Source organism: Chanos chanos, chromosome 7, assembly GCF_902362185.1.
Source record: "Chanos chanos chromosome 7, fChaCha1.1, whole genome shotgun sequence".
NCBI classification, from domain to species: Eukaryota; Metazoa; Chordata; class Actinopteri; order Gonorynchiformes; family Chanidae; genus Chanos; species Chanos chanos.
The window spans coordinates 4,718,695-4,779,642 of NC_044501.1; the positions used below are offsets into that span (position 1 = coordinate 4,718,695).

The window sequence follows — 60,948 nt, forward strand, 5'->3', positions numbered from 1 at the left end:
TCAGTAGTTTACCTGTGTCTGGCTAATGCTGCATCATTATGGGACTTAGTTTGTTTAAGTATGTATTTTAATGGTGACTGTGTATGTAACCACAGTAACTACAGTGTGTTCCATGATGATATGAGTTTACCAGCCCAAAGAAAAGGTAGTTATGTTCCATACGGCAGAACAGTTGTCCTAAAAAGCAGTTATTAGAGGGTACTCAGTTTAGTTAAAAGTGTAACAGAGATTTGTGGTTCTAACATTTGGTCATGCTATTAATTTATTGTCTTGGAAGCTAGTTAAGTCATTGTGACATTGTCGTAATTTGGTTTTACAGGTCAGTATAATCATAGTTATTTAAAGAAGCATTGTTTGTCTTCAAAGGGCTTCAAATATCTATTTCACAACGACCTATTCTGAACCGTGTAACTGTGAAACACTGGCTTCTCTTGGGTCTTTGTTCTGTTCACCTGGAGCAGCGTGTCTCAGTAAAATGTTGGTGTTGAGTCTGCCTGCGTTCGCCAAAGCGTAGGAGGCCATGGCTACAGCATAAGGATTATTAACGCTGTTTAGACGATTCTCCACGAAATCTGTGGCCCTCCTCATGCTATTTTCTAAACCCTGAGAGAGAGAGAGAGAGAGTCAGAGAGAGAGTTGAGAGTTAGAGAATGAGAGAGAGAGAAAGAGAGCTTTTTGGATTGATTAAAGACAAAAATTGCCATGAATTTCTTGTTGCTTTTCTGTGCCATTTAAACGAGTAGAAACGAATATTTATTACATTATCATTACATCAGTGCAATTCAGTACTCACAACAATGCTTCCAGCACAAATGGAACGTCCTTCCTGCATGGCTATCAGAACAAAGGCTGTCATGGAAACATCAGTATCCCTCCCACGTACATTACCCTGTGAGGAGAGAACCAATGTGTATGTTCTAAGCCAGAACAGAAATCAATAACTGCTTTGAGTCTCACCGGACTATGGCCCTATCTAAACAATGATATGCGTAAAAAAAACATATTTATAACAAGAGTGATACAAAAAAGAAATAAAGTTGATAAACCTCGAAAAGCATTCTCAGATATTCTGCATATATAAGATGCTTTTGCACATAAGCAGCTTTATCCGCTATCATCTTGTGTTGAAAATGCAGCTGCTTCTTTGTGGAACAGACAAAAAACATGGAAAACTGAAATGATAAATAGCAATGGCGAAAGTCTAAAACAATGCTGGAGCACGAGAAAGGGCTGAAATCTGTTCAAAACTTTATTATAACACACAAAATAAGGATGTGTGATTAAAGAGGGTTTTTGACTAAGTCAGTGTTCCCTGGTCATTCTCCCAAAACCCACAGCCCTCTCCCTGCTCAGGCACAACTCACTCAGCGAATCACTGGGCTTGATCATGACCTAATGAGTAGAGTCAGGTTGTCAGGTTCAGAATGTCATTATTATTATCATCATCATCATCGTCGTCGTTGTTGTTATTGTTGTTGTTGTTGTTGTTATTGCTGTTGTTGTTGTTCTGGGGGGAGTGTTGGACTACCAGGATGTAATTCACAGACTCGCAGAATACAACAATTTTATGTTGGAGATTTTTCACACGTTTTTCAGCTAACCTAGCCTAGGCTTTTTCAGGCTACCCTGACAGCACACATATGTCCTTGAGATGTCTGTTTGATGCTTGTAAATCCATCAGCAGGGCGTCTATAGCCCCTCTTACACTAAATATTTCTGGATAGCCTACCCCCTTTCACACTTGCACCCCATTTCCAGAAAATAGCTGGGACAAGTGCCTTCACACATGACATGAAAATCCCAGAATGGCAGAATGTGCAGTCTGACTTATGCAGGGAAAGACACTTTGTTTTGAGCAATATGGTGAATTTGTTTGGAATATCAGTCATTTACAATGCATTTGTAAACAACTGATGTTGTTACATACAATGTTAGGTTTGGTGATTCGCAAGCTTTTGTTTTACTGATTTAAATTTCCCTGTGTCATGCAAAATATGGAACTGCATGAAACACATGACCTCTCTATCCAGCAAATACGTCAAACTCAATGACAAGCACTGACTTAAACAGTATTGATGGTTAGAGCAATAGAATCTGGAACTGCCTTTTAAAAATACCAAGTGCTTTGTAAAGAGTTTTTAAAAAAACATTGTTTACATATGTATTCAAAAATGAAATACCAAAGGTGTGGTGTATCCAACTGATTTATCGTATAATCGGCTAGGATGGCTGGCTTACATTGATGGGCTATGTCTCGTCCATAGACCCTGGCTGAACGACAGAGATGATACAAGATGTATGTAAAGTGTCATTATGAACAAGGCTATTTTCTTGTCTTGTTCAGGCCTCAAAGATGTTCGTTTTCTTGTGTAGTAACAAGAAACCCACAATGCACTTTGGTATATATTAACTGTCTAAGTGCCGATTCAGTTTGATATATTTCTTATACTTGTTCCATGTTTCACACAACACTGGCTCTGTTTGTCATTCTTTCTTTGGGGGGAATGTTGTTTTGTTGTCATGGAACAGCCAAGCCAGTGCTGCCCACAGCTTAAACTGTTCATCTGATATCCTGACAACTGTTAGACTACAATCACAAATAAAATGCAATATTTGAAGGGCATTCTGCTGTATTGCCAACCCCTCACAGCAACTTGCCCGTACTGTTTGGGTATTCAATATTTCAAAAGTGATGAAAGTACAAATTTGCAATAAAATGTGTAGATTGTAGTGTAGTTATTATTAATCTAAGTAAGAGTATTTTTGAAACTCACAGTCATTGAACTGGTAATTACAGGAGCTCTCTCTGTAAATGAGCCGTCAGCAGCCTGCACATTCTGGACCAGCCAAGAGAGGGCGCTGCAGATCACATTTCTCTGAATCCCAACAATTTCATTAGCCATGGCAAACACCTTGGCCACATATGCAGTCAGCCTGAGAGAAGAGAAGAGAAGAGAAGAGAAGAGAAGAGAAGAGCTGAAACATGTATGCATTATGTATGCTGACTGTAGATGGTGAGTTTTAACAGAGATGAGGGGAAACCAGAGCCTCACCAAGTACTGGATGGTCTACTGATATATGCAGCATATGAGCCATCTGCTTTACGGTAGCTGAGCTGCTGGGCATAGCCTGTTTAAAGGACAAACAATCTGATTTGAATTCCATCTCTGCTTTATTGGGCAAGGCTCATTACTGGGATTTCCAGTTGCTTTAGCATCCGTGTTATCTCCAGTGACGTCTGTGCTAACCCTCCCAGGATACATTTAACACCTCCAAGATAGTTACATCCAACTTCTGTGACAAACAAACAAACAAACAAAAAACCCCTTCAAATTCACTTCTTTTTTATGGGACAAGCTGCTAGAGCCCAGCCGATATAGGGTTTTTCAGACCAATACCGATATTGGCCGATTCATTTATTTATTTATTTTTAGAAACACATAGCATGAGCAAAGATTTTCCCTTACATTTGTTATGTGTAGTTATGTAAGAGTTCTCACCAAGATAACATGACATAATGCAGTTTAAACGTAAACTTGTTTTATTGTCATAAATAGTACTCTGAACAAAAGTACAACAAATAAAATTTTGATAAGTAATGCAGTAAACTGATACAGTGACCTAGAGTACACGCTGCTGCTGAATGCATCTAATACTACATGACTGTCTGCAATGAGGATTTTGGGATTTCACACTACACGTTTGAAAGAGAAGACAGATAACTTTGTTTGGCTACTAAACCATGTTAGATGCTTGTTGGGCTCACATCTGTTTACGTGTCCCCTCTGGTTTAATCATTCCCACTGCATCGACTGTAATTATAGACATGCGAGGCGCAGATATATTTACCATTGCTTTAGTTAGGCACAGTAAGTTAAACTCTATAGTTTAATCGCTCATTAACTTTAGCGGTCTTCCACTGATAAACATGGCATTAGCTAGCTTTGTGGGTAACCTTGTTTAGCAATGGACAGCGTTATAAGCTGCTGTAAGCGATGTTGCCAGAAAATTTTTAGAAGTGATGAGAGAGTAATGATAGGACCACTGTTTATTTACTTGCTAGAACTGCCACACTGTTTCATAAATAAACCTACAATCAAGTTTGTCAACAGCTTAGCCTACACCACTCAACTACCATAAAAGGTCATTTTGATGTTTGACTGACTGTACCGGCTTTCATGTTACTGCAGCAAAACGAGGCATGGCTTACATGAATGTCATAACATAGTTGAAGGATCCATCTCCCGTCTCTCCGTTTCTGTTTTAATCATCATTTCTCCGCCATTATAAACGCTGATACCGATTTATCTGCAAGTAGCTTACATCGGCCGATAATATCGGTGCACCGATTTATCGGTCGGGGATCTACAAGCCGTGAACTGACATGACACAAACCTGAAGTCCTTAATTTGTTTTTTTTATCAGGAGTGTGGGGATGAACTAAACTTCACCTCAGGGAGTTATGTGGTAGGCAATGTCAACTAAGGTTGGAAAACAAATGGACTGCCATGCTGTGATGCTCAGTCAGTTCAGTGGTCAGTCCATAGTCAATTCAGTAGTCACAACAGTGGCTCAGTAGTCTTGCCAGACTTACAGCATAAAATATCTTGAAGCATAAAACTTCTAGAGCACAAATAGGGTTTAATAGGTTTTAATTTGGAAATGCCCTTTTAAACACAGTTTAGATTTGGAATGACCAGATAACCTACAGTTAGCACACTGCATACTGTAAATACCTCAGAAAGACGTCTATACATTGTAAAATCATCTGGTTGATCGGTGAAAAACACAAAAGCTCCAAATAAATGAGATAAAAATGAATAAAACCACTAAACACATTTAACCCTGGCTCCCGTCATGCTGTGAATGAAATAATGATGATATATGTATCAGAAATCTATTTAATCAAGTAGGGGTGTAAGGATACGCCAAAGTCACGGTTTGGTACGTACCTCGGTTTTGAAGTCACGGTTCGGTACGGTTTCAGTACAATGAAAAAAGACATGCAAAACATGAAATCTCCTTTCATTTAATATGAATTTAATTGTAAACTTAATTAAAATAATAAAGCGTGGAGACCAAGCGTATACGAACTCGTCTTTACTGTGTCACCATTCCACAGTCAGAAAGTACAGAACAGTGCCATTTAGGGGCTTCCGCTTAATGCAGGAATAGACACCACATTCTTAATGCGGGAATAAACAACAAACTTGTAAGCTTGCACAAACTTGTAAACAATGGCAAACTAGCCATAATGTCCAGTTTGCTTTCCACTCTGTTTTTCCTTGAAGCGGTAATATTCACATTTAGATGTTGCCGTCTGAAATGAGTAATCATATTCGATATTCACATTTGGATGATGCCGTCTCAAATAAGATCAAATAAGACCGGAATACGGACACAAGACCGTGGACGTTTGTATCGCGGTTTCAGTCTCGGTTTCAGAACTGTTACTCCCTTATAATCAAAGCTAGAGTAGCTTTCAAAGGTTGCCTAGTCTGTAAGTGCATCAACATTTCATTTACAGCTAATTTTCCTTTACAGCTAAATTTTAAGAATGCTTCTGAAATCAGTGCTATACTTCACTACAAACTGAACTAAGAACAACTGCTAGAAATAATTCTTATCATTACAAGACTTTAATTTGTTCTCACCCATCCTCTCACTCAGAGTTAAGACAGACAATTGCATTGTCTAGTGAGGGAAGAAGGCTACAGTGCTCCATGCATATGCTCCTAATGCTTTCGGAGGGAGGTGTTAGCACTGGCTGGAGTGTATGTGTGCTGTGGTTGAACAGTGACTCACCTCTATTAATGTAGTTGACTGCCTGGTTTCGGAGATTGGCCCCGACTTGGTTCCACTGCCTGGTTCTGTCCAGGTAGTGTGTGGCGATGACGGGAAGGGTCAGGCCAACCATGTTTTGCTCTCCACAACCTCCTGGCTGCCTGATGAGGGAACCCATAGACTCTCCACTGATGGCTTTCTCCACAGTCACACTTATCACTTCAGCTGGAGACACAGAGAGAGAAAGTAAACAATAGCTACAGGATGTCATGTGATCATTAAACCGTAACCATGAACGGCTCACTATGTGCCCGTGCTTTCATATATAGATGTGTGTGTGTGTGTGTGTGTGTGTGCATGTGTGTGTGTGTGTGTGTGTGTGTGTGTGCAGGGCTTAATTTGTGCCGGACCCTGCCAGAACAGGACCTCCCAGATTGGGACCGGCACCTATTTGATTGGATCTGACACCTCCTTTGTCCCTATCAAAAACTGTGAATAAATTGGTGAATAAATTTTGTGTGATATGTAAGGGATAATGTGCAAAAAGCCAGTCATTACTACGAAATAAACCCCAACAGGAGGGTGATGCAGGTTTATTTCACAATATTGACCGGTTCGCTGTATATTACCCCGCTTAATACACGGTAACATACTAAAGAAATCAATAATTTGACACAAAATATTGATTTAAAATGATTTTATTGGTTTATTATGATTTTATTGCTTAGCAGTAGACCATAGCAACAGTCTGTTATTCATAGCAGTGATTTGCTGTTCAGAAATAACAGACCGTAGAGCAGCCCTATTTGACCAGGCAGAATTGAGAATTCAACAAAGCCGTGTAATAATTAATGTTATCTATTCTGTCATTATTTTATTTACCATTGAAGTTTCCTATAAATGGCTTGTTTGCCTATTTTTGATGCATTTTAAATCCTATTTAAAAAAGAGAGAGAGAGAGATGTCAATCACACAGGTCACACAGTGACTCCTGAGGGAGTTTTGTGCACGTCACGTGACTTTTTTTCACCCCTGACCCACCAGAATAGCACCCTCTCTGAGTTCCGGGACCTCCTGATTTATAAATTAAGCACTGTGTGTGTGTGTGTGTGTGTGTGTGTGTGTGTGTGCGCGCGTGTGCGTGAAAGAGAAAAAGAAAGAAAGAAAGAACGAAAGAGAGTGAGTGCACATTACCCGATGCAGAAATGTGGGTGCTGGAGGTTGTCCCTGGAACTTGATTCTTTAAAGATGGAGCTCTAATCCTTTTCACCTCTTCACGATCTGCTTACCAGAGAAAGACAGAAATATGCAGAGAAAGAAAAAGAAAAATGAAGGGGGGGCGTAACAGACATGATTACAGACATATTAAAATATGCAGATGTTCTGCTGTGATTGCAACAGAGCTATAGTGGTATCTTCACACTCACTGTTCTTTGGGCTTAGCTGTATATTCTTCAACTCTTTTGTAGTTAAAACTCCTTCAGACTGCAAGAGAAAGGGGGGGGGGGGTGTGTGAAGGGATTTGATAGAGAGATACAGGCAATGAGTGAGAGCGAGAGAGGGCGCGAGAGAGAGATTAACCCTTAACCCATAACCTCTTGACATATAAACCATTCCGGGCAAACACACAGCTCTTAGATATGACATATTAAGAGAACTGAACGGAACTCACAACGACAAGCAGCTTCTTCTTCACGCCGTCGTGTTTCCCGATCCCGACTACAACAGCCTTCACCTCAATGGGGTGCAAACCCAGATCCGTTGGGATGATGATGAAGGGCACGGCACGGGATGACAAAGCCCGCACTCTGACCGTGACCTGAAATTTCTTCTTTTGGGTGGCGGCGCTGCACACGTTCCTAGTCTCCAGTAGAAACACGCGGACCTAAGGTGGAGCGAAGGAGAAGATCCCGTCAGAAAACGGAGACGTCGCATCTTAGGTCGTTTTGACCGTTCAGAATCCCGGCAAGTTTCTTAATATGTTATGACATTAGGACAAAAGAGTCAGAGAGAGTCCTTTCAACCCCAGTACCGGGAACTCATGAAACACAGTGGAACACAAGCCACCCTGATCACAGCAGGCTCAGACAGAGCCGTCTCTGTGGGTGTCGTCCCCTTCATTCGGGTACATAAAGCATTTAGCAACTAACAAGTACATTTGCTTCAGTTAAAATCAGTTAAGACTGAGCAATAAATTATTTTCTCAGACACAGGTCAGGTGCAAATTTGTGTTCCTGCGAAAGAACCCAGAAGAAGACACCATTGACTGGAAAGGCTACCTGTATGTCATCATCTATGTAGTTGTGAAGAATGGCTTTGATCTCCAGTTGTTCGTTGCGGACAGCTGAGTAAGGCAGCTTCAGATCGATGAAGAAGTCCTTCACAACAACCATCTCTAAAGTGTCTGCGACACAAATACCTGGAAACAGTACACGGAAGGTGAGAAGTTCACGCAGGTACACAATCTTTTTTTTTTTTTTTTCTTTATTCTTTTTTTTTACATAAAGAGTGGGGAATAAACAATATTTTGTAGTTTAACCATCTGTCATAGTTTTTTTGGGTCGTTATAATCATATTTGCATATGTTCTGAATTTTGGCCAAGTGCATAGGTGTAAAGGGTTATTTTGTCCTTACCTCGAGTCTTTGACACACTGATAGCCGTGATTTCCCATGTGGTAATGGAATCTTTGAGGACGCTGTTCTTCATCAAAGATGTGGTGGCACTGAACAGAATAAGACATTTACCGTGAGTTACAAACACTCAGCGTTCGCCCATCAGCGCGTTCACGGTTCACCCCTCTCCTAAACCGTCTTCACGGCCTTTTGGAACTACAGCAAGTATCTCAAATCCTTGACCTCTTGACTCCCTGAGTCTTGCCCAGGACGGCCGAAAGGGCTGCCGCTGCTTTGTTCTTCTCAGCTCATAATCAGAGGTTGATTTTTAATTGGGAAAAATGGACCTGTTTAGTCCTCCTCAACCGAGCAGCAATGACGGCGATTGGCTGAAATGAAAACCGTGGCGACTTTAGCCCCCACCCCCAGGAATGGATTGGAGGAGAACGTCGCCTTGGTCAACAGCAATAAATCCCAGTCAAACCACAGCCAGGCTACCTAGGGACGCTTCAGATCAGCGGTCTTTTCAGGACAGGAGGGATAAGACACGAGACCAGTAGGAGGTATGAAGACTGTAACTGCATAGAGGGAGCACAAGGTTCTTTCAGCGGCCTTATTGCCCAGTATAATGTAATTTTTAGTGTATAGGTTATACAGCCAAAAGACACTATGGCATGGACACTGGGCTCCTGTCTGTTTGGTATTACCAGGCACCTCTGAAGTAAAACTGATCATAGGCCATAGACAGTCTAGTTTCTGACCACCAGCTGTTGGTATCGATGAGTGGTAATTAATGTGTTTCTAAAAGTAACACAAGAGGTAATTCTTGTTTTTTGTTGTTTTTTTTTTTAATTAGCACGCCAGGTATTGTTAAGTGTTTTTTGTCTGACATTGTGTTCATGTTTACACATCTCTGGTCCTGCCCACTCTGGCCCGAACCCACTCGAACCGCCCACATAATAGTCATCATTTGTGTTTGTTTGTCAACAAGCAAAGCAGAGCTGCGCTGGGCTGAGGGAAAGTTGCTTTTGAATGATACCGAGAATACAGCAGTGATAACCGTATAGTCTTATAGGAGGCACCGCTGGACAAAACTAAACCAGCACCAGACTCTACCACACCTGATCACTTACCAGTTGGAATCTCTGCCAGGACAATCAGGCAGCATAGCCTCCTCCCACAGCCAGCTCTCAGGGAACTCACTACGGGAGACGATGTCGTCGGAGTTGGTGAAAGCAGCATCCTCGGATTCACCTGCAGAGTGACAAGACAAGTGTGATATAAGTGAACAGGACAGGACAAGTGTTATATACTGTAAGTGAACAGGACAAGAAAAAGGTGATATAAGTGAACAAGACAAGACAAGTGTGATATAAGTGAACAGGACAGGACAAGGGTCATATAAGTGAACAGGACAAGACAAGTGTAGTATTAGTGATCAGGACAAGACAAATGTGATAAGAGAACAGGACAAGACAAGTGTGATGTAAGTGAATAGGACAAGACCAGTGTAATATAAGTGAACAGGAAGGTACACAGTGATGAGCGGGTGTTAGCGACTCAGACACTGGAATGGAGAAGAGTGAAATATTAGAAGGAGCCTTCTGCACTCAGGCCTCTGTGGCAACCTGAATCTACAGACAGGCTTCTCATGTTTCTCTTTTTCTTTTGACTTTCTTCTCTTCTCTTTTCTTTTTTCTTTGTTTCTCTCTCTCTCTCTCTCTTTCTCTTTTTTTCCCAACCCAAGCACCTTTCAGACTGTTATACACAAAGCTTGGTGACTTCCCACTTGATATACTTCCCAGCATGCATCTGTAACAACTAGTGGCTCTTAGACATGGCAACATGCATCTTACAGGCAGTTCGAATCATTCCAGAAATCACATGAGGTTTAGGAAATAACCCACCACACCTTACACCCATCTGACCACCTCAAAACAGTCTTTCTACCTGTAACACTAAGCACCACCTAAAATGAGTTAGCACCAGAGAGGGTCTTTGTTTTGGGTTCTGGCGTCTTACTGCGACTCAGAAGCTGCTCGGACTCCGCGTTTTCCTTCCTCTGAGACACTGTCTCTCTACAGCAGCGCAGAAATGCCTGGACACACTCGGCGCCGTCGACGATGAACTCTGACCTCCGATCGCATGTGTAATCCAGAATGTTGTCTCTCATCCCGTCGATGCAGCACTCTCTCTGCATACCTGTGTATTTACTTGCTGGGGAAAGACAGAGGGAGAGAGAGAGAAACATTCCAGTTCGCAGATAAAGAAGAGTCACACATGGGTCGTCCAGATGAGTCATAGATCCGCTGTGGCTGAGGATCGAAACAACCCCCAAGCCCCGCCCCCAGCCCCCCCGCCCCCCGGCCCCTCCTCTTACCCAGTGAGTTCTTAAAATCCACGATTGTTATTGCGCGACGTCGTCTCTTTGGAGGAGATGGGCAAGTTGGCTCTACAGAAAAACAAACAACAAATAAATAAATAACCAGGATACTTCACATCCTTGAAGGCTGGTGTCCTGCTGAAGATTTCCTGTTTCCCAGGTGAAAATAAATTAATAAATAAATATTTTTTCGCTGACTGCGGGGTGAGGACAAAGTCAGTGTGACTCTGAACCTCAAACATTGGGATTAGAGGAACTCCAGCAAAGATTTCACGTAGGACGAGGGACTTTCAAATAATTTCTCAGATTAATAAGAGGATGATATGTAATTGGTCGATTAAGTCAATTAACTAGATTAAATTAATGGAATAGAACAGCTCTGTTTGTAAGAATGTCTTACTAATACAAATATCCCTTTAATAACCATTGTGTTAAAAAGTTAGTAAGTTAAAATTTGGATTTTAGACTGTTTGAATTATTTAGTTTAATTGCTCATTCATTCCCCTGACTAATTTCAAGTATACATAATGGTTGAAATGATGTCCTATAAAGGCTTAGTAATTAAAGCATGCAAATCCCTACCAGGTTCTACTGTATCATCTCCAGATCAGTATGAATCTATGGTATGATATATGACTTTATACCTGATCTAGATTCAGTGCCTCCTGCAGTATTGGACTCAAACAGCAGTCCGGCATCATAGAAAACTCCCATACTGTCTTTGCCACTACCAGCCGTACAACCAGTGTCATGTTTCTCAATGATGTTCCAGATCTGTGAGGAGAGAAGAGAGAGAGAGAGAGAGAGAGAGAGAGAGAGAGAAAGAGAGCTTGATGTGTGATTAAAGCCCAGTCACTAGTTTCTCTGACCCAAATAAAATACTGATAAAACATCGATTATGTTTTAGGGGATTGATCACCTTGGTTTGGGTGAGTCTGTTCTTGTTGTTGAGCACATAGACTCCTTTATCCACAGCCACCAGTCCAACCTTGGCCCCAGGGTCTCCAGTGATCTTCAGACTGAAAGGTTTATGAGGTTCATACGTCACCTGACGGCGGGAAACGTCCACTTTGAGCTGAGTGAGAGAGAGAGAGAGTATTGTGATATTCACATACTGCTGTTTCCATCTTACCTTTATCCACTGGGCATGTTTATTATCACTGCATCAAACTTTTCAGTTGACACAATTGGATTGACCTGAATTAAATAAAACTTAGGCAGTCATGACAGCAAACAGAGGAACCAGGGTTGAGTTTTAAGTCATACTGTTCGGCATGACTTTAACCTTCACCTACCGTTCCCATGCAGGTGTCCTTCACGTCAACCCAGACGGAGTCAGATACAACCTCCGAAGAACCCACATGGTAATACGCCACCAGACGGAAGGCGGGAACCATGTCCTTTGTCACCGTTAAATATAAAGAGACCAGAGCCTGGCCTCTCATCCTCCTGATCCTGTTCACACTCACTATCTGTCCTTTACTGAGAACCTGTTTCAAGAGAAATAGAGCCTTACAGTGTGTGTGTGTGTGTGTGTGTGTGTGTGTGTGTGTGTGTGTGTGTGTGTGTGTGTGTTTGTCTGTGTGACTACATGTGGGCAGGCACCCACCATTAAAGTGAAATCTTGCTCCTGGACTCCAGGACTGCCACCCAGGTTGAGGTTGATCTTGAGCTGATCTCCGATGGTGAGTTCAGCTGCACTCACACCAATGTGCAGGTAGTTTCTAGAGCCGTGTTTGGGAGAATAGGCTAAAGCTGTCATCTGACTCCTGGCCTGTCTGGGCTCAGTCAGAAGTGGATCTCCAGTCTTCACCTGTTACCAAAGCATTAACCCCACCCATTTATACCAACTTATTATTCACATGTTTTTTTTATGTACACATGTTTTTTTTGTTCCTGTTATTCCTGTCTATACTCAGAAAAAGTTTAGTTTAAACTTGAAGTTTTTTTTTTTTCGTCAAAACAAAATCCAATAGAGTCAATGGCCTTGGGGGGGAAAAAAAGAAAGAAAAGAAAAGAAAGGGAGTTGAGTACATCACATTTAAATGTACATTTACATTTATTCATTCAGTCATTGAGCAGACGCTTTTATCCAAAGCCACTTCCAAGAACAGGCAGAATACAAACCAAGCATACAGCCATTAAGGAGCTGTCTGTGGCATTAGTGTGCTGAGTTCAGTATCTGCACTAGATCCACGTGCGAGAATGATCAGGGAAGATAATGGACTACTAAACGACGTTCCGCACTGCCTACTCTTAAACTCATTCACGATCACTCTGGTACCGCAGCAGCATCTGAGAAAGCTGGGGGGGGGTTGCTGCTTACACTGATCGCCAGGGTGTTGGCTCCTCCTTCGGTGTTGATCGTGACCTTGGCAATGCCGTTCTCTGCTGTCCTTCCCCGCACCCTTCCAGGGCTCACCTCCACTATCACTCCTTTTGCAGGGGACTCATCTGGGTTTGTCACCAAAACCTTTCAGACATGAAAACGTTCCACGTCAAAATGGAGTCATTGATAGAGGAGAGGGAGATGAGAAACCATTAAACTCAACGTATCACTTTGATAACTGGCAGAATATGCATCTTTTTTTTTTTTTTTTAATTAAATGATTCATTTGCGTTCTTGCATTGCCATTTCATTTCTATTTTTTTTTCTTACCGGTTTGTTTTGATTTTGACGGGGGAAATAAAAACTGTACTGAATTCAGGAATGTTGTCGGCGGTTGCTGAGATAACGGATAAAAGAATAAATGAAGTCAAAAAAGGCGTGTGTACCGAGACGTCAAACGGCATTCCAGGTTTGAAGTATTTGGGAGTCCTTATGAAGTGGATGCTGTATGGTGATGTCACAATGTGAATGCCACTCCTCTGGGCCTCCACCATCTCGCTGCCTAAAAAAATCAAACACGCAGAGGTCAAATGTGACGTCAGGCCTATCGACCCCGGCGAACAACGACCATAACAAAAATGAAAAGAAGAAACGGTATTCAGAATGAGCTGGGTTCTTACCGGTATTCGTCAACACACTGACGGATATATGTATTTGTTTTCCAACAAGTTCCTGAATTTTTGGGAAGCTTTGCAAGATGTGTGCTCTCTTTAATGAAGCCTCCCCTTGACCACTTATGATCTGCATTCAGACCAAGCATAGTAAATTTGTAAATTCACATTTAATAAAATACAGTGCTTTTGTTTTTGAAAAGGTGCATATTCAATTCAGTTCTTGAACTGCATATTCAGTTATGACAACGGAGTGGAATGGAATGGAAATATGTGAATTTCTGAAATATGGAAATAGCTCATTTTAAACATTTTGCTTAAAACTTTCAACGTATGTTTTTGGTAGGTACTGTTTTTTGTTTTGTTTTATTTTGTTTGTTTGTTTTTTGTTGTTGTTTTTGTTTGGTAATCAACGATTTAGTTTGGGTTTTTTTGTCTTACACAAAGACTGTGAAAAAGTGACTTTGGTGTGTGTGTGTATGTGTGTGTGTGTGTGTGCGTGTATGTGTATGTGTATGTGTGTATGTGTATGTGTATGTGTATGTGTATGTGTATGTGTATGTGTGTGTGTGTGTGTGTATGTGTGTGTGTGTGTGTGTATGTGTGTGTGTGTGTGTGTGTGTGTGTGTGTGTGTGTATGTATGTGTGTGTGTGTGTGTGTGTGTGTGTGTGTGTGTGCATGTGTGTATGTGTGTGTGTGTGTGTGTGTGTGTGTGTGTGTGTGCGCGCGCGCACGTTTGAGTGAATTTACCTGTACTCTCTGTAAAGACCCAGGAAAACTCCTCTTACGGTTTTCATCAGTCGTAACACCAAACACCACATAGGCCATTCCAGACACTTCCTTTCCAAACAGATACCTGCATCAGAAACAGCTCATTCATATTTGAAACAATTCTGTGTGCTATTTGTTTGTTCATAATCACATGAACATTATGACTTTTCTCTACCTGGCCTTAATTTTCACCATCAGTTCGTCATCATCGATGTAGAAAAACGCTTTTTCTGGCTTCAGGGTGACTTCAAAGCTTGGCAAAACTGTGAAACAGGGTTTCAGACATTCAGCGGGGTACGAACTCAGGTTCTTTGAAACAGTGTGAATTCTGATTGGCCAGGAGTCAGTCGTTGCTGAATCACCATGGGCCTCATTTGCCAATATCTTCCTACGTTTTTTTTTCTTAAATTTGTTCTTGAGAAAGGTCCTAAGAAAAAGCCTACGTCAGATGGCGTGTTCTTAAACCGCAGAATTGTTCACACTTTTGTTCTTATAATGATGAATCCCATTGTCATCATAAATTGAAAGCGTGTGCCAGTTGTTCCTAATTAGCATAAGTAAACGCCCCATCAATCCCCATAAAAGGGCATGAAACTGCAGGCCCATTTCCGCCACATTAAAAAAAAAAAAAAAAGTTATCTTAATTTTATGTCTTGTAATTCTGCCTTTTTTTTTCTCGCAATTCCGAGGTTTTTTTTTTTTTTTTGCAATTCCGAGTTTTTTCTTGAATTCTTTTCTAACAACCAACAAGTAGCTTGAGCCATCACTTCTGTTCCTTCTTTAATGGTCCAGTGCAACGCGCGTACAGGAGCAGACAGGAGTGAAGGCTACAATGGCTGCGTCTGCTCTGTCCAGGTATTTTAATGTTTATCCACATGCAAAAGTAAAACTGAATGATTCTCAGACACCTACTTTACAACCTGTCTGGTTTCAGATGGGATAACCCATAAGCAATGTATGTAAAACTACTGCTCACTTATCACAGTCTCCATCCACTGTTATATTCTCATATTGCTCTTTTTGTTCATTGTACAAAAGTATGAATAAATATGCACTACATTCTGAAGTGTTACGTGAAGTGTGAGTGTAGTGATTAATTTATTTTAAAAGACCATAATGCTTTATAAAATAGTGAAAGTAATTATTGAAATGTATTATAAATGATATAAATATTACTGTAATTTAATCCTAGAGTATTATACAACTGTAGATTTGAAGAAAATGCAATAACCACTTATTTTGCACAAACATGTCAGCACTCAAATGTGCGTAAGTTTGCTCTTGAGAATGCATAGATTCTGTTCTTACCTAAGAACAAATCCCAAATAAGAAAACATTGGTGAACGTCAGAATCTTCATGAGAACTGCATAAGTGGGTTTAAAGAAGTAATTTCTTCTTAAGAACAGCTGGTGAATGAGGCCCAATGACTTTGAAACACTCACCGTATTCTTTCACCTCAAATTCAACCGTGAAGTTCGTCTTTGGGTCAGTCTTGAATCGGGAAACCAGTTTCCATGTCCCCAAGCTTCACAGGTAATAAAGTGAAAGATGAATTGTCTGAAGTCTTGCATACAGCTAAACTATTTTAACCAAATTGTTTTCTTTGGTGGATTAACATCCTGAGGATTCACAAAGGCATCAGGCCAGCATCTAATATTGTGATTTATATTTGTATAGCTAGATGCTAGCCAGTGCTTTACATGTGCATTGTATGAGTTAATGTCATCATTGCTACAGAATGCACGGTGACCTAATTTCACATCACAGATCTTCTGATTCAGTTCTTTCCCTCACACAGACAGGTGACAGACAACAGGTTACGGGTGACAGTCTTAGCTTTGTTTTGGACACTGGCGAAATCAAACACGTACCTGGATGGGTCAGGAAGTTTAAAAGACTTGGACTTCATGCCGCTGTTTGAGTCCAGGTCTTCTCTGTTGATCGTAATGCCGTCTGGGGTCTTCAAACGAAAAATCAGAGGTCAGTATAAGCCACACACAAGCCAAGCTCACATGGCATCAGTCTTATGTATGCACTGTCTATGTTTACCATGAAATCCACCAACACGCTGCTTTGGCTGGGCTGCAATCCAGCATTCAGTGGAAAAACCCTGTAATAAACTGGAGAGATAGATATAACTTAGAGACTCACACACTGTGTGTGCATGTGTGTGTGTGTTTCCGGTTGTCTGTATGTGTGTATGTGTGTCGGTGTGTGTGTGAGGTGCTCACCAGGATCAGCGTGTATGTGTACGTGTGTGTGTGTGTGTGTGTGTGTGTGCGTGTACGTGTGTGTGTGTGCGTGTGCGTGTGTGTGCGCGTGTGTGTGCGTGTGCGTGTGCGTGTGCGAGATGCTCACCTGTGCCAGAGGGCGTGTAAATGGTCTTATCTGTCTGTGTAAAAATGTAACCGTGTTGGAATGAGAGCAGGACCACTTTTTCCAGTTGCTTGGCTGGGAACTGTGCCTGGAGATAAACATACTGCTTTTCCAGAGATTTCCTCTCAAACACGTTCTCGAGATCAGGAACCTAAGACACACAGCACATTCACCTCCGTCACCACTGAATCATTTGACTTACACTCAAAATGTTATAGTTTTTGAACGTGTGGCGTGTGCTCTTGTCTAGAGAGACTGGAAAGAAGCAAATTCGAAAACAAGTTGGAAAACAATGAAATGTCAAACATTTCCACAAAAAAAGGGCCAATCATAATTAGCACAGCTGCACAGTTCTTAGTTTTTGTTTCTTTATCTTTTTTTTTTTTGGTTAGGATTTGCGGGGTGAAGATGGAGAGACTGAGTCATAGATATTGAGGTATGTTCTACAGAAATGTGCTTTCATTATGTGGTCACATGCAGCATTTTGAGTCTCGGAGAAGTTACTTCCTACCTTGTCTTCCTCTGTCTGTGGTGGTGATTGTAGAGGGGCTTTAAAAAACAACAACAACAACAACAACAACAACAACAAAAAACCCACTTCTTTTTATTTGATTGCATGTAATGCACTCTTTTATGGTTGTGAGCTTCTCACCTTAATCTCCACAAGATCCTGGAAGCTGTTTCCTTCCCTCAGGGTCACCTGTGTGGACGTGAGCTCTCTGTTTTTGCTGGGGTACGTCAGCACTCTGATTTTAACATTGAGACTTCCTCCTGCGTAGTCCTGTGCCTCCACAAACACCCTCTCCACAGTGCCCACTCTCAGGAGGTTTGGAGCAGACATGATGTACCTGAGTCAGAAAGGTCAAAAGGTCATGCTTCCCCAGTGCTGTCCGTTCCAGAGAACTGATCTTTTAAAAACAAAGACGCAACCCCCTGAATTCAGAAATGCAAAAACACCAGCACCAATACCAAGTATTGTCTCTTTCTTTCGTTTTTTTTTTTGTTTGTTTTTTTCCCCCATGAGGAAATTAACCATTAGAATGAAATAAATGCATAAAATTCTTCGACTGTGGCAGGATTTCCAAACTCCTTTTCTGTAGAGCTCCTTAGAGTTGCTTTCTTTGTCTCCGTCAGTCACAGTGGTCTGAGGAAGGAGAGACACACCTTTTCCCCAGGTATCGAATAAGTAACTAGCACAAGGTAAAGACAAAAAGCAATAAGACCATGGCTATTCAGGATCAGATTTAGGAAAAAAACCCTGGTTCACTGTTCATTAGACCTAAAGGCTCATCTCACATTAGAATATCAAAAGTGCACATTTTCTCCATAACTATTTATGCCACTGTACAATTGAACTTGTCTGTGTCAGCGGTCATTTAACGAGGATATTTCATGTGTGGACTTCAAATGACCTTTTCTCAGGCCACTTTCTTATTTTCATCTATTTTGTAGTAGTTGAATGACATATAAATACACTACTGTGTAAAATGTGCTTTTTTTTTTTTTTTTTTTCTCGGGGGTTAGGTCTTCGTGGGTATTTCAAAAGTCCCATTGTTAAAACAAATTGTCATGAAATTTTCATTCATCAATTTACAGATTGAGATCCATGCACAAAGCTGAGCAATTTTGTTTTGCATTCCACATCAAACAGTACACAGTGCAATATAAGGAAATGCGTATTATACCGCTCTCTTCACGTAATGCCAAAGTTCTCACTTCCTCCCTCTAGTGGTCATTTTATTTTATTCTACTCTTTTATTCTGAAGCCTAGTACGTTTTGTGCCCCTGTTTGTGCGCATTGTTTTATTACGAAAAGGGAAATGCAACCTCGCTGGGATGTGCACCAAGTTTTTTTTTTTTTTTTTTGCTTTTTTTTTTTAAAGCAAAACCAGTATTTCACAATGTGGGCATACGTGGAAAAACAGTATCGAAACATTATATGCCACACACACTCACACAAACGCAGCCCTGGCGTGGCGTGAAATAGGTTGACAAATTCAGAAACGTGTTCATTCCCTAGTTTCCTCAGGTCTTTTTCCTGAGACCATTTTCCCTCATGCCGTGGATGGGAAATCGACGTAGTTTTGTTGTGTTTAGGGTGTTGCGGACAACAAGCCTTTATTTATTTTTTTATTAATAAACAAAAGCGAAAAATGGATCGTTTCAAACAATCTGAGGCCCAAAAGATGTAAAGATAAGGAGTCTAATGTCAACTTCCTCTTTAAACATAATGTTCACACATTATAACAGACTGTGTGCAAAGACAGCATGATGACCAGATGTAATATCAAACAGGAATATCAGTACAGTAAGTAAAAGACCAGATGAAATATATATCGCCAGGTTCACATTGCAAATTTCCACGTTTAAAATGTTATACTTCTACTATATATTGTGCAAATTATAATTTGTAACTGAGATCAAGTGCAATTATAGCAAAAAAAAAAAAAAGAGAAGTTGAAGAGAAAGTTTCATGAGCTTTTTCATTTCATGAAAAACTGCACCACAAAGTACTGTCAGTTCATCACGGTTTGATGTTACTTACTGCAGTGGAACATAAAAGCCCTTGATATAGACAGTGATGTCATAATGTACTGTATGCCTTTGCTTCTACTGGCTTGACCAGAAAAAAAAGCTTGTTAACATTTTAAAATAAATAATTATATGCTGTGTGCTTTAACATATGAATTGTTCATCTTTGTGTGTGTGTGTGTGTGTGTGTGTGTGTGTGTGTGTGTGTGTGTGTGTGTGAGTGTGTGTGAGTGTGTGAGTGTGTGTGAGTATCTCTCTCTCTCTCTCTCTCTCCCTCTCTCTGTGTGTGTGTGTGTGTGTGTGTGTGTGTGTACTCACAGCGGAGTGCATTCTGAGACCAGGGGTAAGGAGAGAGACACCACGGCCAGCCACACCAGGTCCATATGCATCCTGTCTGTCTGTTCCTGACTGTGTCCGTCAAAATGTCTGTGAGGCTGGACAAGCACAGCTTTTATAGCCCTCCCCACACAGACTTAGACATCCTGTCCCATACACACACACACACACACACACACACACACACAGCAAGCTCCTATCAAAGGCATTGTGTAACATGAAAACACAAAAGGTCAAATCATGCAACATTTCAGAGATGTGAAAAGTCTTATCTTTTATTATCTGCTCTTTATTATCCCAGTTTATCTCAACATAACTGTCTAGCACATAAAATACAAAAAAATGGAAAAAATTGGTTTAGACAATGCAGCAGAATGGAAGTTGTTAGATGTATTTTCTAGAGCAAATGCTCACTCACTCTTCTCTCTCGTCGCTGCTCTGAGCATCCACATGAAGACAGAACTACTCCATCAGCATCCATATTTGTTTATGTATATGATAGCATATATGTCTTTCTCTGAGGCCCCTTGATATCATTTGTTTATATGACATGGAACTGAAGGTTCAATACCCCCATCAAACACACAAATACTTTTGACTGCCTCAGCTTTAATAAAAGTTACCCAGTTACGAAGGTCAGCAATGTGAAGGGAATGGGAGACAGAGAGAGAGAGAGAGGGGGGGGGGGGGGGGGGTGCGACTGAAGTATACATCCATATATCACAGATGCTATAATCCAGTACATTTTGTATTTCTCCTTTATCATGATGCCATTTCGAAATTTCTGACTGCACCCGATTTTCGCAAACAGTTCCTTATCAGCATATCTGCCAATTCACACTTACACACCCAAAGAACCATCTCTCTTTATCTGTCATCTTTTAACATCCATGATTCAGCAATGTGTGTAAATTTGAACTGAGGGCAGACGCTACAGTTCCAGTTAAAGATGTTAAAAGATCTTTTTGTTAGAATGTGGGTCCAGATTGGTTCAGCTACTGCTTACAGACCAGACATAACATCCTAATGCCACTTAACAGAGACAGAACAGGGAAGGTTTCAGATATGAAGGTCACAAACCCAGTGCAAAACACAGGCGTTAGAGGACACAGGCTTCATGGTGAGTCAGCGGGTTTCACGGTGGCTCAGAGGACAGCACTGCTGCCTGAAAGCAAGAAGGCCCTGGATTCAAATTCTGGCCATCCCACTGCTCCTAGCTCATAGTGTGTGTGTGTGTGTGCTCACTGGTGTTGGATTAAATGCAGAGGCTCCATTTCACTGTTCAGTGTGTGTTTGACAAATGAAATGCTGCTATTATGACATCAGTCAGTTCATTCCCTCATATACATTTATCTATTTGTTTCATACAAAATTTATCTGCACAAGAAGGGAAAGTCATTTACAATGAAATAAGAAAATCACTGTGTGTTTCACCTGCACACGTTTTGTTATATTAACACAGGTGTTGGATGGGATAATTTGAGACGTTTCTCTCTCCTTTTGCAGTATTAATTTGAGTTGCTCTGGATTGCTGGTGCTGTGATCATCAGTATCACAGAGAGAACTGTACTGTGAAATTTTAAGACCACCGTGAGCTGAATTTAGTCTGAATTTGTCAGAGTGCTAATCTCACGTGACAACAGACCCATTCTTTTCTCCCTCTCTCTCTCTCTCTGTCACACACACACTCTCTCTCTCTCTCTCGCTCTCTCTCTCTCTCCCATGCACAGGCACACTCTTTCTTCCTGTTTTATATATATATATATATATATATATATATATATATATATATATATATATATATATATATATATATGTCTCTCTCACAAACAAGCATACACCACAAACACACACACACAGACAAACAGACACACACCCTGTATGCTAGATCCTGGAGTACCTGCGTTGACTCCCATTGTAACAAAAGTAAAGAGTAAGAACCTAACCCTGACCTTAACCCAAACCCTGACCTTAACCCTAACCCTGACCAAAAACCCTTCACACTCTTACTAGAGTTTTTTTTACAGTTGCTAACATGTGATCACCTTTACTTAAGATACTTTTTCTAAACTCTTAACACAGCAACACACCTACATCACACAATCAGCTAAATACTTCATTTTCAGCTCAAAACCACATTTCGTTCATTAAATACCATCTCTACATTTCAAAATGCAAAAAAAAACACCCCTCTCTACATACACTGACTCTATCAAAAACACGGCAAACGCGATTCAGTAGCAATTCATTCTTTCAAAACACTAGCACATGTTTTCTATCCAAGAGGAACATATAGTCAGTCATAGCACAATGACTACTAACAGCTGATGACATTACAAAAACTGCATTACTTTTCATGTTTCAGTTCCACATGTACCTGCATACAATAGACAATATGAAATCCATTGTTCTTTTGTAATTTAGTTTCCTCTACATTTTTTGGTTGAGTGTCAAATGTGTGCATTTTGGCAACTTACCATCTAAAAGTGAATGAGTCATCTTTACTTTGTAGAATGTACAGTAGAAAAAACAGTAAGTGACAGAATTGCTGCAGTTAAAGCTTTATTAACAACATGACATTGCTGCCAGTGATCAACAAAATATCCAACATACATGGCCTTTGGTTCCAAATGTGTAAAAATCAAATACACAAATAGAGTAAAAAAGCCACAGCTACTCCTCTGCCTGGTCCAGCTACTCCTCTCCCTGGTCCTCCTCCTCTCCCTTGTCCAGACGTTATTTTTTCTCTCTTTGCTCCTCTGTGTTGTTCTGTATCCACATTGAACAAAATCAATCCTAAAGTCCCCCATTTACTGTGTATGTACATATAATTGAAAGAACTTTAACACCCGGCTATGTCTCCGCTTTAGATTGGAATCAGCTGTGGTTGGTCTGTTTTGCACAACTTACAGTAAATCAGCTATTTCTCAATGTTTCAATGATCTGTTTATTCAAAAATGCTTATCAGCGTCTTCAATATGGCTTTTAAGCTGTTGTTGTTGCAGAAGTAGAGGCTTTATACTATATTTAAGGTTTTGAACATTAGGTTTTCATTTCTGGCATGCTGTGTGCAAGCATTTGTAAATAAGACAAGAATGACCCATAATTTTGGTATTGGGTAAGCTTGTATGTAAAGAAAACTTAAGCATTTTAGAAATTTGTCAATTGACTGCATATTCTGTGAAAACAGCATGAGCTGTGTTAATTGTATGGTCCTCAACAGATGGATGTTGTGCTAATTGTGTTTAGAGTTTTGAAAATGTGACTACAGATTGGACAAAAGGATGTTAGTGATTGTAAAGAACTGTAATAAAAACGACCTCTTTTACACTCACACACACACACACACACACACACACACAAAAAGTTTACAGATCATTTGTTTGTTGTGAGGCCTATGATATCCGTTACACATCAGAACAAAACATCCTTTGTTCTACAACAATATTCTTGATCCATTATGACAGATTGTCTGTGAGTAGCTGCTTTGGGACTCTTAATGGGAAACAAAACTTGTGATGTAGGTTTCTCCTCCTGAAAACTGCACCGAAAGCTCTAAACTAAAAGACAAGAGTGTCACAGTCTGCCTTCATTGTCGTGGTTTGGATTCCACTTAGAGAGTTTCATACAGACAGTCCTTGATTTAAGTCCACATTTAACAAAAGACAGAAAAATGGAAAATAGGTATGAAAAAGGGAAGAGGGGGGAAATGAAAGAATAGAATGAAAGGATGAATAAATAGATGCATAAAGTTAGATTTGTCTCGTTAGAAGACAAAACAAACAAAACCATAGCATTATGAGAGAAGCCCTGCACATAAAGATTACACATAGCGTAACCTTTACTCTATTCTCTAATGCGATATCTGCCACACATTTGCATTAGGAAAAGTAAATTCTGCCTCCTACTGGATTGTAATGTGCATTACTGGAAGGTGCAAGCCTTTGTTTAAAAGAACATTCGAGACTTTAAGAAAACGTGAAGAAATTCACATTGCTCCTAAGTACTTTACTCAAAAATTATAAAATGTTATTCTGTAGTCATAGTGTTTTTGAGAGCTTAGAAATACATGAATATGAGTACAGATTTCTCCTTTTATTAAAATGAAACATTCATGATTTGTTTTATAAGTTCAGCTTTGTAGCTCATTCATCCGTGTAACAGTTTTGAGGTGATATATTTACTCATTACCATGTTACAGAAGAGGGGATAAGTCCTGAATTAACTCATTCATAAGTGTAACAGATTTGAGGTGATATATTTACTTCTTAGCATAATGTTACAGAAGAGGAGATGAGTCCTGAATTAACTCATTCATCGGTGTAACAGATTTGAGGTGATATATTTACTTCTTAGCATACTGTTACAGAAGAGGAGATGAGTCCTGAATTAACTCATTCATCAGTGTAACAATTTTGAGGTGACATATTTACTCATTAGCATACTGTTACAGAAGAGGAGATGAGTCCTGAATTAACTCATTCATCAGTGTAACAATTTTGAGGTGACATATTTACTCATTAGCATACTGTTACAGAAGAGGAGATGAGTCCTGAATTAACCCATTCATCAGTGTAACAATTTTGAGGTGACATATTTGCTCATTAGCATACTGTTACAGAAGAGGAGATGAGTCCTGAATTAACTCATTCATCAGTGTAACAATTTTGAGGTGACATATTTACTCATTAGCATACTGTTACAGAAGAGGAGATGAGTCCTGAATTAACCCATTCATCAGTGTAACAATTTTGAGGTGACATATTTACTCATTAGCATACTGTTACAGAAGAGGAGATGAGTCCGGAATCAAACAGTGCCTCTCTACAGCCCTTCTACCGCAACACTGACATCAGACAAATTACAAAAATTGTCAATTATACTGAAAGTGACTGATAAAAGTCTGACTAAAAGATGGTTAATTAAAAGCCATGCACAAATAAAACACACGACACATAACAAATTCTTTAACTTTTTTTTTTTTTTTTTTTTGAGCAAATCAGTAGTAATGATTTTAATGCAGACAGTGGTTTCTAAACAGTCATTGTATTACTTTGCTTATGTAGTAAATACATGAGAATAGTTGAAAGACAAGGAAAAATATGAAGAACAAACTCGAGTAGTTATTAGCTCATTTCCCACAGTATCCCAACATATGTGTGATGAACACATTACGTTAGACAGCCAGGACTTTGGAGATAGCTCACAAGGTCCATCATGCCAATATATCTCCGTCTGTGTGCGTCACTCTCTTGACTCTCCCTTTGTGTGGGCCAATGCTCCAGCCATGTCTCCTCCCCAAATTTATACTGGTACCTGATAACACAGATGCAAAGCAGTGAGAGTGAACGCTGGGCCCTTAAACAAACATACAGTCATGCACATGCTTATCGGAGGCTCATTTCAGGATTTGTTTCACTTCAAAGCAACTTGAACGTTTTTGACTCAGATGAGAAATTGTTTTTAATTTCGGCCCGCACCATGCCGGAACTAGACGTCATCGTATGCGCTTGGCAGGGCTTTGTACAATTCTATCTATTTATTCTGATGCATAAATCATCTTTTCACACTTGGCAAAACCGGGAGCTTTAGTCTGTGCTTTAACCAAAACACAATTATTTGTCAGTAAACGCAGTCTGTCATCAGTCACTCTGCACACTTAAGGAACTTGATGTTCATCTCAAACTAATGGCTAAAGTCAAACAGAAATTCAGGCAGCTGCTTGCAGCTGCAGACAGGCTGAGTTGCAGCTGGTTGCAGCTGCAGACAGGCTATTAGAACCATAACATCTGTTTCTTTCTTTCTTTCTTTTTTTGCATTTTCACCCTTTTTTCACAGAGTTTAGTTGTCTCTAATTCCCATCCATCAGCTGCTGCATCAACACTGTCTTCCTATGTTGATTTGATGTTCTCAGTGACAATCACTCTGACCGCACCCGTTTCATATGGATCCAGTCCTTAAACATCAGGAGAAAATCTTCTGTTTAAGTCCTATAACTGTGTTTAAAATCTTATGCTTATGTTCTATTATTGGGATGAGGAAAGGCCCAGGAAGTAGCTTAAGGTCTGCAAATATGTAGCACCAAATGTGAGGTCATGTGGTCAGATATCACTATTTCTGTGCAGCAATGTCTCATTAATGGAAGTGTTGTGAGTGTACTTTTTATTTTCTGAGTCTCAGTGTTTTGAATATGTCTTTGTTGCAGCCAGATCATCTCCCCTTACTTCACATGGACACCAGAGCATGAGGAACGAGACGCTTCCCTGAGGCGGCTCTCACCTTCCGTGCAGCTTCTCCAGGTCAGAGAACTTTCCCATGATCAGGTAAGATTGTCCTTTCACTAGATTCAGGCCGTCTCTACAGGATGGATGGGCTGTGTACACACGCGTCTGTCCCTCCACCACAACGTCCGTCCCTGACAGAGAGGCAATGCGGACAGACAAACCATAACCCATAAAACGTTACAAATGTACAGCGCATTTTGACGAAATAGTTCATACACAGAATTTGTGGGACTGTATTAAATTGAGACTTACTTTGTGATCATATTTTAGGAACATATTTTAATGGATACATGGGTAGATTTTGAATGGAAAAATTTCCAGAAGGTTCTAGTAAATGTTTCCCCTATATTGCCCATGGAGAAACCCCACACCAAGTATTTCTGGTCTCTCTGCTCTAACAAACCCATTCAGTTGAAAAACTCAGTATCAAATCTGTTGATTAGCTGAAGCATGTAAGTTAGAACAGAGAGAGTTCAACCATGTGAAACTGGGGGTCACCAGGGATGGTGGGAAACTGGAAAGACGCCAATTGGAACAATAAAATTAATGGACATGGGCGTCCTCTGCAAATGGTAATCATAAAGGGTTTTTGTTTTTGTTTGTTTTGTTTTTTTAACATGCATACATACCCTCTTTTAGAACGGTGTCTATAGTGAAACTATAGCTGTCACCTAAACGAGACAACTCCTTCTCATCAAAAGTAGCCTTGAAAACTGCAAATAAAAAAGATAAATAAATAAGATAAGATAAGATAAGACTTTACGGATCCTCCGGAGGGGAAATTTGGGTGTTAACAGCAGCAGAAAGACAGGCAAAGAAGTATAGATAAAAATACAATACAATGTAAGTACAATAGTAGTAATCGACAGAAAAACAACAGATGAGCAAACAAGTGTGTAGTACAAAAAGATATGATAATGAACAGTAAACAAATGACTAAACAGGTTCAGGTATTTAAAGTGTTCATGTATCTAAAGTGTTGGATATTACGTGTCCAGAGTAGGTATAGAAATTAAATTGCTGGATATTTAAGTGTCCAGAGAAAGTATAGAAATTAAATTGCTGGATATTTAAGTGTTCAGAGTAGGTATAGAAATTAAATTGTTGGATATTTAAGTGTCCAGAGTAGGTATGGAAATTAAATGGTTAAGTATCTGGGTGAGGTATAAAACTGTGTGGATATAAAAATAGAGTCTACATTAAAAAAAATAAATGAATAAATGGATCAATGAATGAACAAAACATTATGTATTCACACACACACACACACACACACACACACACACGCATTTGCTTTTTCTTTCCTATCTATCTATCTATCTATCTATCTATCTATCTATCTATCTATCTATCTATCTATCTATCTATCTATCTATCGATCGTCTATAGATATGTAATGCACATTGTTTAGTAAAAGGAGACATTGGACTAGTGTTTCATATGTGAAGTTTTGAGTAATGAACTTTCACAATCCGATTTACTCATCATCATCATCATCATCATCATCATCATCATCATTTTCTGCCGCTTATCCGGGACCGGGTCGCGGTGGCAGCAGGTTGAGGAGGATAGCCCAGACATCCCTTTCCCCGGCTACATCCACCAGCCCCTCCTGGGGGATCCCAAGGCGTTCCCAGGCCAGCCGAGATATATAATTCTCCCAACGTGTCCTGGGTCTTCCCCGGGGTCTCCTCCCAGTTGGTCGTGCTCAGAACACCTCCACAGGGAGGCGCCCAGGAGGCATCCTGACTAGGTGCCCGAACCACCTCAACTGGCTCCTTTGAACGCGGAGGAGCAGTGGCTCTATTCCAAGCTCCTCCCAGGTGTCTGAGCTCCTCACCCTATCCCTAAGGGTGCGCCGAGACACCCTGCGGAGGAAGCTCATTTCCGGCGCTTGTATCCGTGATCTCAGTCTTTCAGGCACTACCCAGAGCTCGTGACCATAGGTGAGGGTTGGAACAAAGATCGACTGGTAAATTGAGAGCCTTGCCTTCTGACTCAGCTCCTCCTTCACCACAACGGTCCGGTACAACGACTGCATGACTGCAGCTGCCGCCCCGATCCGCCTGTCGATCTTCCGGTCCATTTTACCCTCACTCGTGAACAAGACCCCGAGATACTTGAACTCCTCCACTTGAGGCAGAAACTCAGTCCCAACTCGGAGAGGGCAAGCCACCTTTTTCTGGCGGAATCCAACACTCACTGGGAATGAGTTTGACTTTGTGCCGAGAATACGGACACAGCTCTCTCTGCGGTTATACAGGGACCGAATGGCTCACAGCAGCAAACCTGGCACCCCATACTCCCACAGTACCTCTCACAGGACACCCCGGGGAACATGATCTTAAGCCTTCTCCAGGTCCACAAAACACATGTAGACTGGATTGGCAAACTCCCATGTTCCTTCCATCGTTCGACCACATCCTCAGTTGAGGTCAGAACCTCCCCATCCCTGCAGCCTGGACTAGCCAAGCCCGGAAGGCCTCCTTCTTCAGCCTGACGGCTTCCCTCACCGGTGGCGTCCACCACCGGGTCCTTGGGTTTCCGCCACGACAGGCACCAATGACCGTCTGACCACAGCTCAAAGCTGCCGCTTCAACAATGGAGGCTCTGAACAGGGTCCATTTGGACTCCATGTCCCCAGCCTCCCTCGGGATCAGGGAGAAGCTCCTCCGGAGGTGTGAGTTGAAGATCTTCCGGACAGGGTCCTAAGCCAGCCGTTCCCAGTTCACCCTCATTATGCGCTTGGGTTTACCAGGTCTGTCCGGCATCCTCCCCCGCCATCGACCGTTGGCCTAAGGAGCTCTGGTACCAGGTACACTTATGAGCCGCCTTATGCTCGAACATGGTGTTCGTTATGGACAATCCATGACTCGCACAGAAGCACCACTCGGGTTCAGATCAGGTAGGCCGTTCCTCCCAGTCACTCCCTTCCAAGTCTCTCCATCATTGCCAACGTGAGCATTGAAGTCTCCCAGTAGAACTACAGAATGCCTAGATGGTGTCTTCACTAGGACACTTTCCAGTGTCTCTAGGAGGGCTGGGTACTCTGAGCTGCCTTTCGGCACGTACGCCGTCACGACAGTCAGAGATTTCACCCCTGCGACCCGAAGGCACAGCGAGGCAACCCTTTCGTTCACCTGGACAAACTCCAACACAGCGGTGATCAGTCGGGGGCTAACAAGTAACCCCACACCTGCCCGTCGCCTCTCACCCCAGGCAACTCCAGTTATGGTTCTTTGAATTCTTACCACTGGGTGTCTCCGGATTTATGTGTTCAACTTCACTTAGTTTATCTATGGCCTCAATGGGAAGTCCCTATAATCTTCTCTATCCAGTCACTACCCCCTCCTCCCCCTCCTGCGACTATTCCTTTCTTACCATAATCAGTCTGATCACAGGCAGAATCACGCCGTTGTTTCTCATCGGGCACTGGGTTTACCTTCGGTTTGGTGCAGTCACCTGTGGAAACACAATTCAGGTTTGGAGTCAGGTCTTTGGATGAAATAAAAAATAAATGAATAAATAAATCAATAAAAACAGGACAAGGTGAACGAGATATTCTCAAAGCAATCATGGAATATGGAAAGGTGACAAAACAAATCTGGTAGAAAGTTATGATTTAAAAAGGAAAGCTATCTCCTGTGATCACATTGTTAAAAGTTGTTGGCGCCCAGCATTGGTTAGTGCTGGTGGACCATGCATAAATGTATGATTTCGTAATTTTGTACAAGTCCTATAATTACTCATACCAATGTAGTACCCTAAATTACTATAGAAGCATAGAAAGCATTTCCTGGTGTATTTTACTGTCCCTGCCACTTGCCACATCTCTCTGTACCTTGAGCACATCTGCAAAGGTCCCCGAAGCAGATCTGTCGCAGGGTTTCCCCATCCTTCTCAGTGCTGTAATACTTCACACAGCGATTCTCTGATGGCAAACAAAAAGAAAAAAAAAAACTGATAGTGTGACTGTGTGTGTGTGTGTGTGTTTTGTGTGCTTGTATGCTTCCTTGCATGTGTATGGGCATGACTGTGTGTGTGTGTGTGCGTGTGTGTGTGTGTGTGTGTGTGTGTGTGCTTGTATGTGTGTGTGTGTGTGTGTGTGTATGCGATGTGCTCTTGTGTTGGGTGTGAGTGCATGGATGTGTGTGTGTGTGTGCGCGTGTGTGCACTTGTGTTGGGTGTGAGTGCGTGGATGTGTGTGTGTGTGTGTGTGTGTGTGTGTGTGTGTGTGTGTGTGTGCGTGTGTGCTCTTGTGTTGGGTGTGAGTGCGTGGATGTGTGTGTGTGTGTGTGTGTGTGTGTGTGTGTATGTGTGTGTGTGTGTGTATGTGTGTGTGTGTGTGTGTAAGTCACCTGGAGTGTAGTACTCATACACAGTGACTCCAGCAGGTTGAGGCATCCCCACATTCATCATACTGTGCATCCTGAATGCAATCTTTTCATAATTTCGATTGGAAATCTTTTAAAGTTAGAGAGACAGAAATAGCAAGAACGAGAGACAGATACACAGACAGACAGATTGATTACAGGATCAGTTGTGGTAGAGTCATTTGGAAGTGAATAAAAGTGAATAATATTTGTATGATGTGATGTGGTTATTGCTACCTTATCCAGGTAGATAATAAGAGAGCCTCGGTCCGACAGCAGTTTGTCCATCTCATATTTCTTAATGTATCTGTCTTTACCTGATATCAACTTGAAACACAGAGGCAAAATAATAATAGTGAGTTTGAATACTAATAATAATGTTAAAAAAAACAAAAAAAAAACAAGAGGGAAATCTTTTTTTAAATATTATCTTTCTCTTCAGCGTTCTTATTATCCACCCTCTGATCAAACGAAACAAAATCACCACAAATACTCCATACACTTCAAAGTTACAGTCATAACAAACTTACGTCACATTAGTATGTTTTCATTACCCTGATGGTAGCATTTGAACTAATTTTAGCATTTTAATCAGTATAATATTGAATATACATATATGCATATACCCTTACTTATAACATGTCTTTCTTCTCTGACAGTTGGTCATGAGACAGAATCATAGTAACACACTTCTCTGACAAAAAAAAACAACAACAAAAACTGCCCTGCTAACAATCAGAAACTAACTGTCTACCAATCTTTACCAGTGTCTACCGGTGTCAGAGACACTGGATTGCTGTAGTGGTCTAAATACTAAAAGAATCATAAGTGAGAGTACTGAATCTGGTAGCATGCTGTAGCAGATAAATGTCAGTCTTAAGTCTGTTAAATTTATTCTTTGCTTTCTACAACCTAATCGATTACACATCCACAAACACTATAATGGATAATGCCTTAAACATTTGAAACGATGAAAGAAAGATGAAAAAAAACACCTGGCAGGGGACCATGTGCGTGTGTGTCTGTGTGTGTGTGTACGTATGTGATTGTGTGTGTGTGTGTGTGTGTGTGTGTGTGTGTGTGTGTGTGTGTGTGTGTGTGTATGTATGTGGTTGTATGTATACACACACAGTTCTCCTCTGGGCAGCCCCTTTTTAAACATCTGGCATTACTAATAATAATTTCATTTTACCTTGTCAAGATCTGTCTGATCCACAACAAATCCTGTTGGGATGGTGATATCCAGAATAGACATTGCAGCTGTTCTGTTTGTAGGCAGGAACCTGGAAGGGGATGAAACAGTGACTGTTAAACAGTCTTTAAGTCTGTATGACGTTAAAACTGGTTCTTTCAGACACAACCACGTACTAACTGCCACAACCACGAGGGCTGCCTAGTCTTGCTCAAAGACATGATAGCAGAGAATTGTTATGCTATGCTCGTTTCTGACATCATCACACCAGTAACAACCCCCATGTTCGTGAGATTTCGGTATAGAAGTATAGATCAGTCAAGTGAGCAACTCGTTTTACATACTTGGTTTCAGTGGTTAGCTTATAACTTCCATGGGCTCCATGGTAGGAAACTGAGAAAAATATAACAATTAGACTAAGTATCAGGCAAAATTACTGCAGTGGTTGATATTTGTAAAACAGTGTTTCATAAAGTTAAATGCATTTTGTTTATGAAAATGAAACAAATTGATGCATGGGGGAAATTCCTGCCTCTACGCTCCTTATCCAACGTCACTTTGAGGTCAAAGTTCTTGCAGTCAGATTTTTTCTTGTCAGGTTTGGCATAATACAAGGTCAAAGTCTGAAGAAAAAAAAAAAAATCAGGTTGAATTTGACAATCAGAGAGATCCTGAAAGCCTGAGGAAAAAAACCCTTAACATTCCTCTCTGGCCACCAATACTTCACAGGAGCCCTGACCAAATGTCAGGTCAATCAAACCAGACTGTACTGAACAAAACTATTCACTGAAAACTACAATAAGCAGTGTTCAATTTTTTTTTTTTTCAGCCACTCTTCCTGATTTATAATGGAGTGTGTGTGAGATTTTAAATACATTCTCATGTTTCAGTTTGTGTGTAACACTAGGTTACGCAGTACAGGCAATTTATATGTAAATGTCAAATGTATTTTTTACACATGATTTTAAACAAACGCCAAAGAAAAAAGTCCAGGTTAAATCATCCTAAAAGTCAGAACGGTTTGAGCCATTACAGGAGATGAAGGAGGTGAGACCTAGACTTTCTGTTCTCTTTAGCACTTTAACTATTTGGAGATTTAACTCATTAAGTCCAGATGCAACACTTGCGTGATCCGGCCTTAATGGGTTAAAAACAAAACAAACAAAGTATTTTGCCTGCACCACGTGTATTTCAGCGAATAACAGCAACAAGCTCTGCTCCACCCAATAAAACTCCATCCGTGGTATGTTTGAATGGCTCCATCCAAAGCCCACAGGTGACAGCTCATTAATAATCAAAGACATGTTGGCCTTGCAGCAGTCCCCAAAGTGCAGTACACATTGATTTTGCCACGATGGTTCGTGACTGGGTCTAAAACAACCAATAAACGCTTCTAAAACATTTACATAGTGTGACGAAACTGCGGAAGTGTGTCTCATAGATAACTGGTTTACCGGATGGTTTGGCAAACTAGCATTACATACTGGATTTTTTTTTTTTTTTAATTTCTCCATGCAAGCTCTAGAGAGTGAAATAATTTCAGAGGTTCATATAGTCCTCATTGTGTGTACAGCCTTTATCATGTGACAAAGTGAGACCAGAGAAGTACTCACTGAAAGTGTCGCTTCACCCGTTCCTGAAGCCTCCACGGTTATGTGATCTCTGGACTGGAACTACGGAAAGCCAAGTCATGAAACCATTAGAATCCGTGTCTTGTTCATGTGCATCTTGTACCTTAATTACTTTGATTGTCTACAAAAAAATTGGGGCGGGGGGCTTGGTGTCTTCCAGAACCGCAATGCAAGACCGTGGACGTGTGTATCGCGGTTCCTGTTTCAGTTTCGGTTTCAGGACCATTAGACCTTTACAAAACATACACACATTTTCCTTTCATCTTTTTGCTCTGCATGTCTGCCGTTTAAACCTTACAGTTTCCTCAAACCTTTTCTGAGCGTTGCAGGGCTCCGGTTCCCGTGGTGAATTTCCAGTTTATCAGACCGCTTCTGGAGGACGCTTTTATTTCAACATTCAGATTCATTTCTTGCATATCGGACACCTTTGTGAAGTAATCGACCAATGCCTGGAAAACCACCACAGTGGCCTAAAGGATGGGAAAAAACTTATTGTCAGGAATGAAGATCTTAGCCCTTTCCCACAATATAACACTTGCATTTTCTATACATATGGACAGAAGTTTAACCATGTTACACTAGACGTAAAACTTATGAATAAGGTCATGAGGGGGAGAGGTTCTGATGAATTCAAAAGGAAATTAAAATCAAATGAAAATGAATGGTGATTAGAGATGTGATTAGAGAAACACCACAACAGTATCACTGCTAAACGCTGTCTGTGTCTTACCTGCGTGGCACCAAATCGTCCGCTGTAGCTCTGCTTTGTTCGTAGCCATGAGACAACAGTTGTGGCTTGCTTGAATTTCTCCGCTCTGACCAAGGCCAACAGGGCATAACCAGTGGCCTCCAGTGTGAGGGAATTATCATTAGCAACTGGCCAGTGACTTCCATCTGAACAACAAACACACAGAGACTAGGCTACTACACAGTAACACTTAAAGCAACTAAAACTAGAAGCAGCAAGAGATTAAATATTTTGTTGTGGTTGTTTATTTCCATATAGTTTCTAATTGGAAAAAAATGACTCCCTTAAAATGTTTTCAAATAAATCTACATTGAATCTACTTTGAATTTCTACATTCCTTGGACGTATTTTTGTTACTGCACGGGTGTTTCTCTCTGTCGCTATCCCTCCCTCTCGCTCCCCACCCCATTTCTCTTTTCAGATTTGCTGGCAGGTAACGATTGGTTGGGAACATCCGAGGGAAGTTTAAAAGACGACGGCTGCGCAGGACACATCTGGCGGAACCTCCTGCTAAACTCCTGCTGCCGCGTCTATAGTTTGATGTGAAATCTTTAGGTGAAATCTTTATCGGATGAAACTTGTAAACTTGTAAATTGGTGTTAATAGTGGGTTGTCGTGTTGGTTTCTTTTGTGTTCTCTTTTCGTAGTCAGCACTCGTAAGGGGGTGGGTGCCGTTTCAGTTTGAATTTATTTTCTCCTGTTTATGTTAGTTAGGGAGGGAAGTTGATTTGTCTTTATTTTGGTATTCTTTTGGATAGGTTATTCCCTTCTCACGTTAGTAAGATGTGTTTTGTTTATTATTTTGGCCTGGCTCAGCCCCGAAGTCTTTTGTGTTTTTGTAAATAAGTATATATAGTAATAAAAAGCTGACCACTTTATATCGGTGTCGGTATTGGTGTTTCGGGTTCACTCGGTTGACAGGAGATGAGGTTTCTCCCACGCATTTATGTTCATCCCGCCCTAGACGGGGGGGTCGTAACAAAGAATAACACATATGCTATTCTAATGATGTAATTTTAAAGTGATAGCCCTAATAAGAAGCTAATCACATGGGGATAAGCAGTTAACTTTATGATGCATGATGACATCTGGCTTGTACGATATTACACATGGGTGTAATGAGAATACAGAAGTGTAGGTAGTGATGTTGAAATTGAGGTGCTATGACTTTTTTAAGGTTTTTTGACAAGCTCAGCTTGTCATCATTGGCTTGCACACCTGGAGAAGCATGTCTGAACAGCACATCTGTCTTGAGTTTGTCCTCATTGGCCAAGGCGTAGGAGGCTATGGCAGCCGCGTAAGGTGTTTTCACAGATTGTATCACACGTTCAAGATAATCTGCAGACTTCCTCATGCCTGCTGACATGCTCTGCATGACAGAGGGAGAGTGAGAGGGGAACAGTGATGGGGACGCTGACAGCATGTAGTGTTAGGCAGATTGTGTTATTTAAGACCACTAGGCAAGTACCAAGGAATTCTGTGTGTGTGTGTGTGTGTGTGTGTGCACGTGTGTGCACGTGTGTGCACGTGTGTGCGTGCGTGCATAATTATGAGTAATTAATTCATTTACATTTGTATTTCAGTGTTTTATGCAAAATACCACTTTTTTTGTAGTTTATTAGGGACAACGGAAAGCATCTTCGTGAAAATCTTTAGAGTAAGCAAGTACACACACATACACACATATGTGTATTGTATATATACATATACATATACATATACATATATTAGGGATGTCCCGATCAACTTTTTTTGCCCCGATCCCGATCTGACTCATTTAACATTGGGTATCTGCCGATACCAAGTCCCGATCTGATACTTGTCTTTTCCGAGGTAATGCAGTTGCACAGTGCACGTTTCAAGTACGTTAAAGTTATTAAAACCAATTCAGTGTATATGCTTGACAACTGAAAAGCAAACACTGCACACACCGTAGACATTTTAGCTGTGTCCTGCCACAAATTATGCTCTCTGTTGACGACTCCTGTGTGCCAGCTGACGAAGGATCGGGCTTAGAGTCGTGCTCAGTAAAGCCGATACCGATCAGTTAAAAAATGCCTTGATCGGCCCCGATACCGAGCTTTGAGATCGGATCGGGACATCCCTAACATACACACACACACACACACACACACATACACACACACACACACCCATATATGCATATATATGTGTGTGTGTTGGTGTGTGTGTGTGTGTAGGTGTGTATGTGTATATATAGTTCCACTGAATACTTGATGCCGAACAGTCGAATCGAAAACTGGTGTTGAGGCCTTTTGTGTAACTTACTAGAAGAGTATTTTCACAAAGTGATTTGCCTTCCTGCATTGCTATCAGAACAAAGGCTGTCATAGACACCTCTATTTCTTCACCCTGTAGAAAGAACAGGAGATAAAACATCATATCAAAGCATATGCATAAATACAGGAGGAACACAACACGCTGAGCATTTTTTTCCTCTGTGGCTGACTGACCTTAAGTGAACTTGCATATGCGCGTGCAAACTCCTTATAGACACCGTCGGGCTGTTTTGCATTCAAAATCAGCCACTTGAAGGACTCACAGATCACATTCTCCTGGATTTGAACCAATTTGCTGGCTATGGTGAACATTTTTGCAGCATATGCCGTCATCCTTTGGAGATGAGAGGGAAGTTAAGTGGTCAGGAGAAGAGGAGAGGGGAAGAGAAGAGAGGGAATAAAAGAGAATGAGGGAGAGGGGAGTAAAAGAGATTGGGTGAAAGAGGGAGAGATTTCAAAGTGAGCCATAAAATTCGAGAAACGAACCAGAAAGAGCAAAAACGGAAAGATGGAGGAAAGGACAACTGGATAACTGGTAACAGAGAACAACCAAAAGCATCTCACCATGTGCTGCCAGTTCCACTGTTACTTCTGAAAGAAACACTGGATCCATGTGCCGTGCGGTAGGTAAGCTGTTTTTGGTACCCTAAGCACACAAGTTTCACATGAAACATTCAATATAATGGTAAACATAAGTGGTAAGACTGCTCCAGTGAATAGTAATTGATCATTAAACATTCATCAGATAAACAACTCACACATTACAAGGTCATTCAGATAAAGGTAATCAGACAACTCACTGCTCCATCAGTTCCATTTGACATGTACACATTAAACAAGATCTTTTGTCTGAATTCCTCATCTAGCACATCCTCTTTATCCTGCTTCTCGTTCCCATCAGACATTTACAAATGCTTTTCCAAGCAGGCTAAGATCGATCTTTCATTTCAATTTACATGTGCATTAGGATTGCTTTTAGGATTTTTTCATGGACATAGTTGTGATCGTAAGATGGGTATTCAGGTCTTGATTAACCGTGTTTTGTGAGAGCATATAGTTTTCCAAGGTTTTTAAAGGGTAGTCATTTGTATAAATTTGACAGTATGTAATTGCACTGAGCTCATTTTTCTGCTCTGTGGACTGAGGGATGGTTTTATGTCCTGACACCATTAGACTACTAATCTATATTTACATAACTCCATCTATATATCCATATCTGTGTGTGTATGTATATGTATATTAATATATATTCATATTAAGCCATTAGGCCTCTCACCCATTGAGATGTAAGAAAGGGCTGTTGGTCGGCGGTCCATGCCCACTTGATGCCACTGGTTGGTGTTGTCCAGGTAGTGTGTAGCGATGAGAGGCAGCACCATGGACATCATATTTTGCTCGGCACAGCCGCCAGGCTGCCGGATGAGATCTCCCATACCCTTTCCGCTTATAGATTTCTCCACCATATACATCAACGGCTTGCCTCCACAGAGACATCGCAGATCAAAGGTCAAATGTGTGCGCTGCTGTCACCGACTTTTTCTTCCATGCCTATTTGTTTGCTGAGACTTTGATGGAAGCTCACAACAGCGTGGTTGTGTGTGTGCTTGGTGAGTGTTACTTACCTTTAATAGCTATGTAGGTGTGTGCAAGTGTGCCTGGTACTTGGTTTGGCAGCTCAATTCTCTCAAACTCTGTTCTCTGAATTCCACCTGTTTACCAGGCAGAGAGAGAAAGGCAGAAATCAAAACACTGAACATGCAAAAATGTACTCAAATTCATTTCTAAGAGCTCCATTAAAAAAATTATGAAACATCAATAGAAACAATTACAATATTATTTCAATTATAATTTTTATTATTAGTATTAGTAGTAGTAGTGGTAGTAGTAGTAGCACTAGTAGTATTAATTTTTTACATCATTTTCTCTCCACATTTATTCTCTCCGTCTTTATGTATGTATTTACCATGCTTAGCTGGTTCCAGAGGCGTGGCCTTCCCCTCTACGCGGGTCAACACACCCTCTGCCTGAGAGAGAAAGAGAGAGAAAGAGAGAGACTTACTGTACCTTTTTGGTAAGTTACACTGCACCACAACTTCAGATCTCATTGCTACTATTGAACGAGTCAGGCTTTGCAAAAGTGCACATATGGTCTTCTGGGTGGATCAGTCAGAAAAGGCACATTCCCAGTCATTGCACTTCAGTGACTCCTAGTCTCAGGGGGTGTCACCTGCAGAGTTTCAGGTAAATCCAGGGAAACAGTGTGGGCTTCCATATGTTTCCATGGACATGCCTGGAAACTGACAGGTGTAAAGAAGTGGTGTTTAATGCTGCATGTATCTGAAGAGACATGCACAAAAGCCTCACCCTTCCCAATTGGTGCAGGGGTCAATTTGGAAAAACAAGTGCAGGGTTCATATCTGATAAAACATAAAGTGAAATTTTAAAAATCGGCTTGTGAATGTATTCAGTAAAAGCATTTCCTTTTATCTGTTAACAGAAAGATAGACAGACAGGCAGACAGACAGACAAAGCAGAATTTTTCAAAAGATAAATGGCAAAAGATAAATACTGCTCTAAAAAATGCAATATCATTTTCTCATAATCTTAATACTCATCTTCATGCTGGTCATGGAACAGGACAGTAAGAACTGAGATTTTGACTCTGAAGACTGAAGATCAGGGCTGTGTATCGACAAGAATCTGGCAATACTATATCCTGACACAGAGGTAATGGTTCAATATATTGTAATATATTGCGATACTGTATGCAAGGTGATATATCGCGATTTTTATAATCTAATTTTAGATCCCCTCATTTAATGTTAACCCTTTGCTGTTCCCTTAGCTGACTGAAAGGTACTGTTTTTGCAAAGATTCTCTGTGGGCTAAGCATAACATTTACTGCTGGACTACACTGTTTATGCACCTTGCTCTAAACCTAGATGTTTATCGGCAAGAATGCATAGTTCTCTTGAGGTTTCAAAACCACCAAATCATTTTTCGTTCGCTAATGTAGCGCTCTCAACCTTTACATGCAACTTTTAACTTCTTTCAACACTTTTAAGGTTTAATTTTTTTTTTAAAGATTTTTGAGATTAATAAATTAAGTCATTTTACTGAGCCCACATACCTCTGAAAATTTACAGTTTACTAGATATTCTAGATATTCTAGTAAACTCTACAGTAAACTCTAGTAAACTGTACAGTGGCCTGTTCTACTGTCAATACTGCTGTCATTTCCAGTGGCCTCTGGAACTGCCATTCAGCAGTACAGAAGGCTGACTTCATCTCTGCTCAGGCTTCCATGCTGTCCCTTCACTTCCTGGCCCTCACTGAGACACGGATCACACCAGAGAAAACAGCCACTCCCACTGCCCTCTCCTCTGCCTTCATCTTCTCCCATACCCCCAAACCCTTGGGGAGGAGTAAAGGAACTGGTTTCCCCCTCGTGGAGCTTCCGTGTCACTGCTCTCCCTCCCGTCTGCCCCACCTCTTTTGAATTTCACGCTGTTTCTGATTCTCCCCCTTGTACACTGCACATGACTGTTCTCTATCATCCACCAGGCCTTCTACAGTCATTTCTAGATGAATTGGACACCCTCCTCAGCTCCTTCCCTGAGGACGACACTCAAATCCTTCTGCTCAGGGACTGCAAGTTCTACTCAGTCTGCTAGCCTCCTCCCCCTCCTCCGGTCCTTCGACTTCACCCTAGTGGAGTCCCCTCCAACACACAAGGCTGGCAACCAGCTGGACCTTGTCTTCACAAGAGGTTATCCTGCTCCTGATCTCAAAGTTACAACTCTCCACGCCTCTTATCACTTCCTCTTATCCCTCTGTCTCGCGATCTTATCCTCCCCTAAATCCTCTGCTCCCACCCCGTCAGTGTCAGCCCAACGTAACCTTTACACCCTCTCCTCTAGTGCTTCTTTCTCTTCTGCTGAGTTCTATCACACCTTTTTATGTTGAGGAGAAATCCTCTACTGTCCTCTCTGTGCTGTCCTCCTCCCTGGACACCCTCTGCCCCCCTGTTACCAAACAAGCTCGTCTCTCCGCTCCCAGCCCCCGGCTGACCAACAACAATCGTGCTGATAGAGCCAAACTTCACACGGCTTAAAGAGAATGGCGGAAATCAAAATCTCCAGACGACTTATCCCATTTCCACTCTCTTCTTATTTCCTTCTCCTCTATCCTATCCTCCGCAAAGTCTGCCTTATTCCACTCCAGGATCTACTCTGCCTCTTCGAACCCTCACAAACTCTGTTCTACTTTCTCCTCCCACCTCTCCCCTCTTCCTCCTCCTCCATCTCCCTCATCCCTTTCTGCAGATGACTTTGTCTCCTTCTTTGAGAAGAAGGGTAAAGACATTTGCGACTCCTTCCCCTCATCTCCTCCCACTTTGGATCCTGCACCCGCTGTCCCTAAAACTACATTCCATCTCTGAGGGTATTTTTCCCTTCATTTCCTCCTTAATTCAAGAGCTTCCTGTCTACTGGTATGGTTCCCTCTGTTCTGAAAAGGGCACGGGTCATGCCACTGCTAAAGAAACCCACTCTAAATCCAGCTGATGTCAGAAGCTACCGTCCAGTATCTCTTGTATCATTTCTCTCTAAAACCCTCGAACGCGCGGTCTATAACCAACTCTCTCCTTATCTATATAACCTACTGGACCTGAACCAGTCGGGATTCAAAGCCGGCCACTCCACTGAGACAGCCTTCCTCGCAGCCACAGAAGAGCTTCATTTTGACCCTGGACGTCTACTGCAACAACTTATTGGCTGGGCTGACGGGCCTGCGCTATCAAGCCGCTGCTGCTAGTTCAGAATGCTGCTGCACACCTGGTATTCAACCTCCCAAAACACTCTCATGTCACTCCACTACTCACTACACTTCACTGGCTTCCGGTAGCACTCCGCATCCAATTTAAGACACTAGTGCTAGCTTACCAGGCCACAAGAGGCTCTGCCTTATCCTACATTCAGTCTCTGATCACTCCTTACACCCCAGCTGGATCTCTCAGCTCAACCTCCTCTGGTCAGCCATTTCTCTTGGCCACGTGTTTTCTCTGCCCTTGTTCCATGGTGTTGGAATGACCTTCCTCAATCAGAACTGCGGAATCTCTCTCCATCCTCCACAGGAGACTGAAAACCCACCTTTTCAGAATCCACTTGTCCCCCACTGCATAACCTCTCTGGTACTGAGAAAAAACATCTGATGTTCTAATGTCGTCTCTATGTCGCAGGTCTTGTTTATTGTTTTTCTGTTCTATCGTCGCAGAATATACAGGAGCGTGGTACTGAGAATAATTATTTTGCATTCTCACCGCAGTCTTTTGCTTATGAGGTAGTTAAACCTGATTGACGCACTTATTGTAAGTCACTTTGGTTTAAAAGCTTCTGCTAAATGCCAAGTTGTAAACCGTAAATTGTTCATAGTAATTGGTAAATTTGTAAATTCTTAATATAAATAAAGTTTTCTCTCTGTTATGTGATAACTGTGTCCATTCTTATGTTACGATGAATATGCGCTGTAATGGAACAGTTTCTTGTACTTTAATGAAATATAATACAGCACAAAGTACGTATGTAATGTGAAACTGTTTCCTTGGGTTTTCTGAAATCAGGACATAATATCTAATGTTGATTATGGACACTCTTATAGATTTTGTCTTACGACTTCCAAAAAGATTTTTGTTGTCTTTCTTTCTCAGTGTTGGTAAAAATCCACAAAACAGAGTATATTATATTTAAAATTCTCTCTTATTAGACACCTAATATTTGTTGTGACACAACTATGATATAATGTCGTAAAAACGCCATGCAAATCGGGTAGTATCGTAAATTATCCTTGCTGCCCATGCGTGTTGCAGACCGGACTTCCGGACTTTGGTACTCCCGGAAAAATCGGGCAGTGCACAAAATTGGCCAGCGACAGGTGACGTTAGCATTAGCAAATTTACTGCTAATGCTAATGTTAGCGGTGTGCCCTTATGCTACATCCTGTCTCAGTTTACATTGTGTCAGAGAATTAATAAGTTCCCTTAAGATAATCATTGTAACAATTATGATAAACACTGTAAGAATTATGGAATCATTTTTATAGAGGTGAATCAATGTAATCATTTGTATTAAAAGTTATAAGCATACAATCTTTTGTATTACAAGAAATCAGGTTCTTTGTGTTCAAAAAGAAGTGGTCTGTGAGACCCTTTAGGGGCTGCATGTGAGATGAGGAGGGGGCCTCTGCCGGTGCGTTGTGGTCATTAACAAGTCATGCAAACGGTGAAACAGTCAAGGTCACATGGTCTGTCTTATCCCACTAATGAGAGGGGCAGTAAATGCTGGTGACAACTTATGCTTGTTGTAAAGGAAGAATATGAAATAATGACGTACTGCAGAGTGGATGGGGAATCTGTGAGGCTAGCCCGGCAGGGGCACCCAACCACAAAGAGATGAGGCAATGCACAACCTTTTTTGGGAGACTGATAGGAATATGTATGAGAATTGGTGCTTTGTGAGGATTGCTTTGGTCAAATGGCTTAAGATAGATTACGACACTGATATCTAGCGGTCAGTTTAAACACAGCACAAAATTAACCACTGTCTGACATGAATCTTTGCATGTACATGATTAATCAAAAATCGAGTGTTTTTGAGAATCAATACAGTATCACAAAGCATAATATCGCAACACTCAAGTGTACTGATATTTTCTTACACCTCTACTGAAGATTTGACTCAAAGCTGAGGAAAGTGTGAAACAGGATCATTGTCTGGACTCACCACCACTTTCAAAGGCCTACGCACATGGTCCCCTATCCCATCAGGAGTGAAGGCCCTCACTTCGATGGTGAATTCTCCCACAGCCATGGGGATGATGACAAAAGGCACAGCTCGTGATGTCATAGAGCTCACACTCACTCTGGTACGATATTTCTTTTTCTTAGTGGCTGAGCTGCAAATCTCCTGGTTTTCAAAAATCTCTACGAAAACCTGTCCAAAAAAAGAAAGAAAAAAGAAAATAGAAAAAAGAAAACTATACGGGGATATGTACACTCTAAAGCTCACAAAGCTAATTATTTTTAAATTATTACGTTAAAAGAGAGGATATTTCTGTTGTCCCACACAGGTTCAAGTTATTTAACCTTTTTTTCTGAGTTAGTTTAAAATTGCTGGACAGACACGAGAGTCTTTGAGCTCATAACTCAAATATAGAATGAATTACAGTTAATACTCCGTATGAGGAAATGTCTTGTAGGATGATTAAACGTGTACCTTATTCATAGCATCCTCCATGTAGTTGTAAAGAATGACTTTGATTTCCAGTTGCTCACTGCGCACAGCTGAATAAGGTAACTTCAGATCAATGAAGAAATTCCTACTAACAACCAACTCCAAAGGATTTGCCACACAGATACCTGGAAAGAAAGACAGAGAGAGAGAAGCGTGCTAATTAAATATGGCAGTTCGTAATATAGGCTAAAGGATAGCTATATGTAATGAGCACAGATTTACTTCACATGTCGTTTAAATATTTATGTAACACATCCTCTGGTAGTAGCAGTGTTATTATTGTTAGTTGGAGAAGAAGTTACCATCTTAGTGTTACAATTTTTAGCAGTAGAAGCATTTGTGTATAAGTACAATTTTTGATAAGTGAAGATTGATAGAAGAGAAATGCAGCCACAGCTGACCATTTGTGTCATTTAACCAACTAGAAAATGGAACGACCGAAACGGAGACATACGCATCAGTGAGTATGTAAGAAAAGGTTGCACAATCAGTTAATCTAACCAATCAGACACATTATTCAGCAGCTGCGTCCCCGGCACCGGGAGTAAAAAGCTGTAATAACCTTGGCTTGACTGACAGTGAAAACGAAAAGCAAAGACAGATCTGAAGAAGTGAGTAAAACCAAATGAAAAGAACGAAGCAGATAACAGATCAGTTTGTCAGTGGTGGAGGAATTTTTGATAAGTACAATTTTTGTAAGTTGTTCTATTACTACTACTACTACTACTACTACTACTTCAGGTAACATGTACCAAACTGGAATTTCTCCACTGTGCTACCTACTTGTCAGAAGAATGGTACCAATGAGTGTAATTTAGTCCTCTATGTCTGGCTGATCCCAAACATTAAATAGTGGTGCTACTTTGAGTGGTCAACATAATGACTGTCCACAAATCCACAAATTTTTGGTCTACACTGCCACTATTTGGCTTATCGGGGTAAATCTCATTGCCCGAGTGGTGTTGGGACATTTCAACTTACCTGCCAAGTTTCATAGCGCTATTGTTTATGGCTCCCCATTTAGTTTTAGAGAGGGAAAATAAATAATGATGAAAAACAAAACAAAACTGATAGTGTCGGACTTCTAATGACAAAGTAGCGGTCTTATTAGCTTACCATGAGTTTTGGACAGGCCAATGGCAGTGATGACCCAAGTGGTTATGGAGTCTGGAAGGGCTTCGGATCTCTTCACAGACTCTGTTTTACTGTATGAGGAGAGAAAGAGGAGAAAAGGATTCCGTCTACAGACTCAACAATGAAAAATAGGCCTGGAATCCTTATTAGATTAAAGACAGTCTTACGCTAAGCGATTAGAGTGATCTACTCACCACAATTTGCCACTGGGACACTCTGGAACAACTGAAAAATCCCAAAGCCAGCTCTCGGGGAAAACAGAACGCGTCACGATATCCTCAAGAAGTTCTAGATCCACATCTTCTATCTCACCTACGTGTGGTCAGAACACACAGACAGACACACACACATGCATGTGCACACACACACACGCACACACACACACACAATGGTGGGAAACTGAGAAGAGCACCTCAGGATTTTTCCAGTGAATACAAAGGACACAATCACTTCCAACATGGTCAATTCTGTAATTGCTCAAAAAAAAGCATCAAGTTTGCTCATAACATAAAAATATGGTCCTCAGATGTTTGATTAAGCGTGTGTTTTATGATTGAGAGTCCTCCACTAAACTATGATGGAGTAGACTCTCCACTTATCAGAAGTTTTACCACAAATTCATTAGCCTGGCAGGAATGCAAGTATACAAGATTCAAGATTCAATGTTAAACTGCATGGCACAATCATTTACAGTCTCTTTTTACAATACATATAATAACAGTATAATTACAGTATAACAGTATCATAAGTAATAATAGAATAAGTATATAAGTATAATAAGTATAGTGACTAATGGTATAATAAATAGTATTGGTATATAATATATATGCAAAAGCAATGCAGCTACAATACTTAATACATATTATTCGTGTAAATGCTGTTTAACTGTAGATAACATAAATTAAAACTCTGATTCAGTTTTCCTCTTAAGCTGACATGAGAGAAGTTCTCATTTTTGGCTTAAATGGCTCCTCATGTGACCGGGCTCCTTACTGCGTGCGAGGAAAAGCTCGCCCACCACAGCATCCTTCTTCTTATTGGCCAACTGAGTGCAGCAGTGCAGGAAAGCTTCCACACACTCCTGGCCGTCCTCAATATACTCCGCCCGGCGTTCGCACGCGTACCCCAAAATATTCTCCACCATTCCATCCATACAACATTCCCTCTGCAACCCTTCATATTTCTCAACTGCAGAAGAAAGAGGGGAAAAAAACTGGCAACATAACAAATTTGCACTTTGCAAAAATGCACATTGAACTTCAAATCACAGAATCAAGGGATTAGGTTGACATGCAGTTCACAGGACCAGAAATCATGGGTAAATGGAAGAGACAACTTACACAGTGTTTTCTTATATTCCATGATTGTAATGTCACGGCGTCTTCTGCTGGCAGGAAAAGGGCAACCATGTTCTTTATAAATAAACAGATAAAGAGCAGTTAGCATTCTCAGAGGCATTTCTCAGGACACTTTAGTAAAGAAGACATTTACTCCTGTTCTCTGCTGCAAGAGTGATGTATTTTTCAATTTATGGAGGGGGGACGTGTTCTTTAGAAAATATAAAATGTATAATTTCAAACTGTAATCCAAGTCTGATTATGACTCTACCACCAATGTGCCCAACAGTAGCTACAATTTCCTCACATGTTCAGTGGAACCCAAATCTAAGGAAAAACACTGGTTTTTGAGTCGCAGTCACCAAAGCACTCGTTCCACAGACACTGATCAGTGCCACAGTATGCATTCCATCTAGAGCAGGGGCATTCTGTCTAGAGTCACAGACCAAGGAAGTGACTAATCTAGAGTAACTGATCAATGCAATGTTTACCTGTTTTAGTATAAGTGCCAACAACGCACCTTTTCTAGAGTCATGGGCCAATGCTGGGTTCCTGTTCTAGAAAAACAATACCTGTTCTAGAGTGATGTCAGAGCAGACATTTAACATTGCTTGTTTTCTGTGACATGTTGTTGAACCACTAAACAACTCCATGCATGCTTTATTGTCACCGACTAATATGAAGAATAAGAATAAATGAAAGAATTTATTAGTTTCTAAACATTTTAATGACTGTCCTGAAGACTAGGGGTGGGAACCACAGAGTAGCTCACAATACGATATTATCACGATACGCTGCCCACGATGACGATGGTATCATGGTCCAGTGATTCTGCGATACTCGATACATTGCAAGACAATCATCTAAGATATATCACGATATCTCTGTAACTGAAGAAGAAAAAATACCCCTAAAAGGCAAAAGCAGGAATTATGTATCTGTTCACTGCATTGTGCTGTCAGTTTCACAGAATTTGACAAGTGAGATGGAACAGTGTACAAGAAAGTTCATAGGCTCTTAGCTTAGTGCCTCTTTACCACACACATACACACACTGACTGCAACTTGTCCATGTCCACGTGTGTAAATTTATTAAATAACATGCTTTTTCCTACTAAAGGGATACAAGGAGACATTTACAAGCAAAATTATTTAATTTATTTCAATACAAAACACACACTAGGTTTTTAATTATTTCTGCTTCAAACTGTATTTATTCAATAGCTATGTAATTATTTATACTTTAAACCACTTTAAACTGTATAAATTGTAAAAAAGGTATGAACGGTATGATAAATTAGTTTTTCTTAGTTCGCCAAAACAAAAACCAAATAAAAAAAGAAACGCCAAAGAAAGTCTGTTAAGTCCATTTAGACAGAAAGGATATCACTGGTCCAGGAGCTTTTGCCCTTTGCACTGACGAGTGGATCACGTTACTTTTTTCAGCGGACAGCATTGGTTCAGCGCAGCGATCACATCACCGTCGTTGTTGTGTTATCAAGTAGAGGCTGCTTGAGCTGAATTTTGTAATACTTTTTATAGTCGCAAATCTGAGTGAAACACTTGGACTGTCGAGCCCCGAGTCATAAGGAAAATAACACACGATTCAATTGATCTCACTTGAATCTACCCATTTAATTCTGTGAACAAATTTATCTGTTTGCAAACAGCATATTGGATGTCGAGCTCATCATTCGCTGTATTCTGGAAGCCACACTCTCAACTTGAAAACAGACAGCGCATTACGTATAGTATTTACAGCCATCTTGGTGACTTCCTTTCCAATTTCCACTGCGATGCAAGAGAAGAACGAGATCTTGCGCCATCTTGTGGACTTCAGAGGCAATGTTATCAGAGTAGATGTGTGTACCAAATTAAAAGAATATTAACTAAATTTTAAAAAGAAAATTATAAATTAATATTAAAATAGGTGAATATATCGATACTTGGCGTTGCTGTATCGATATAACATCGTGTCGAAAAATATTGTGATACCACACTGTATCGACTTTTTCTCCCACCTCTAGTGAAAGCACAAAGCTACACTGCAAAAGTTTTCGTAAGATACCTTGTTGCTCACTGACTCTAGAACCAATAACGTGTTACTGATGCCCAAGCTAATAAAAGTTCTGGACTCACAGATTCTACATTCAGTTGCCAGCAAAACACATGCACAATGCTTAACAACAACTTCACGTCTGTTCTAGCGCAAGGGATCAACACAATATTTGTTGTAAAGTAACTAATCTATAATCTAAAGCCTATTTTACAGTACTTGTACTTGTTTTAACCACCATTTCAATACCTGATGTAGAGTGACTGACCAGCTAAAGCCTTACTGTAGGGTGACTGGCTACACAACCTTGTGTCTATTCTGGAGGTTTTGTTTAACACAAGGCTTGTCATAAATGCACTGACCAATTTGATATTACCTCTTCTGGGGACAGTGCTTCCTGCAGTATTGGACTCAAACAGCAGTCCTGCATCATAGAAAACTCCCATACTGTCTTTACCACTACCAGCTGTGCAACCAATATCATTTTTCTCAATGATGTCCCAGATCTGTGAGGATAGAAAAGACAGAGAGAGAGATGTTTGTGTTAACAAAAACACAATTTGGCCAGTCTGAAATCTGAACATACAAATGCTCTGAGAGGGGAGAGGATTGACCACCTTGGTTTGGGTGAGTCTGTTCTTGTTGTTGAGCACATAGACTCCTTTATCCACAGCCACCAGCCCAACCCTGGCTCCAGGGTCTCCAGTGATGACTAGTTCAACACTTTTTCTAGGATCATATGTTACCTTTGGACGAGTAACTTTCACTTCAAGCTTTGTTGTGGTTAAAATTGAGAGAGAGAGAGAGAGAGAGAGAGAGAGAAAGAGAGAGAAAGAGAGAGAGAGAGAGAGAGAGATTTAAGACTGTAATTCACTTTGTTCCAAGCACATATGAAAATAAATTGGTTAATATTACATTGAGATAAATTCTGGTGCCATGCCATATGTTTAAAAAGTTTACTAAGCAATTAATAGTTAATACCGTTCCCATGCAGGTGTCCTGCACATCAACCCAGATGGAGTCAGACACAACCTCTGAAGTACCCATGTGATAATACGCCACCAGACGAAAGGAAGGGATCATTTCCTTTGTCACAGTCAACGGCAGAGCCCACACAGACTGAGTTGTAATTGGGACTCTGCCAACATGTAGAATCTGTCCTTTACTGAGGACCTGACCACACAAAAGAACACAGTACCATTGACTGGATATACATATTAACAAGTGCACACGACCACACACACACACACACACACACACACACGTGCGTGTGTGAGTGTGTGTGTACATATATAAATATGTGTTTGTGTGTGTGTGTGTGTGTGTGTGTGTGTGTGTGTGCATGTCTATGAGTGTGTGTGTGTGTGTGAGTGGGTCTGTATGCTATTTGCATATGTGCACAACAAGACATCATAAGAACCTACCATGTAAGTGATATGTAGGTTCTGTACTTTTCGGTTTTCACCCCAAATAAGATTGGCTGTGAATGATTGTTGTTTGACGAGTCCTGCACTGTTTATGCTAATGTGCAGGTAGTGTCCAGAACCAGCAGGGGGAGAGTAAGCATGAGCCGTCATCTGCCCTTTAGCCTGTTTATCATCATCTAGGTGTGGGTCATCCGTTTTAGCCTATAATGAAAAGAGAGCATTACATTTGTGGAACAAAAATATTTCTGCTTTAAGCTATTATTAGAAAATCTAGTCTAAATTCCTGAAAAGACTGAATGCCTCAGGGACGTGTTCTGTAGTTGGAGCAAACCTGCTGCTTTGCCTGCTGTTGTACTGCCACAAAGTTTATGATTGCTTTTTTTGTTGTTTTTTTCTCATACAACTGAAACTAAATTTACTCAGTAACAGCAGTCTTGTAATGTTCTCATCCAAATTCACTTAATCACCATTCAGTGATTACGCTGAGTTTTAAGTGGCTATGAGTATTTTAGTATATGAGTGGCAGAGAGGCATGGTAGAATTTCCAAATGTTAGTTAGTTTAGGCCATCTGCACCTTTACAAAACAATTTTAAAGATTTTCATCTGTCACAGGGAGGAACGTACAGTGATTGTCAGTGTTTTGGATCCTTTCCGGGTGTTGACAGTAAGCTTGGTCATTCCATTTTCACCAGTATGTCCCCTCACCAGACCGGGGTTAACCTCCACTGCAATACGTTTTGCTGGGGTTTCATCAGGGTTTGTGACATAAACCTTTCCAATCACAAAAACAGAAGGACAGAAGATTACCTTTTACTTCAGGAAGTTGCACCTCAGTGTGTTGTAGATGAGTGGAGTATAGTTTAGTGTAATTTGGTTCATGTTTTGGAAGAATCATAACTTTACTTTCAAAGCATTGCTTTACCTTGCTCAAATTTGTGTGGTGTTATGGACACTTCCTATATGGTCAAATTTAGACTTTCTAGGCAATGTAGTCATGACAGTTCTGAAAGTTCTAAAATCATTGAATGGTTCAAAACAGGGTTGGAAATGAACTTTTTTGTTCATTTTGTTTAGTTTTAGCTTACATGTAATTTTAAGAGGAATTATCAGGAGAGAAGACTGTCGCCTGCATTAAAACGGGGAAAGTGAAGCAGCTTGTGAAACTATACTTTAGTATAAGTTTCACAAATAATGAAATATTTCATCTTCTGGCACATTAGCACCACATTATCATAGGTAGCCTATTAGGACCTTGATATATGTGTGGCATGGCACGATGCCTGAGACAAACAGCAGTTACCAGAAGCAGGCTCAGGGTGCCATCGACTGTCCTCTCACCCATTTTGTTGGTTGCTGGTTATATATTTTCCAAAAAAAAAGTATGCTTCTTTCTTGAAATTTTATGATTTCATTCTCGTAATATTATGTTTTTTAAGTAAAATTACGACTTTATTCTCGTGATATCACAACTTTTTTTTTTTTAATATCACGACTTTATTCTCATTGAATTGCGACTTTATTCTCGTGATATTATGAGCTTCTTCTTGAAATCTCAGAAATGTTTTTTTTTCCTCAATGTGGCCCTAATACTCCGTCATACTTAACCCCAGCGATGTAATGCTTCATTGTTTTTTTGTTTGTTTGCTGCAGCGTTAGCCTTGGCTACTTGACCTGAGATAATTCTTGTTAAACCGTAGGTCGCTAGTTAGTGTTCTATGCTCAAGTTGCCTTGGTAACCCCTTGTGTCCTCTTGTTAAAGTGTCGGAGTGAAACAAGCAGACTCATTACTCAGTATTTGTTGTGGAATGTCACCCGTCGCTCTGTTACAATTGCAGTATTGCCTTGCATATGCTACTTTTATTTACCTACCATGGTGGCTGGTAGTTTGGGCAAATTCACCCACCACTAAACAAAATCACTCGCATTTGGTGGGTGGCAGGTGCTAATTTCCCACCCTTGTTCAAAACAATTTATATTTCTCAGAGATTTTAATTCAGGCTTTAAAGTATATCAAAACTGTAACAATGTTTTGACTGATTAACACATTTTGAATGAGACCCATTACTCTGTGTAGTTTTGTATTAAAGGAGCAGATTACCATCACATCAAAGGGCATGCCAGGTTTGAAGTATTGCGGTGTTTTCCTGAAATGAATGGTGTATGGAGACGAGACTATATGAATTCCACCTCTCTGGGCCTCCACCATTTCACTGCCTAAATTACAACACAACACACACACACACCAAATATAACATACCTCCTTTTTTTTAGAACAAAATATCATTATTTAAACAAGCATTAAATTGCCGGTTGTTATTTTATGACTGTGGTCTACAGACAGAATGAAAAAAAAAAGAAAAAAACTTTTCACGTCTACATATTATTTATTTTCAATCTTGTGTTAAGACTGTAATCTGTCATGCCTTTTATCAAATCTACTTTCCCATTTATTGATTTAGCAAGCCTACATATCCAAACAAGGTAGTGCTTTTTTTCCAAATTTGTTCATCCATTCCATTCAGTGGTTCTTCAAATGTTTATTTTTTATTGAAATGCTAATAGTTTATAATATAGTGATTGCTTTAGAGCCCCCATTTTGAGTTTAGTGTATGTCACAATGTTAACTTGACACTGACAAATTCTTCACCCTATAGCTGAATTCTATACCTGTCTGCAGTAGGTATCAAATTGACCACTGTCTAATATAGCTAGTGCAACCTGTAGTTTGCCCTCATCTGTTCAGTTAGGAGTAAACACAGAAAAAAACACACACACACACGCACACACACTATCTCTCTCTCTCACACACGCAAATACACGCGCACACGCACACACACACACACACACACACATTCACACACACACCATAAACTGTAGCTGTTTAAAAGGAAATAAAGGAGTGAGCAGTCTTGTGTCCAGGCCTACACCTACTCTGATCACTAAATTATCCAGTGAACTTCATTAACTCCACAACAGTCAGTATTGAGAAGGATACTTACCCAAATCAGTCAGCACACTGACAGACACATACAGAGAGTGCTTGTCTAGCTCATCGATTTTTGGGAAGATCTCTGTGATGTCTTCTCTCTTCAGTGTTGCTACTCCCTTTCCATTATATATCTGCAGTTTTCAAATGGGAATAATGCACTCTGTGTCCTCACATTCAACTGTGTGTGTGTGTGTGTGTGTGTGTGTACACTAATTCAGGTAGTAAAAGTATAGGGTCTACCTTTTAAATAAAAACTAAAATTGTGTATTAAAATCGATGAATTTAGGGACGCTTAAGTTTTTAACTGCCAATCCCCTCTAAGGAGCAAAGTTATTTGACAGTGAATTTTTGTGATATGCAGTAATTTATATATATATATATATAAATATACATGCATACGTACCTCTACTCTCTTTAAAGAGCTTGGTAGGGCTCTCTTAGCACTTTCCTTCAGCACACCAAACACCACATAAGCCATTCCTGAGACCTCCTTCTCAAACAAATACCTTCAGCAGGAACACAACAGTTAGACAGACTGAGAGAAAAAAAAGTTGTACATGTTTCTTTAGCAACGTAAGGACTGGCGCATATATACTTCAAATATTTCTGGGAAAGTTTCTGATAGAAACAAATATACAATTTTATAGCCAATTTTTAGACCCCAAAAACTTCAATCATCTGCACTGACGTGTTTATTTTATGAAATCAACATTTAAGAGATATGTTTACTGGACTTATGTGCTTACATACTGTTTATTATATAAACGAAAATGAAAAGTGAAATATCTGTGAAAATTCTTATTTTATCATGGCAGATGAGATGCATTTAATGAAAGTGTGAACGCTTGTCACCTTGTGACTGTTTTAATGCTACTACATTTGACTGGATGGTCATTTTTAGTGCAAACATTCTCCTACTAAACAAATCGAACACAAACAAATCCAAAGGAATGTAAACGATAACTTTGCAAAAGTCCAAAGCTTACCTGGCCTCAATGTCAACTTTAAATTCTTTATCTTTGATGGAGAAAAAGTTTTTCTCTGGCTTCAGTTTAACTTCAAAACTGGGCAGCACTAAAGGTGAAGAGAGAAAATCTGTGTTTTAGATCATATACTTCATGTTCAGTAGTAGTGGCACAATGCGTTTACATTGTGTGAAACATGCATTTTTTTCAGACATAAAGACTTACAATCTCTTTAATGTACAACATACAGTCCACTTCTTGCATACTATAAATGTCTGAATGAGTTCCCCATAGCCATTGTAAGACTGATTGATAACTGGTGTTTACTGAACAATACTCGCAGAGTGTAAACATAAGAAAAGAACATTCTTGTACCATATTCTTTGACTTCAAACTCAGTTGAGAAATTCTTCTGAGTAGCACTCTGAAACCTTGTGTATATCTTCCAGATCCCAAAACTGCCACAATAAAAATTTACATTAACTAAGACAGATGTTATAATACAATGTGTTACACCTCTGATGTTATACCTCGTTGCTTTTTCACACACTGACACATTGACAGTAGGATGAATAAATTAAAGTGATTCTAAACTGGTTGACCTTTAGAATAAAAGATTAATGTTTTACTGAAATATTTTCTGACAGATATTTATTTCCTCACTGAAAGGGGACAGCAACATTACTGTATTGTTCAAATATTTTAACTAGACCTCTCATATCTTTGTTATGTTTGTTTGCTCGTTTGAAACAAACCTGACAGGATTGCCCAGCTTGTGTTCTCCAATCGTTATCCCATTATTTGGTCGAAACAGGTCCCTCTTAACCATTATTCCCTCCGGTGTCTTTAAAAATGCACAGTTGTTACTGTCAGTACCAAAATAACAATGTTTTGGATTTATGTGCTAAACTCCTATAGAGGGCGCTGTGGGGCTGCAGTCAGTCATTGAGTACATAGATATGGACTGGACTAGCACAAATAAGGAAGTCAGAAGTTGTCAAGTTCCCTTTTGCAAGGACAAGTATACATCAAGTATACATCATTAATTGCTAATCTGGGAAAGAATTAAAAAAACAAAAAACACTTCAAATCCTCAGTACAGTGATGTTAGCTTCCTAGTTACAAGATGCAGCATCATCACTTAAATTTATTTTATTGAAATTTTAAACAAACGTCCCTCAGCCTTCTCCCTCCCGCTATTTGTCTGACTCTCTCTTTCACACACACACACACACACTCACCTCAATCTCCACATAGACCGTGTTATCAACAGGCTGTAATCCAGCATTAAGGGCAAACACTCTGTATTTCACTATACAAGATTAATAGCAATTAGCAAGATGGGTCACATCAAAATGCATTACTGTAAGCAAAGCAATATTGGCATGCATGTTATGAAACCAGACCAGTTCTTTACTGGCCCTTTCAAAGTGGGCATTAGCACAAAATTCTGAATTTGATTACTAAATGGAAACAGTTTGTCCAGTTCTGGAATGGTATGCTGTTCATGGTTTTGATCTCACCTGTAGAATCTGGAGTGTAGAGGGTCTTATCAGTTTGGACAAAAAGGTACCCAATTTGAAAGGACACTAAGACAACCTTCTTCAGTGTGTTTGTTGGGAACTGGGCTGTCAGGACGACAAACGGCTGCATTTCAGAGTCATCTTTAAATACGTCCGGTATTCGTTGAATCTACAAAAGCAAATTTATGATGATTTTCACTTGTCTTCTTTGTGATGGCTGAATTTTTTGTCTGAAATTTTTTGTCTGAAAGATGTAATATTATTGTTTAAGCCACTATCTTTTTTCTGACTGACTGGAAGAAGAGAATTGGACACCAGCTGACTCTCACTTCCTCTCAACTTCACTAGGTTGCTCATTCACCAAATTTATTGGTGCATTCCCCAGTATAATGTCATTTAAAGCGAAAAGGTATGGAATCAGATCCCAGTTCCCAAAAGATATGGACACTCTCCCCATCCCTTAGTATTATGAGGTCGTAGCAGCAAATGAATAGTATGATTATTGCCAGACAACAAGGATTTGGACCCCACCTTTATGTCCTTTAAGACCTGGAAGTTGTTTGCGGCAGACAAGGTGACAGTCGTTCTGAAAAGCTCTCTGTCTTTTCTGGGAAAAGACAACACTCTGATTTGGACATTAAAATTTTTGCCACTGTAGTCCTGTGCCTCCACAAACACTCTCTCTGTCGTTCCTATCCGAAGTACGTTTGGAGCCGACATGATGTAGCTGAAAGGGCAAAAGGACAAATGTCATGAGTGCAAGACAAAAGGTAAAAACTTCACCATTTAAGACTTATAGTTTGTCAACTGTGTGAAAATGGTGTAATGTTCGCTGACCACTCAGATACCCCAGGATGTTATACCAGACATATTTCATGTATTCTAAGTTGATTTGTTTGAAATGCATGTAAAACTCTAAAGAGGGAACACGCATGGTTTACTTTTTTATCTAAGGAATTCATCAGACTATTCAAAAGTGCAAGACAGAGATAAAATTTATCTCCATTCTGATGTCATAGAATATTATATTTCATTCCACGTGTGTGTGTGTGTTTGTGTGTGTGTGTGTGTGTGTGTGTGTGTACTCACAGTGGAGTGCATTCTGAGATCAGGGGTAAGGAGAGAGACACCACTGCCAGCCACACCAGGTCCATATGTATCCTGTCTGTCTGTTCCTGACTGTGTCTGTCAAAGTGTCTGTGAGGCTGGATAAACACAGCTTTTATAGCCCTCCCCACACAGACTTAGACATCCTGTCCCATATACACAACTAACACACCCACAGTAGGGATGGTCAGATTCACAGATTCACATTGGTGCACCGGCATAAAAATTCAGGATACAATTGCCTCGATTAAAAAAGTATGCATCGGATACAATTTGGAATGAACTCGAGATGCATTTTTTCTAACATCTTTGCATCAGTAAAATCTGTAAAATTTAGAAATGTGAACAATAATGTCTGACCAATAATTTTATATTTAGATTCCTCCTCTCTAAACTGTTTCTCATTCTCTCATCTCCACTGCTGTCAGTTGCCAATTCTCAAATCTCACGTGAGTTGGAGGCGTGTCCGGGTGAGTCACAGATTATCATGGAGGAGGAAGAGCTACAGGTTCCACCGAATTGCTACAAATCGGCCAAACTCGTTGGGCCACAATCTGGCTTTCTCAAGAGAGAGAATTTGACAAGACGCCTACAGCTTGCAAAATATGCCTGCAATTTGTCACTATAAAGTACACAGGCAGTACGACTAATTTAAATACTCCCCTGAAGCGATGACGTGTGAAGTAGCAGTACTACAGAAAGAAATGTGTGAAGTAAAAATGGCATTTATTTAGTTAATTTATGAAACATCAACATCAGGAGAATCCACCCCTTCCTCACACAACAGGTGACCCAGCTCCTGGTCCAAGCGCTTGTCATCTCCCGCCTGGACTACTGCAACGTTCTACTGGCTGGCTTGCTGACCTGCGCCATCAGGCTGCTCCAGCTCGTGCAGAACACTGCTGCACGCCTGGTATTCAACCTCCCTAAGCACTCTCATGTCACTCCACTGCTTACTGCGCTCCACTGGCTTCCGGTAGCTGCCCGCATCCAGTTCAAGACACTGGTGCTGGCCTAGCAGGCCACAAGAGGCTCCGTCCCATCATATCTTCAGTCCCTAATAACTCCGTATACCCCTACTAGAACCATCCGCTATACGACCTCCGTTCAACTGATAGTCCCCTCACTTCGGGAACCCGGTAGCCGCTCCTCCCGACCACGCCTCTTCTCCGCCATTGCCCCGCGGTGGTGGAACGACCTCCCTCATGCAGTTAGGACTGCGGAATCTCTTACCATCTTCCGCAGGAAACTGAAATCCCACCTCTTCAGAACCCACCTGTCCTCCACTGCCTAATCTCCCTTTCCTTACATAAAAAAAAAAAAACCCTTGTCTTGTATCTATGTTTGTCAAAGTATTCTGATCTCCACTTAAGAGGTCTTTGGAGTCTGACTGATGCAGTTATTGTAAGTCGCTTTGGCTAAAAGCGTCTGCCAAATACCAAACTGATTTGCTGTCAGTTTAAGAAGAACCAAAGAAATAAAATCAAAACTATCTGTACCATATTAAATTGTGCAGCACCATATTCTTTTGCATCATATCAGATTGCGTTGAATCACATTGTGCGTAAGTAAGTCATATCATATTGCATTCATGGTTGCCTCGTGTATCTTTTATGCTGGGATCAGACTACATGATGTTTTTGTCTTATTTAGTTAATTTATTGCATTCATGGTTGCCTCGTGTATCTTTTATGCCGGGATCAGACTACATGATGTTTTTGTCTTTCATGATGGCCACTATGTCAGATTAGGCAATCATAGTGCCATACATTCTTGCCGTGTCTTGGCCAATCATCTTATGCTGCCTTTCAAGACTTTGCGCAAATTCATAGGTCATTGGGGCGGACAACTGTCGTTTATCCTATTGGTTAATGCCAAGGAACATTTCATAGGAGATGTCAGACTAGGCAGGAAAATACAAAGAAGTTCTGACATGCTAGACTTTTCGTGTCATGTGTCACACGTCATTATGGGGCATCCCAGATGCCACATCACTGTTCTTAGATTATGTCACACTGCAAGGGGTAAAGACACCCGTTTGTCATTCTCAACGCTCATGTTAGGGCCAATGCTGGAAGTTTGTCCACAACAACAAATTCGTGTCAAAAGTGGGCTGAAATTGTGTAGTCTGAACCAAGCATTACGTATTGGATCGTTGGCAATGCACCAAGATGTGCATCGCATCGGCCTCAGTGATGGAGATGCACATCCCTAACCCACAGACAGCAAGCTCTTATCAAAGGCATTGTGTAACATGAAGACACAAAGCATCAACTCACGCCACATTTCAGAGATGTGAAAAGTCCTATTCCATTTTTTAAGCTATTTGTTATCAGCCCTGTACTCCCAATTTATCTCAGCATAACTATCTATTACATAGAAACAAGACAAAAAATGGTTTAGAAAATGCAGCAGAATGGATGTTGTTGGATGTATTTTCTAGAGCAAATGTCACTCACTCTTCTCTCTCACTGTTGCTCTGAGCATCCACATGAAGACAGAACTACTCCATCAGCATCCATATTTGTTTATGTATATGATAGCATATATGTCTTTCTCTGAGGCCCCTGGATATCATTTGTTTATATGACATGGAACTGAAGGTTCAATACCCCCATCAAACACACAAATACTTTTGACTGCCTCAGCTTTAATAAAAGTTACCCAGTTACGAAGATCAGCAATGTGAAGGAAATGGGAGACAGAGAGAGAAAAAGAGAGAGAGAGAGAGAGAGAGAGAGAGAGAGAGAGAGAGAGAGAGAGAAGGAGAACTGAGGTATACATCCATATATCACAGATGCTATATCCAGGACACATTTCGTATTTTTCCTTTACCCTTGTAACCACGTGTCATTAGGACCCAGGGGAAAACTAACGTGACGCTTCTAATTTAGACTAATTTGGTCAACTCTATAAGAGAGGTGTGGAAGGCACCCACTTCAGGTTTCCTTTCACATCGTTGCTGTGGTTTTAGTTTGGAATTTGGGCTGAATGAGGTGAATAGTGTTTTGGAAGCTATGTGTATGTGTGCGTGTTAATACTCTGACTCTTGTTGTGACACGTGATTAATATGTAGGTGCTGTTTTGTAGGAATGTGATAGCAGGAAGTAAGCAGTGACCAAGATTATTCATTCGATTCTTGTGTGCCCGGTTTGACGATTGTCGGCGGAGCTCGCGGTCAGCTGGATGGATGGCCCCGCATGGTTAGCGTGTCACTGTGTCTATGGTCCATCGCAGCAGGTGCATAGCGTTCCATTAGATCATTTTGCTTTTGGTTTTAAATAGTGATTGTGACTGGTCTTTGTTTTAATTTAAGGTCGTCATAGCACCGATTGTTTTCTGCTTTAGTTGATTTTAGTTAATCTTGTTGATACAAAAAATTATGGTGCGTAAATGTTTAATAATGACAATCGTCAAAACCAATGTCTGGTTGCCCTGTGTGTAGGAGTCTGTCTTTTATTTCTTCCCTCCAGGCAGCGTCGCAGGGCGCAGTTGGGGCGCATGTGTGTCGCTCTTTAATACCTCACTGATCTGGGTGCAGTGGTTTGTAGTGAGTCACAAGGTATTGTGTTTGATCGTGTGTGGTGGTGTGGTAAGTTGGTTGCTTTTTGTTTCCTCTCTCTGTCTCTCACCCTTACTTATCATTCCCCTACTGCAGGGGTCACCAACCTTTCTGAAACTGAGAGCTACTTCAAGGGTACTGAGTAATGCAAAGGGCTACCAGTTTGATAACACACTTCTGAAAGAACAAAGTTGCACGGTTTACCTTTAATTTTATATTATTATTAATGATATTCTACGTGAAGACACTGATCACGTTAATGATTCATCACAATAATTATTCAGAATGATTCAACAAGGTAGGAAACAGACTTAAATAAACACAACACAATTAAATAAAATTTTAGACTTAGCTCGTTGGTGATTAGTGCTATTTTTAGAACTGGCCTGCGGGCGACTGATGTGGTCCCTGCGGGCGACTTGGTGCCCGCGGGCACCATGTTGGTGACCCCTGCCCTACTGTGTCCTACTGTGCTGCCTGGTCTGTCTCCTTGTTCCTTCCATGCTTGGTGGGTTTTTTATTCTTTTTTTTTTTTTTTTTTTCTTATAAAGGTATCTTATTGTGATTGACAATAAATTTCTATTGTATTTAATAAATTTATTTTGTGTAACTGACCATCTTGACTAGTGGGTTTCATTTAACCATGATCATATTTGGGAGTTTAGTTTGACCCGTTACTGGGTTACACCATGATGCCATTTTGAAATTTCTGACTGCACCCAATTTTCGCAAACAGTTCCTTATCAGCGTATCTGCCAATTCACACTTCACACCCAAAAAACCATCTCTCTTTATCTGTCATCTTTTAACATCCATGATTCAGCGATGTGTGTAAATTTGAACTGAGGGCGGATGCTACAGTTACAGTTAAAGATGTTAAAAGATCTTTTTGTTAGAATGTGGGTCCAGAACACGGAAGGTTTCAAATGTGAAGGCCACAAACCCAATGTGAAACAGGCATTAGAGGACACAGTCTTCAGGGCGAGTCAGTGGGTTTCACAGTGGCTCAGAGGACAGCACTGCTGCCTGAAAGCAAGGCCCTGGATTCAAATCTTGGCTGTCCCACTGCTCCTAGCTCGTGTGTGTGTGTGTGTGTGTGCTTACTGGTGTTGGATTAAATGCAGAGGCTCCATATCACTGCTCAGTGTGTGTTTGACAAATAAAATGCTGCTACTATGACATCAGTCAGTTCATTCCCTCATGTACATTTATCTATTTGTTTCATACAAAATT

General features: G+C 40.6%; 2 protein-coding genes across 2 annotated transcripts in view; both read right to left on the bottom strand.

The window, feature by feature from the left end:
- LOC115817195 (complement C3-like) overlaps nucleotides 1-19,866 on the bottom strand; it is a 26,092-nt gene extending 6,226 nt beyond the window's left edge. Inside the window, exons 1-28 of the mRNA XM_030780460.1 lie at nucleotides 19,781-19,866; nucleotides 17,583-17,778; nucleotides 16,913-17,081; nucleotides 16,604-16,674; nucleotides 16,426-16,514; nucleotides 15,997-16,079; nucleotides 14,729-14,816; nucleotides 14,533-14,638; nucleotides 13,791-13,911; nucleotides 13,557-13,672; nucleotides 13,108-13,254; nucleotides 12,391-12,594; nucleotides 12,077-12,271; nucleotides 11,701-11,856; nucleotides 11,426-11,555; nucleotides 10,779-10,850; nucleotides 10,427-10,615; nucleotides 9,532-9,652; nucleotides 8,420-8,508; nucleotides 8,064-8,203; nucleotides 7,457-7,669; nucleotides 7,212-7,269; nucleotides 6,979-7,068; nucleotides 5,806-6,009; nucleotides 3,054-3,129; nucleotides 2,775-2,934; nucleotides 794-889; nucleotides 453-603 (exon numbers count right to left, since the gene is read on the bottom strand). Of these exons, the coding sequence (XP_030636320.1) occupies nucleotides 453-603; nucleotides 794-889; nucleotides 2,775-2,934; nucleotides 3,054-3,129; nucleotides 5,806-6,009; nucleotides 6,979-7,068; nucleotides 7,212-7,269; nucleotides 7,457-7,669; nucleotides 8,064-8,203; nucleotides 8,420-8,508; nucleotides 9,532-9,652; nucleotides 10,427-10,615; nucleotides 10,779-10,850; nucleotides 11,426-11,555; nucleotides 11,701-11,856; nucleotides 12,077-12,271; nucleotides 12,391-12,594; nucleotides 13,108-13,254; nucleotides 13,557-13,672; nucleotides 13,791-13,911; nucleotides 14,533-14,638; nucleotides 14,729-14,816; nucleotides 15,997-16,079; nucleotides 16,426-16,514; nucleotides 16,604-16,674; nucleotides 16,913-17,081; nucleotides 17,583-17,778; nucleotides 19,781-19,851 (3,601 nt within the window). The 5' untranslated portion in view covers nucleotides 19,852-19,866. The remainder of the gene's footprint in view (nucleotides 1-452; nucleotides 604-793; nucleotides 890-2,774; nucleotides 2,935-3,053; nucleotides 3,130-5,805; nucleotides 6,010-6,978; nucleotides 7,069-7,211; nucleotides 7,270-7,456; nucleotides 7,670-8,063; nucleotides 8,204-8,419; nucleotides 8,509-9,531; nucleotides 9,653-10,426; nucleotides 10,616-10,778; nucleotides 10,851-11,425; nucleotides 11,556-11,700; nucleotides 11,857-12,076; nucleotides 12,272-12,390; nucleotides 12,595-13,107; nucleotides 13,255-13,556; nucleotides 13,673-13,790; nucleotides 13,912-14,532; nucleotides 14,639-14,728; nucleotides 14,817-15,996; nucleotides 16,080-16,425; nucleotides 16,515-16,603; nucleotides 16,675-16,912; nucleotides 17,082-17,582; nucleotides 17,779-19,780) is intronic.
- A 5,103-nt stretch (nucleotides 19,867-24,969) lies between these two features.
- On the bottom strand, nucleotides 24,970-60,154 carry LOC115817196 (complement C3-like). The gene is made up of 41 exons (XM_030780461.1): nucleotides 60,102-60,154; nucleotides 56,136-56,243; nucleotides 55,578-55,773; nucleotides 55,047-55,215; nucleotides 54,765-54,835; nucleotides 54,279-54,367; nucleotides 53,899-53,981; nucleotides 53,545-53,632; nucleotides 52,962-53,064; nucleotides 52,569-52,689; nucleotides 51,668-51,783; nucleotides 50,194-50,340; nucleotides 49,566-49,769; nucleotides 49,123-49,314; nucleotides 48,759-48,914; nucleotides 48,518-48,647; nucleotides 46,090-46,161; nucleotides 45,743-45,937; nucleotides 44,944-45,061; nucleotides 44,732-44,820; nucleotides 43,598-43,740; nucleotides 43,106-43,315; nucleotides 38,290-38,350; nucleotides 37,949-38,035; nucleotides 37,603-37,806; nucleotides 36,891-36,972; nucleotides 36,501-36,660; nucleotides 36,316-36,399; nucleotides 35,245-35,395; nucleotides 34,009-34,172; nucleotides 33,590-33,748; nucleotides 32,180-32,270; nucleotides 31,992-32,040; nucleotides 31,648-31,738; nucleotides 30,693-30,782; nucleotides 30,441-30,546; nucleotides 29,924-30,013; nucleotides 29,464-29,544; nucleotides 26,712-26,795; nucleotides 26,078-26,213; nucleotides 24,970-25,114 (listed from the first exon to the last, which is right to left on the bottom strand). Exons 1-41 carry the CDS (start codon nucleotides 60,152-60,154, stop codon nucleotides 24,970-24,972), a joined length of 4,968 nt encoding a protein of 1,655 aa, XP_030636321.1.
- Between the last annotated feature and the right edge of the window lie 794 nt (nucleotides 60,155-60,948).

What these genes read in the sequence shown, in the direction of transcription:
- LOC115817196 (XM_030780461.1), bottom strand. Translation starts at nt 60,154, where the DNA reads ATGGTGCCCGCGGGCACCAAGTCGCCCGCAGGGACCACATCAGTCGCC. An exon ending in GGAATATAAGAAAACACTGT is followed by an intron (nt 45,938 to 46,089) that starts GTAAGTTGTCTC and finishes TTTCTTCTGCAG; the next exon opens with TTGAGAAATATGAAGGGTTG. An exon ending in GTAGGCCTTTGAAAGTGGTG is followed by an intron (nt 38,351 to 43,105) that starts GTGAGTCCAGAC and finishes TTTCTCTCTCAG; the next exon opens with GCAGAGGGTGTGTTGACCCG.